This window comes from Pogona vitticeps, chromosome 1 (genome assembly GCF_051106095.1).
Source record: "Pogona vitticeps strain Pit_001003342236 chromosome 1, PviZW2.1, whole genome shotgun sequence".
NCBI lineage: Eukaryota > Metazoa > Chordata > Lepidosauria > Squamata > Agamidae > Pogona > Pogona vitticeps.
Window position 1 is genome coordinate 181336788 of NC_135783.1, and position 72089 is coordinate 181408876.

Below are 72089 nucleotides of genomic sequence, written 5' to 3' on the forward strand. Positions count from 1 at the left end.
GTCCCAGGACAGATCCCTGAGGCACACTGCTTTTCACCTCTCTCCACTGTGAAAACTGCCCATTGACACCTACTCTCTGTTTCCTGGTTCTTAACCAATTCTCGATCCATAAGAGGACCTGCCCCTCTTATCCCCTGACTGTGGAGTTTTCTCAGCAGCCTTTGGTGAGGGACCATGTCAAACACCTTCAGAAAATCCAGATAGACTATATCCACAGGTTCACCCGCATCCCCATGCCTGTTGACCTTTTCAAAGAATTCTGAAAGGTTTGTGAGGCAAGACTTACCCTTATAGAAGCCATGCTGATTTCCCCTCAGCAAGATTTTTTTTTAATGTGTTTTAAGGTTTTATCTTGGATGAGGCTTTCCACCATCTTCCCTGGAACAGATGCTAGGCGAACCGGCCTGTAGTTTCCTGGGTCCTCCCTCCCCTTTTTGAAGATTGATGTGACATGTGCTATCCCCCAGTCCTCTGGCACTGTGGCCATTTTAAAGGATAAGTTGTATATTTTAGTTAAGAGATCCGCAACTTCATTCCTCAGTTCCTTAATAACCTTTGGGTGGATGCCATCTGGGCCTGGTGACTTACGGATCTTCAGTTTATCAATTAGGTCTAAAATATCCTATCTTTTAACCTGTATCTGATTTAATTCATTAGACAGGAGGGGCTGTTCAGACTCATAGAACCGTAGAGCTAGTAGGAATCTCAAATGACATTCAGTCAGCCCCCTGGAAAATGCTGTAAGGTTTATAATACTGGACCTTAGAAAACTTCAGTTTTTCAACAGGAGCTCCCATAATCCCTTAGCCAGCATTCACTGCTGAAGCTCCATTGCTTTCTACGTATTGCAGTGGTCTCCAACCTTGGGCCTCCAGATGTTCTTGGACTACAACTCCCAGAAGCTTTCACCACCACTTCTGCTGGCCAGGATCTCTGGGAGTTGAAGTCCAAGAACATCTGGAGGCCCAAGGTTGAGGACCACTGACGTATTGAACAACAACAACAACAACAACAACAACAACAACAACAACAACAACAACAACAACAACAACAACAACAACAACAACTGTGTGCCATCAGGTTGAGTCTGATGTATGGCAGCCCTTTTCAGGGTTTTCTGGGTAGAGAGTACCTAGAAGTGGTTAACTATTCCCTTCTTCTGGGGGCATCTTGGCACTGTGCCGCTTGCCCAAGGGCACACAGTCTATCTCTTCTCCCTGGAGGCACAGTGGAAAATTGAACTGCCAACCTCTAGCTCTGTACCCAGGTGCCTCTCCCATTGAGCTATCCAACCAGCTTACAATAATTATGTGCCATCAAGTCAACTCTGACATGCTGAATGCCACACTATCAACAACTTGTGCCCAGGAAAGAAACAGTTTCATTGTTTTGGGGCCACGTATAAACTAAAATATGCACAAATAAAATCTGAATGCTCAGGTGTGCTAAATAAAGAATAAACACAAACACACACACACACACACACACACACACACACACACATTTCCCAGCAAGCAATGTTTGTCCCTATTCCTCCTCCTTCGCTTTACTGAACCAGTGAGGCAAATCTTTGCTTGAGGCCTCTGCTGCTTTTATTGTTGTTGCTTGGAATTTGTAGGAAGGCAGGAAGTGGCTCTTCCTTCCTTCCACACAGGAGCCAGCTGCCTATGCTTCCCTTCGTCCTTCCCTTACTTCCCAGCATGTGACCCTGCAATGCTGTAGGCTGGCTGCTGTTACCAATTAATTCAATGCCAAGATTTTATTCAACAGCTGAGAGGGGTAGAGAGCAGAGAAGCAAGCAGTTCTCAATATTCATCAATGAATGGCTCCTCTTTCCATAAAAGCACATGACCTCCTCCCGCCCAGTCACCCATGTATTATTAGGTCCTCAAGGTTGCATCAAGGGGACCTTTCCCAGTTCCGCCTGTCATCTCTGGTAACAAATGCAATGAAACCCTCATCACCAGAGGTTGTATTTGTTAAGACCAAGCAAAATGCCGAAGAGAGCAAGGAACCTCAGTGTTGAGCATCAGGATTTGTGTCATGGGAATGCAGAAATGGAACAAGTTGAATTCATTTCTCAGCAATGGCAACTCCCTAATCTGCAACACACACACACACACACACACACACACACACACACACACACACACACACACACACACACACACACACACACACACACACACACACACACACACACACACACCTATATATCTCAGAGTCAGTCCTACCATTAGGCAGAATGAAGTGGGTGCCTCCCTTGGGTGTCATAAAAGGACAGGAAAATGCTAGTGATGTCATTTGTTATTGTATTTTCAAGTGCCAAAAATTGAGAGTGGAGTTTCTGACTCATGTTCCAAATGAAATTGGTTGGCTTTGGCTATCAAAAGCCTTGTGTTGGGTAGCCACTTTGCCTCAGGCAGCACAATGCCTTCAGTCAGCATAGATAGATCAACACAAACAATTTGACTCAGATCCGGTCCTCCTCTTTGCTTATGGCACAATAGGTTTTGTTGTGATTAGGACAGGCTCTGTTGAAAGGAGATGAGCAGCCTGATTGTGGCAGGGGAGATGGACATTAAAAAAACCATTATAATTATTCCCGATTCTCAGTGCTAATGAATAAAAATAGGTAGGTTACAACGGGAGTGAGTTCAGGATTTGATAGCACCTTGAGTTCAGCTTTGAAATAACCTGTTGTTTTGAGGGCCAGCAAATCATCTCTGAAGTCTCTGAAAACAAGCATAAAGGAAATAGCTCTTCTAAAGAGGCCCTGCATTTAGGATATAACCTAAATCAATGGTTTCCAACTTTAGGCCCCAAGATGTTATAAGTTCCCAGAAGCCTTCACCACTAGCTGTGCTGGCCAGGATTTCTGGGAGTTGTAGTTCAAGAACATCCGTAGACTCAGGGTTGGGAACCACTGAGCTAGATCTAGACTGTATATACAGTGGGGTTGAAGCCAATAGGCAGTCTGGGTGACTGCACAGAGCAGGTCATTAGTTCCAAAGTAATTTGAGAGGGGACGCATCCTCCCTTCTCCTCAGGACTACACAGTCCAACCTATGCATGTGAAATAGCAGGTCCTCCTCCCAACTGTGCTATCTTTTGCTTCATTCCATATAAGCAAAGGCAGGAAAGGTCTCTACTGACCTCCCACCGCACGGTGCTTTCATTTAAAATGTTCGTGCTTAACAGGTGGGCATTAAAATAGATGGCTAGTTAACAAAGAGTTGGAATTATGTTTTTTTATCTACATGTCACAGCTTTGTTGGGGGCATTTTTGAAGCCTGGGGACAGAGCCAGGTGGTTGTGGTGGGCCCCACAAGTGTGGGATGCCCTCCCCAACTGAGCCTCCCTTATGGGGCAGGGAGGCCAGGTGCATGCGCAGCTCAGGGGCTGTTGCATGCTTCGCCCTCCATGGGGGATGGGTAGGGCCACTCAGTGGCTCATAACTGTATGGTTAACCCTGTATCTGTCTCCCTGGTTTGGATCGTACATGAGAATGTGTGTAGCTGATGAGGACCCATTCCCCTAAGCCAGTGCTAGGGGCTATCAGCAACTATAACAAACAAAGTTCTAGCCAATTTTATATCAAAATATACTTTTGTTTGTGTGTGCGCGCTTATTTGTGCTTCTGCCCTAGGGCTTCCATCAGACTTGCTTAAAAGCTGAAAAGTTTAAAATTTATCCTGGCCAAATACAATAGCCATGGGACCTACAGTTATGGGACCTTATGGTGCAGTGGTTAAGCTGCAGTACTGCAGTAAAAATTCTGCTCATGATCTAAATTCAATCCTGGGCTCAGGAAACCACCATGAGGTCGACTCAGTCTTCCATCCTTCTCAGATTGATAAAATTGAGTACTGCATAATTAAAACTGTAAACTGTGCCCACAGAGTGTCTTAAACACGATGGGGTAGTATAGAAGCAGCACACTTCGCTCGAGTCTCAAAATCGAGACTACAGACTTGAAGAGTCAACTTGAGGTACAGTCTTTCTAGGTTACACCTCACATGATGTGTAATGACATGTCCATCTCTGTCTTGGGCAGGTGTAAATACTCCCTCCCTTTACATCTCCTGATAACCACCCAATTCTGAGCCACTAAGTAACAGATATCTGTCTTGCATGAATCTTTCTTTGTTGGAGTTACCAGTGAATGAATCTGAGAACGGACATCATCTTCGGTACTTGACACATGTGTGCCCCACCACTGAATCATAGTCTTGTCTCTGAGGTCCATATCCTCCTGCAGACCTCCCCAACCCAGCGCCCTCCAGATGGACTGGATTACAATTCCTGTCATGGCTGAAGTCTTTGGGAATCAACCAGTCTGCACAGCATCAGCCTGGAGAAAGTGGTCCTACAGTTGCCCTGGCCATCTGAAGTTATGCAGGGTGAAACCCCTGAATTTATGCTGTTTCCAAAAAATGCAAGAAGAATGCCTCGTGGGTGCTGATCGACCACATTGCCAGCGGGTTTAGGAGGTTGGCCTGTATGTTTGCTATCATGTTAATGGTTGTTTATGCTGTCCTGGCTCTGAATACTGAAAGGTCTACCAGCGGCTCCAGGGAAGGTGAGGCAGGTGAGAACTTACTCATTCTGCCTGAGTATTGTAACGACTTCAAGAATAGCCCCAGGTATGTCAATATTCCAGTTAAGATTTAGGCCATCTGATAAAATTAATCAAAAGCTATTTTAAATGTCTGACATCTGCAGAGCATGACAGCTCGCCAAAGTGCAGCTAAAAGACCAAACTATTCTTCTGGGAAGTGAAATGAAAAAAAGGTTTGTTTTTTTTCACTTGTAAGCAAGAAGTCAACATTTATGAAGCTACTCAGCATTTCCAGTACGTCATTTACCAGAAAGATAGATCATAGTTTTGCTTTCCTTTCTTGTTTAAGCACTAAAAAAACACCAAAAACTTTTCTCTAAACTAATCTGCACATTTCTAGTTGTGGATTTCAAACGTTTCTGGTACATTTGATTACATTTAAAGCATGCATTAATTTTTAAAGTCTGACCAATTGTCCTTTGCAGGGCATAGTCTTCCATTTCCCTAACAGGTAAAAAAAAAGACATACAGTAATTTGAAAGAGCCATCATGGTGAGATTTCATAAGCCTGATTCCAAATTACTTGTACGTATTCCAGCATTTTTGCTTCTTAACATCAGAACTCGGGGTGGGTAAGATGTTTGTTCATTTTCAATAAGAATATAACAAAATTTGCATTGTCATTATATTTTGGATGAGATGAACATAAGATTTTAAAATTCTGAATCCCTGCATTTTCAGCCCGATTAGTGTTGGATTAGGTGTGTCAGCCATTTGTTTGTTTGTTTGTATGGCCAAAAGGTAGAACAAGCTGAGAACAGCAGTATCTACTGAATATAGCCAGTTCAGATTTGAAGAATTTACCCATATTTCCAAATGTCTCCATATTAAAATATAACTATTGGGAAAAGCACAACTGATAGAATTTGCCATCTATACTCAGGGTAAAATCCTTCTAACAGAACCAACAACATAATTTCTTGGTAGGACATTGCATTGATATCAGTTCTCACAGTAGCATCCATTCATTTGATAGCACCTTGGCATCAATTGACGAGAGAGAACAAAGAATCTGAATCTGTCTGTTTTTTCTCATTTCAGTGCTCAAGCCAAGTAGAATGGATTAAAAAGAACCCCAGGGTTGTCTGAATGAGGTGCATTCAAGTGGAAGAAAACGCCAGTGCCATCATGCCCTTATACAAATCTATGGTGCAGCCTCATTTACAACACTGTGTGCAGTTCCAGCTAAAGCAGCTCAAAAATAATACAGAGCTAAGTATTGTGAAATTATTGTAAAGCTATAAAGGTTCATAGAAAAGTGACAAAATCAGATTGGGAACAGTTTAGGAAAACAGACACCTTTGTCGAGATGGGGGGATATGCAAGCTTTCAAAATCATGTACAGTGTGAGGAAAGGGTAATAAAGAAAACTTTACTTGTCTTCCACAGGACTCAAAACTCAGGATTATCCAATGGAATCTATTTTCCTGTGGGTGCAATATTGTGCAGCAATATTGGGTCATTTCCTGGCTTTCTGAATCATTTGTCCAGAAGCACAATATCCCACATTGATAAACCAGAGGCCTTTTGAAGAACCGAATGTAAAGTTTTAGAGGGTGGTTTGTCCCTGAACAACTTTATGAAATTATGAATTAATTTTATGAAATATCTGCTCCTGGTGGAATCAAAAAAGGATAGGACTCATTGGCCAACATGGACAAATCCACCCACCTTCCTTTTTGGGCTCTCCTGGGAAGAAGGCCAGGTTTGTGGAGCTGGAGAACAGCCACAGGAGTGCACTATTGCTCCTCCCCCTGCCCTGCATTGAAGGTATCCATTGACATCTGGCTAGATATTGTGTGAAGCAGGATGCTGTACCTCATGGACTTTTGATATGGCCAAAAAGAGCTTTTCTTGTGTCTGCCTGCACTGGTAAGATAACCACTGAAAACTGAAAGACAGACGTACTAGTCTATGAAAACAAACCAAAACTAAAAACCCAGAAGCTGGCAATAACTTTATTAGCTAAAATTGACTTAACAGTCCACAAAATGGTTTCCAGTGCCATTTGGTCAATGTTTTTTGAACAGCCCTGTCTGCCTTCTCCAGCCTCTCTTTCTTTCTTCAGCCCACCTAGTACGATGAAGGGTTCCACAGAATTCAAAGGCTTGCACACACTTTTGGTAGAATTTTATTTGATTCCGGTGAAAGTGGAATTGGGTTTTGCTCTGAAACCATGAAAGCATTCCTCTACATAGGAAGAGGAAAGAGTTGTCCACATGCCAAAGGGCACTGCAGGGCCAAAGCATCCAGGGCTAGGAGGCCATCATGGGACCTTACGGCCTTCTGTGACAATCATCTTCTGGGGATAAGGGACAATTCCTAAGGGGAAGCTTTCAAAATCAAGGTTAATACTGTAATCTGATACCCCATTTCATTTGATTCTCATTGCCTGGGTATACTCTATATAATGAATATGGTGCTCCTTCGAGAAAATCCAGCTGGTATTCCCAAACAGAATAGAGCCATTGAGTTAATTAGTCAACATTTCTTGATTCTGTGGTCCAGATTTTTTTCATTAGCTATACAGTGGTGCCTCGCATAGCGACATCAATCGGTGCAGCAAAAATCACTGCAAAGCGATTTCGTCACTATGCGATTTTAAAAAGCCCATAGGAATGCATTAAAACCCGTTTAATGCGTTCCTATGGGCTTAAAACTCGCCTTAAAGTGAAATTCCTTCATATGGCGGCCATTTTCGCTGCCCGGTAAGCAAGGAATCTGCGCGAAAACACAGTGGGCAGCCATTTTTTTTACCCGGTGGCCATTTTGGAACCGCCGATCAGCTGTTAGAAAACCATCACTTTGCAATAATCGGTAAGCGAAACAGGGTACCAATCATCGCAAAGCGATTTTTCCCCATTTAAAACATCGCAATGCGATCGCAAAAAGTTCATCAGTGTGCGATTTCGTCGTTAAACGGGGCGCCCGTTAAGCGAGGCACCACTGTACTAATATAATGGTGTATATTGTTGTATGGAATTCCTGAACAGCAGTGAACAAATGCCTCAAAGTGCACTAGTCACATGAGTTTGCGTGTGATGGGGATACAAGCAGCAACTCATTAATTGACAGCAATTTTTTTGTGTGTCTTGCATGCCATTATGTCAGAACTGATTTACAGAGACTCTAATAGCACTTCCAATGTGAATGAGACACTTGAGGGGGTTTTTTTACCCCCACCCACCTATCCATATGTTTCCAGGGTCCAGCAGGGATTTGAGCCCAGGTCTCCCGAGTCCTAGTCTGTCACTCTGTCTATTACACCACCCTTGGTAGCTGCTGCAATTTACATCCTTGCCTTTACTCTGGTACTTCACAACAGCTGATATTGAAATAAATCTGTTCATCTCAAAAAGGCCATGAGAATTTGTTTCACTTGCTCCTGCAGAGTCTCAGCTAGTGAGCCAGCAAAGCATACCATTTTCGGGAAATTAGCCATGCTGCCTGAGTGCCTCGAGGGATTACAAATCGGGCCACCTTCTGTTTCTGACACTTTCGCATTTGTCAAATCCCTTGCAAGCGCCTGTGGCTGAAACAGCAGAGTCCTGGAATCTCATCACTTGTAAAACCTTGGCTTCCAGCAGAACATGAGCGTCCACCCAGCACCCGCTTAATAGGACGGCTGCAGCCTGACCTTTCTCTCCTGCTTGGCTGCTGTCACTCTTGGCTCAGATCCCCGCCAGTATTGACAGCCGCACCTGATGCTCCCATGGCACGGGGCCACAGGAGGAGCCCAGCAAGGAGAGCAGCCGCCGCCGCAGCCTAGAAGCAGAACTTCAGAGCAACTAATTGTAAATGAGGAGGGACTTGTAACCAGGGCCAGGTTTAGATCTTGGGGGGGAGGTGGCAAGGGCTCCTCAGGTTTGGGAGGGTGATCCTACATAGGAATTAAATACATGGCAAATCACCACATTTACACCTCAACGTCCATTTATTGCACATCATTGGAACTTATACATACATAGAAAGGTTAAATGAATTATACAGTCATGCCCCGCTTAACGATCACCCCACATTACGACGAATCCGCTTCACGATGATGTTTTTGCGATCGCAATTGCGATCGCAAAATGATGTTTTAAATGGTTTTTTCGCTTTGCAAAGATCGGTTCCCTGCTTTGGGAACTGATTCTTCGCATTACGACAATCAAAACAGCTGATCGTTGGGTTTTCAAAATGGCTGCCGGGTGCTCAAAATGGCTCTCCGCTGTGCTTAGGGATGGATTCCTCGCTATACAGGCACCGAAAATGGCCACCGTATAGAGGATCATTGCTGGATGGTGAGTTTCTAGCCCATTGGAATGCATTAACCGGGTTTTAATGTGTTTCAATGGGTTTTTTAATTTTCGCTTCACAACGTTTTCGCTCTACAGCGATTTCGCTGGAACTAATTAACGTCGTCAAGCAAGGCACCACTTATATCTGAAGTAAATATATGCACACATGTAAACACATGCCAGCAAAACTCCAAGTAGATTTTTAGGTAAAACAAATTACAAAGAGCATAACTATATGTTCTGTAATTCTGTGGGGCTCTCCCCTTCCCTTGAGGCCCTAACCACATGCTTATTTTGCCCTTTTATTGCATATGATTGCAGGCAAGGCATTGTTTCCTAGCATAAATTTTAACAAAAGAAACTAATGTTTTAATTATTATACTTTTGGATAGAGAGTGTGCCCAGGGCAATGGCCCCCTTATAAATCCAGCACTGCTTGTAGTTGGTTCCTTTTCCCAGTAATGAAGACAGGACTGTTTTACATTATGACCATGAGGAATAAATTCTTTCTTTTTGTAAATAGTAGCAACTTTTAAATTACTATTATAGTTAGTGGGGTGTGATGACATATAAGACACATGGCCTCACTATGTGGCGGAGGAGAAAGATCATAGAGTGCCCTGTTGTGGGTATGGAGGTCAACACAAATCGACAAGAGGAGGTAGTGCTGTATGTCACAAGCCATCAGCTTGTACCATTCATATGTTTAAAAAATAGAACAAATGTTGTTCCTTCCATGAACTGTTAGTTACTTTTTTAAAAACCATAACTATAGCAGTAGCTAATTATATCTCAAGCTTGGGAGGGTTAAATATTGTTTAACATTAGTTTTCCTGAGCATTGCCTAAATCAACAGGCAAAAGGTTTTAAAGAGATTTTAAATCATTATACATTCAGTAATGTTAATACTGCTGAATTAAGGCATCTATGTTCTCCCCCCTTTTGTGTGTGTGTGTGTGTGTGTGTGTGTGTGTGCGTGCGTGCGTGCGTGCGTGCGCGCACACACGCGCGCTTTATTTGGAGCAGGGGATAAGTTGCTTAACAGCTACCTGTTGTGCAGTTATAACAAGATTTTCCAATCCTCTAAATCTGGGCAGCCTTATTTGTATGGAAAGGAAAATTTAAAAAAAAAATAAAAAGGTATTCTCCCAGCCCTATATTCTATATATAAAAAGTTCATCAGAAAAAATGATATCAGAAGAAAAACAGGTTGTCCCTTCAGACAGGAAGTATATTCAAAGCTTCAAAAAAGAAAGTTGCTGTTGAAATAGAATAATCTAGCTAAAAACTAAGAGAACAAAACCTCTCCTGTTCACTTTCTTGCTCAACCCACTCACTTGTGCTCTTGCACAGACTGCAGACCCAAAGTCTCAAAATGGAACAAAAACAGAAAACCAATCTGCATTGACTAAATCCGAGGCATGCTAAGAGAAGATGACTGCCCATCCTGTGAGATACCTCCCAATATTTATAAGCTCTAAACCAGTACTTCCCAACCTTAGGTCCCCAGATGTTCTGGACTAAAACTCCCAGAAGCCCTCACCACTAGCTGTGCTGGCCTAGATTCCTGTGAGCTGTAGTCCAAAAACATATGGGGACCCAAAGTTGGGAACCACTGCTCTATATCATTTAATTTTCTCCCAGACTCTCATTGGTCCACACTTACTATGCCTCTTGGGATTTCATTGCAATTAAAGACTGCTTCTGCACCCATGTGTCAAAAGTTTTCCTTTCTTTTTATCCTCTGCCCATTAATTGGGAACCATCTTTTTCTCCCCAAAAGCAGACATTAATCCTAAATGTCAAGGGAAGTGAAAACCACAAATCTGTCATTTCACCTTTTAATTGGCACCTAAAAATCATGCTTTTGCAAACTGATATAGGATGACTTATTAGACCTTTAGATGGGCCATACCTGTCTTATTTGGCTTGCATTCAAAAGTGAAATGAAATGAATTGAAAGGAAAGGAAAAGCATCTGTTGTCATAGCATGTCAAATTTAGAAGCGATTACATTACCACTTTCGGACAATAAAATAAATATTAAAATGTAAATTAGCATGTATATTGATAGGAATCATTTTTAAAATATTGATTAATATTATGTTGGCTGAAATCCTGTTGCTTGGTGTAGTAAGCTGCAACTAGAGCAGACTCATTGAATTAGTGGAGGTTTTGTGAGTCTCCCCCTCCATAGGTTTTATTTATTTATTTAAAATATTTAAAATATTTTACCCTGCCTATGGACTCAACAGTGAGATACTAATACCACAAAGGATCAAATACCATAATAAAAACAAAATGTATTAAAAGCAATAAGGTATAACATCCATTTAAAAAATCCACTGAGACAGCTAGTCATTAAAGAAATGCTTCCTTGAAGAGAAAGGTCTTCCCCTGCTTGTGGAATGATGGAAGAGATGGGGCCAGTCTGGCCTCCAGTGGAAGGGAGTTCCAAAGTCTGGGAGCAGCAACAGAGAAGGCCATCTCCCATGTCCCCACCAAACATAACTGTGAAGGTGATGGGACCAAGATAAAGGCCTCTCCTGATGACTTTAACACTTGAACAAGTTCATAAAGCGAAATGTGGTTCTGGAGATACCTTGGGCCCAGGCCATTTCAGGCTTTATAGGTTAGAACCAGCATGTTGATTTCTGCCCAGAAATGGATCGATAACCAGCTGCAACCTTTCCCTGCAACCTCTATTTGAATTTGTAAATTAAAACACGTTTGGGAGTACTGTAATCTGGTGAGAATTAAGTGGTTTTTTTAAAATGAAAAGTCATAATTTGACTTTCTAAAAAATGTTACATCATATTTCTGCTTAATTTAGTAGTAAATATCATATTTTGGTTGCCTTGGTGGATGACCTACATCAGGAGCTGGACAGGGGGAGTGTGTCCCTGTTGGTTCTGCTGGACCTCTCAGTGGCTTTCGATACTATCGATCATGGTATCCTTCTGGGCCTCCTCTCTGGGATGGGACTTGGAGGCACTGTTTTACAGTGGCTCTGGTCCTTCCTGGAGAGGAGAACCCAGAGGACGGTGCTGGGGGACTCCTGTTCCAACACCTTGTCCTTTCACCTGTGGTGTCCCTCAGGGATCTGTTTTGCCCCCTATGCTGTTTAATATCTACATGAAACCATTGGGAGAGGTCGTCCGGAGTTTTGAGGTTCGGTGTCACCGATATGCAAATGATGCCCAATTCTGTCTCTCCTTGGTATCTAAATCCAAAGAAGCTGTTAGGTTTCAAAATCAGTTTCTGGTGTCAGTAATGGACTGGATGAGGGTAAATAAATGGAAACTTAATCCAGACAAGACAGAGGCGCTCCTGGTCATTCAAAAGGCAGATCAAGGAATAGGGCTGCAGCCTGTGCTGAATGGGGTGACACTCCATCTGAAAACACAGGCACGCAGCTTGGAGTTGGACTTGGATTCATCTCTGGGCCTGAATGCCCAGGTTTCATCGGTGGCCAGGACTGCCTTTGCACAGTTAAAACGAGTGGGCCAGCTGTGCCTGTTTCTTGAGAGGTTTGATCTGACCATAATGACACATGCCCTAGTTACATCTCGGCTGGATTGCTGCAACATGCTCTACGTGGGGCTGCCTTTGGAAAGTGTTTGTAAATTCCAAAGGGTCCAAATTTCTGCAGCCAAACTGTTAACTGAGGCTGGTTGCAAGGAACATGGAACACCCCTGTTACACCAGTGCCACTGGTTGACAATCCGTTTCCAGGCACAATTCAAAATTCTGATTTTAACCTACAAAGCCCTAAACAGCTTGGGTCCAAGCCATCTAAAAGACCACATCTCCCTCTATGAGCCTGCCCAGGCATTAAGATCATTAGGGGAGGCCTTTCTCTCAGTCCCATCCCAGCCCCACAGGTGCACTTGGTGCAGACATGGGACAGGGCCTTCTTTGTCACTCCTCCCAGACTCTGGAACTCCCTCCCACAGGACACCAGGCTGGTCCCATCATTGTTGTACTTTCGCAGCCAAGCAAAGACCTTTTTCTTCAGGCAGGCATTTCCTTAATGACTGGCAGTCTGAGAGGGGTTTTAAATGGACTGTTGTGCTCTGTTGTTTTAAATGTGTTTTAATATTGATCTTAACTACCATTTCGATATAGTACTTGTTTAATTCTTCTTTAATAGTTGTATATTTACTGTTTTAGCTTTTGGATATTCTTTTAGTGATGTAAGCTGTCTTGTGTCCTTTTGGGGAGAAAGGCAGCATAGAAATATTTTAAATAAATAAATAAATATTCTGGTTGTTGCCAACCCTCCCGACAAGCCACCAAATGACTTGGGGGGGGGGGGTTAGTCATGAGGCTGCTTGACTCACCTAATTGACTGCAGCGGCTGAGAGAAAGGCACACAGTGGAGAGAATGGTAGTGGAGGGAGCTGCATTACTCAGGAGCATCGTGAACAACATGCAAGCTTATCCTCCGGGCCTTACACGACAGAGCCTTCTCCCTGATCTACAAAAGTCTTTGGAGTGACATCAGGAAGATCAGCTCTTTAAAAAAAATGACTTCAGTAGGCCTGGGGGGAAAAGATGACAATTTGCCAGTTTTTCTCATTTGCTCCCTGTGACGGACAGGTCAGTAACCACTCCTTGTCCATCACCATAGAACCTTGATATATCAACCAATGGGTGAACAGAAGAGGCGGGACTAAGGAAATATAAGAAGAATGGAAGACAGTTAAAGATCAGTTAGGGATGAGTTAGGGATACGAGTTAGAGTTAGGGACTTCAGTTAAGGATATCAGTAAGAGAGAAGCAGTTTAGGCAGTTAGGACCAGCCTTGTGTTAGAGAAGGGTAATAGAGAGATAGAGAATAAGACAAGGAAAGTACAGAGCTTGTATGGTTTATGGTTATGATTGGAAAGATTTAGAAGTGAAGAGAAAAGGGTTGAAAACAATGTCATGCCTGAAAGTGAACCTGGGTTGTGTGGAAGAACAAACAGGGGAACTGGGGGGGGCACTCCCTAACTCAGGTCAATCCGGGGGGGGGGCGTTTGACCAGGCATGGAAAAAAGGTGTGAATTTGCCTGGTTCCCCCCCTTCTTTTTTCCCCTAACTCAAGTGGGTGCATTTGAAGCGGTGAAGTCACACAACAGCCACAGTTTGATTTCAACATGCCTAAAAGTAGATGTTCCTCAAGTGCAGAATTACAGCGTTTAGTTCAAGAGTTTGGAAAGTATATTTTCAGTAGTGGCGGTGATATTTTGGTTTGGAAATTGTGTGAAGTTAAGGTGTTAGCCCAAGAATGTTTAATATTCAGCAACACTGTGATACCATGAAACATAAGAGTTATTTAGCAAGATTTACCTTCACTGAGAACAGGCAACATCTCCTTTTTGAAAAAGGGTCTTCTTCAACCGCAGGCTCATCAAAGCCCCAGTCAGAATTTTGTAAGGATTTCTGTGTAATGATGGTTACTTCAAATGTTCCCCTAAGGAAATTAAGTAGTGGTATCTTCAGACATTTCTTGGAGAAGTACACTACAGTAATCACTTAATTCCAGATGAATCAACTCTAAGGAAAAATTACATCTCTGCCTGCTACGAAGATGTGTTAGGAAAAATAAGATCTGCTGTTGACAATAAAAAGATAGGGATTTCAATAGATGAAACAAGTGGTGTAAATGAAAGATATGTAGCTAAGGTTATTATTGGCACTCCGAAATGTGACAAGCCTGGTGAAGTATTTCTTCTAACACGTGAAACTCTGCAAAAAGTAAACAATTGCAATATTGCTATGCTTTTTGACGATTCTATGAAACTAGATGACCAGATGGTGTAAAAAGGGGAAACATCTGCCTCTTTGTAACAGATGCCGCTCCATATATGACTAAGGCAGCCAAGGGACTTACACTTCTTTATCAATAAAAGATCCACATCGCATATTTTACACATGGTTTACACAGAGTGGCTGAAGAGATTCAATGCAACTATCTTTCAAATGAGGGGGAAAAAAGTTCATCAAAGTTCTACTTCAAGTAGAAAAGTTCAAAGAAATTGCTCCTGCTTTGGTTCTCTCTCGGCAGCCTATCGTGACATGTTGGGGGACTTGACTGGATGTCACTATGTATTTTTCCACAAATTATGATTCCTTGCAGTGGATAGTTAAAGACTGTTGTGAATCTCCCTGCATCAAGATTGTGCAAGATTCCTTTTCTAAAACCTTGGCCGGAAACTTGGAATATATAAAATCTAACTTCAATGGACTTTCAAGAGCAGTCACCTGCCTCGAAACAGTCGGAATGGAACTTAGTTAAACAAATAGACAGTGATTTAAAGCAAGCAAAGGGAAAAGTGGCTGAAAATAATAATAATGATAAACTGTGAAGAGTGCTGGAATCTAATCTGGGTTATTAAATACTTTGCAAAAGAAGTAACTTTCTAAACGGACTCGAGGCAAAATGTTATGACTTTGAGCCAGAATTTTTTCCAGATGAGTTGCCTTCTCCCAAATTTGTTCCTATAGCTTCTTGTGATATTGAGCAGAGTTCCTCCAGATACAAGAACATACTGATGGACAACAGAAGGAGTTTTGAGCTTGATAACCTCAAAATGCACGTGACCATCCAATGCAATTCTGCTGTTGATGAAAACCAATCCAGGTATGATTATTTTACTCTCAAAATCTTCATTTGTTTCATTCAGTACTAGCATTTCTGCAGCAGAAGAGAAGAAGAATATACCTTTACATTTTTATGTTTGTGTATAAGAATAGTTCTTTTTTTAAAAAAAATGGGTGGCAATTTCAGAAAAATTATGAAGTCATATTTTTGGTTTAATCGGTCATATGATTTTAAGGTCATAAATGCTTGCATATTTCTGACATATTTAGAGCATAGTACAGTAATTCTCACCTTACTGTCATTGGATAGTCATCTGAAGTTGTTCTTGCAAAATTGGGAAGAGGCTACATCATACTGAAAAGCATCATGGGATCTGAATCAGTGTTTCCCACTTCCAAAAATCTAGGCTTTTCCTCGGTCCTACCAGGTTTATAGCATCTGACAGAAGGATGAAGAGAACAGTTATACTTATTTCTTAGGCAGCTATCATAGAGGAGCCATCCTGGGACCAGCATTCTAGCTGAACAAACTCTTTGGCATATCTGGCAAAATCCAAAGAAACAAACAAACAAACAAACAAATGATAAACGCATGTGGCACCTTAAAGACTAACTATCACATTTTAATGGGAACTCATTGGCCTAATGCAGTTTGCATCTTGATGAGTTGTCTCAAATGTTGCCTCATTTTGGACAATTGTCTACCTGTCCCCTGAGACTTTTTGGCATTCCCTGCCTGGGCTGCTGGCCTAATGCCTTTTACTTGGCAAACGGCGTCCCTGAACTGACTCACTTGCCTCCCTTTTCAGGTTAAAAGAACCATCATCGTGTCAAGCACTCATCCTTTCTCACTTCAGTCTGGTTTTCTTAGCTGTAGCCCTGATCAGATCTCACTCTCCTCTGGTCTGTCCCTGAATCCGGTCTGTGATGCTAATTTATGTTACCCAAATGGGTTACTGTTCTTTATATCCTGAGGAGAGGCACCATGAAAGGAGAGACACCCTAGCCAGGCTACTGACAAGAAGACCATACACAAAATATTACAGGTTACCCACTATTCATATAACATTTATAGGATGAGACATAAGACATAGGATATAAGACAAAAGGTACCAAGAGGCCTCTCTTTCATACTCCCCATTCACACAAGATGCTCACTCATCCAAAAGACCCTTCTCTGGTGGGTGATCAGTCCTCGGCAAGGGTGATGGGGGATCGTTACAATGCTGTTCAGAAGCCCACCTGTCTCTTCCTGGGTCGTCCTTCTTATAGGCATAGAACTCCCTTGTGGGCAAGCAGGGGTCAGGCTCTGGTCTCCTGGGCAGATACAATCGGTTGACATGAAGAAATGCTTTCTTTCCCATATACAGTTTTTTCCCCCATACTTGGCTTCAACTAGTCTGTTTCCTCTTCCTTGTCTGGACAACTGGTTATAGCCAGCCTTCTTTCTTGTTTCTATCTGCACAAACAAGTCCACATTTAGAATGTTCTTTCCACGTCGACAATTTCTTACTGATATAGAAACGTGAAGTCTTGCAATTCTTTGCAGATTTGTGTCAGGCTCACCATCCCATCTTCCCTTGCGATTTCTCCATCTTCCTCTCAGGTCTGGGGTACTGGTCTTTCTGGAACCCACACACACTCTGTCACACTCTGTCACTCATAACAGTTCAAGATAAAATCTGACTTTCTCAGTTCCACAGCTACATTCCTCTTGGTGGTTCCATAAATCCAATACAGTCTCTAGGTTTTTAAAAGAAAATGAGTTAAAAATGGCACCCAAGCCATATGTATAATGAGCAGTTAGATTTGATTCCATGTTCCATTATTATTCTTCCCTTATCTCTGATTGGACAAGGCATTTATAGAACCATGAGCTGTTTTTACACAGAACAGAAGCTCTGGTCTTCTTAAGAGTAATAACCATCTCACTAAATGTAATACAGTACAGTAATTCAAATAATAATAAACACTCTTTTGTCTTAGACATTTTACTGGTCAATGATGGATGTTTTCCTGGCCAATGTTAATGCCAGTGAATTTTTTTTCCAATTCACTAACATTTAATGAACCAAATTAAATTGTGTGCCATCAAATCAATTCTGACTTATGGTAACCCTTTCCAGAGTATTCTAGGTAGAGAATACTCAGAAATGGTTTCCCATTCCCTTCTTCTGGGGGTCCCCTGGCACTCTGCAACAGGCCCAAGGCCACACCAGCTGGCTCTTCCCCCTAGAGGCACAGTCGGGGGTTGAGCTCCCAGCCTCTGGCTCTGCAACCAGATATTAAAATCACTGAGCTATCCAGCCTGCTAATTATTAACCAATTTAGGCTATTTTAAAATGTTAAACTTCTGAGCTTTGCTTTCCTGTGTTATTGTTTTTCAGACGATCATATGCAAGTATCTTTCCATGGCTTCACAACTGATTGCTTTTATCTCCAGAATAAATTAAGTGCAATTAGTGATGCCTCATTGCTGACACTCTTAAAAACAATAAACAGTTAGAATATATACTCAGAGAAGACACTTAGATGCATTTGACGGATTTATTTTATAAAATGTATTTATTCACAAAGCATAAATTCAAAAAACAAAATGGGGAAGAGAGATGAGAACAAGGCAAGGTATGAAATATGGAAGGACCATGACAGGTCCTTCAGGAGATGAAGAGAATGGTGCTTCCAAGCACCACAGCTGGTGAGGGAGGTAAAGAAAAGGTGAGGCACAGAAAAAAGATGCTCTTCTTCAGTCCAGTGGTGGAAATGCAAGTAGCACTGATCCACAACTGAGGGGCACACAAATAAAGGTACTTCCAGTTTGTGATTGGTAAGGGCTTTTTTTTCATTCTCATGTGGTTTCCTGATATCACCCCGCTGTTAAATCTGATTGGCTGTATGACAACATCAAGACATCATCATCACTCTGACTTGACTTTGAACACTATCAGGTCCTTGCATTGGACCAGCTGAATGAGAGTAAATATAATCTCTGTGCCTTAGTGATCCCTGATAATGTAAATTTAATTTATATCAAGAAGAAGTCTTAACAAAAAAGAAAGCAGAAAACCATCTGTTAAAGCTGGAGTTCACACAAAGATATTGCTACAATGAGGTAACAAATGGCACAAACAGTAGGCAGGGGTGTAAGGTGCATTTTGAGTGCTAAATAAGGGTTAAGCATTCAGACAAGCAGATATGTATCACCTGATGGGATATAGACCAGGAAAGGTTCTACCACATGATTAACTCTAAGGATCGTGTTGTTATTGTTACTGATAGATTTATAAAACAATTACAACAGAAGGAAGTATAATCTGTAGAATATTGTATCCAAATCCTAATGAATTCAGTCGCTTTGCAGCATAACTTTAGTATTCTTAATTTTAATGCATAGCTTCCCCCTTCACTGTGATCCACTTTGCAATTTACAAAAATTACATTCCTATATATTAGGAAATACATTTTCTCCATAGATACTTCACAGAAGTCATAATTTCTTCTTTCTCTCTAGTCGTTTCTTTAGTCTTCTTGGTTAAATTTCTCATAGACCCCAGGAACAAAATAGTTGCTTTTTCGTATCTGTAAAGGAAAATAAGTATTATTCCACACTGCAAGAAAAATATGTTCTGTTCCCATAATACAAAGCATTTGAGATGCCTATACAGCATCCCTCCTGCCTTCACTTATAAATTTAATCTCTGATATTTATTATGATGGTGATGTGAGGAGGAAGAGGAGGAGGAAACGACACTGATGATCATAATCAGGTGTCACAGAATATGAACTTGACCTTTTCATACTACTTGGAAACATTATGAAATGAGTACCATTATCTACAAAATTTCTTCTGCTGATTTTGCAACCACCCACATGGAATCAGACACAATAGGAAAACTAAGGATCTGATCACACAGATTGACTGCGATATCCCATATATTTCCAAGCAACCATGCAACATGCAAGAAAATATGCTCCATCTTGACCCAACTCTATCCCCAAACTAGACCTTTTTGGTCCAGTTGTAGGGCTTCTACTTTTGGGGGGCAAACTGCAGTGATTCCTTGACAGATGGATGGTTGCTTTAAGGGCGATTGATCCTGTGAAAACAATCCTCCCAGGTGTGATCAGCCACCTGCTTTTGGAACTATCTGATCCATCCTATATTTTTCTGGCACCTGTTATTAGAGAGAAGCAAGTCTATCGTGGTTGTTCAGTGCATAATTCACAGTCACAGAAATCTTACATCATATGACTAGAAGTGTAACAGTTAATGATTTTTTTCTCATAATTTACAAAAGCATCAACCTTGTTGATCAAGCCATCTTTCTTATTTTTCTAATAATGATTTCAAATATTTGACCTTTTCCTGATGATATTTGACCACAGTTTGACCAAGATTAATCTACTGGCTGGATGCCTAGTGCTAGTTTGGAGTTATCACACTTCTAATGACTGTCAGGAGTAGAACAAAATCTGAAGAACTGGACTTGAGATAGAAGCCATTTGTCTAGTTTACAAAATCTAATATTGAAAGAAATGGAATTGATCCACTGTTCACCCCTTGTTAATGATCAGAGCCTCGTGGCGCAGTGGTTAAACCGCTGTACTGCAGCCAAAACTGTACTCATGACCTGGGGTTCAATTCCAGGAAACCGGTTCAAGGCTGACTCAGCCTTCTATCCTTCCGAGGTCAGTAAAATGAGTACCAGCTCGCTGGGGGGGGGGGGGCAATGTGTAGCCTGTATAATTAACTTGTAAACCCCCCAGAGAGTGCTTGAAGCACTATTGGAGCAGTATATAAGCAGTACACTTTGCTTGGCTTTGTTCACAGATTTATTTAAGGTACGGTCCCTGGAAGGGTGTCCTGTGGATTTTGCTCTTTGTCATGGATGGGGACTTGCGAGTCATGAGTCACTGTTGAGTCCAACTGAAGTTGCACTGGCAACTTGACTTGGACTTGACTTGGGGTTTTGGGAGGGACTTGTGACTTGACTCATGACTTGGACTCATTTGGGACTTGGGACTCAGGCCCGAAGAATCACACTCAGGCTTGGGAATTGAGCCCCAGACTCAGACTCAGGGAGAGAAAAAAAAAGGATGATTGGAGTACAGCAAGAGATGATCATATGAAGTCTTGAATCCCTGAGATCAAAAGCCTTTATGCTCCCCAGCATACTCGCCAGCTAGAAATAAAGCATACCAGATGTGGAAATGGTGTGGCAGAAACAAACAACAACAAAATCAGCCAGCACTCCGCCTTCCACTCTAACCAGCAAAGATCTGGTGGGATTCAGATGTGACTGTGGGATGAAGTTAATGTTCCACACTCTGTCAAATGGAAATTATGGATTACTCTTAATGTACCCCCCAATGTCCACACGGAATGTTAGAAGGATTGCACTTACCACCCTTCTTGTAATGTAGACTGTGATTAAAATGCTGTTGACAAACAATCCAAAAACGACTGCCACCACTGTCACTATGATCGAAAGATACTCAGATATATCTGGGCATGGATCTGATTCTGAAATTTTTAAAAAAACATAACACATTTTAAAGCCGATATACTTGTGATAAATGCATGATAACAATCTGGCATAGTCTGATAAGACCATGACATCTTCCATAGCAGCAGTATGTTAGAAAAATAAACAGCAGCACCTCCCATCCTTATTCAATTTCTTTTTAAAAACAACAACACATACACATTTGTTTTGGGGGAGAACAAGCACATTCTCCTCCTCCTTTCCCTTGAGAAGAGTCATGCTCTCAAAACAGGGAGGAGACAGGACTAGTCACTGCTAGTGATACCTTTGGGTAGAAAAATATTTTAAAGGATTTCATTGAGGTAGGGTAGCTTCTCATTTTAGTGGCACTGCCAGTGCCATTAAAGCAATTTTTAGGAAGACTTGCTGAGATTGACATCATTGTCTTTAAAATCATCACCACCACCACCACCAGCACCACCACCACCACCACCATCATCATCATCATAGTGCCTCCCATTGTTTAAAAAGTAAAGGTGAAAAAATAAGGAGACTGTGAATCAAAAGGAAAAGTCAGAAGACATATCAAATATACAAAAGATTCTTTCTACCTCCATAATTTACAAAGCCACATTTCTCTCTACCACTGTCCCAATAAACCACAAAAGGTCACACGTACGTGTACGTGTGTGTGTGTGTGTGTGTGTGTGTGTGTGTGTGTGTGTGTGTGTGTGTGTGTGTGTGTGTGTGTGTGTGTGTGTCTATGACTCCTGGATTTGTCAAACCTTTTTTTTTAATTTATTCATCTCTGTGTACTTTTTATCAGGGTCTTTGACCAGTCAATAAAATCAGACAAAAACAAAATATGTCAAAGGTATATGAAAACAAATAGATCTACAATTTAAAAAAAAATCCATGTTTATTTTTATTTCTCAAAACAAACACTGTCAGGAATACACAAACATTTCTGCAGTGCAGCTTTTCAGAGCCAGGACAAAGATCGATCAATTAATAATCAGCCGCAAGCCAGCCTAGCAGTTGTTAGAGCTCCCAGAATTGTGCCCTCCGCACAGCAGCTCAAGAGACAGACGTTTGTTCTCTCTGTGTGCCTTTCCAATCTCTCCCATTATTCTGGCCTTGCATCTCCCAGGATATCCCAGCTGTGCTACCTGGGAGGTCCTTGAAGCTACTGTCCCCCCCCCCCCAAGGGAATTTTTTTCAGGCTCTCGTCCTGGATATGCTTTGGATACCCTATCCCTAAAGTAGTGGGGAGTTGTAATTAATTAATATTTAGCTATAATTATTAAAATGCCCATCCAACCTACCCATCCCTATACTGCACATAAACACTTTTCACCATGAAAATTGTTTTTTTTTCTATAGTGTTCCATTGACTCATATTAAGGCTTTTAAACAGTCTTCATAGCGGCATCTGTGTATGTCTGTGTCTATGTGTACTTAAAAGTGTATATAATATGTGAGAATAAGGGATCCATAAGAGTGCGGATTGGAATGGTTTGGATGGCTATGTACACCTAAATTAGAATGATATGCATTTGCTCTTGAAACCATCCACTTCCTGGTTTCACCCCACTCACTACTGGCATGATGGTTCTCCCTGAAATTCACCCACCATGGAATTCACCTTCTGGTAAAAGAGTTTCTCAACCTCAAGTCCATGAAGGCTAGCAGATAGGAATGATTAGCCAAATCCCCAAATTATATATTTGAGTGTAATATCCTGATTGTTTGTCATTTCGGGCACTGAATTTTGGAGACAACACACTACAAGAAATTAAGACAATAATCTTGAATTCAACCCTGAACTAACTAAACTACAGTAGACAGAAAAAGTAAGCCTTTTAGACTACAGCTTGTAGAATACCTGTCCATGGACTGGCCACTCAGATTAAGGGACTCTGGAAATTGTAGTTTAGAAAGTAACTTTTCCAATCACTGGTAAAGGTCGTGACTTGAATAGGGTATCAGAATAATCTTGCCCAGGATTGCTTTGTACGATGAATGATTTGGGAGTTACTGACTTGAAGGGGATGCACCTCAAAGACAAGTTTAATGTGTGGGCTCCTTTAGGGGCCAATCTTGTGAAACCATCTATAAGATTTCTTAACTCACCAATAATATAGAGTTGGGTCCCCTTTCCCATGACTGGGTAGTAGGGTGGAGGATAAAGCCGTTCAATCTTGCAAACGTATACACCACCATCTGTTGACTGTAGGCCCCGAAGTGTCATGTTGACACTCTCATGACCAGGATGGACTTGGCAGTGGATACCATCCTTCAGGCTGAATGGCTTGTCATCCTGGATAGGAAGCGGTGAAGCACAGATCTGGATGGATGTGTTTCCTGTCTCTTTAAGTAACGTTACTCTGAGTTCTTTCACATCTTTAGCATTCTTGTATTCACAGACAAAGTTGACAGAATCTTGACTTTTTGCTACTAGGAATGCTGGCTGGGTCACTTCCATGACTACAGTGGAAAAAAGAGATACAGAGCATCATGAGAAATAAATGTGTCTAAAATATACCTTAAAATATACGTCTGAAAAATGAGCTGTAGGTTCTCTGTAAGAACAGGCAGCAATGTCAAGACTGATAGTTTTCCACTCTCAGGTTTCTTCAGTCACAGTTCTATATAGGCTTACACACGTACACATACCTGTACAGATTTTCAAATGTACACATGCTAATGTTTATTTTCAAAGTTTATACATTTTCATAAGCATGCCCTCACTGTCTCAAGCCTGTTTGCATGCATTCTAAAACTGTGTAACATTTTCTTTCATGTAAACCCAATATGAGTGAATTAGGTCTAAGCTTCAAGTTGGATTTTATATTTTTATTATTATTTTCTCTATTCACCATTACCTTTCTACCAATTGGTTGTGACATGATTAAAAATTATAGCACCAGACAAAGGCAGTCTCATAAACATACAGAGTAGAAATGAAATCCCACAAACTAGTCTTGAATCCAAATATACTTATTTGAATGTGTGTGTTTCTGCTTTGTCTATTTATACCACAGAGAGTCTCAATATTAAAAAATGCATACTCTACTACCACACTCACCATCCATGCAGGCTCCCTTCTATTCTCCAGATTATAGAGATCAAGCATACACACACACAGCCATGATGCTTGGATGCAGCTCTGACTGAGAGCTCCACTCCTTCCTGTGTTGCAGTTGTTAAGGCCCTCAGCAGGAGATGAGGCTGCAACCCTTCTCTGGCCTTTAGCGCTCCCTGATCTACTGAACTTTTGTAACCAAAGGTCTAATTTCTGGACCTGCTCCTTTCTCTTCTCTCTCCAAAATCTTTTTTCATTTTATGTTGTGTCTTATAAACCTGTAGGTGGAGCCTGCCTTATTTCTGATCTTTTTAAGCCATTCTGGAGTACCTTTTAGCGAAAAAAACAGCTTTTAACATAGAATAAAATAAAATATAGAGTATAAGGTCCTCAGGGGAAGATCTATCCTTATTCATTGTAAAACACCACATACTCAGTTGGAGCACACAGTTCCCTATAGTAATAAAAACCTCAATTGCCAGTTTATTCCTCAAGTCTTTTCTGGACTATAATTCTACATAGAAGGACTCCCCTAGCATTTAACCTCTCTCAACAACCCACCTTTGGTGAAGCCAGCAGCTAAGATGGAAAACAGAATAGTGACAAAGAGAGCCATCATCTCATAGTCCAGTGCTGAATCGATGCTGAACTGATGCTTGAAGCTTTCTTAGTTCAAGACAGGCTGGAAACAAATTAGAACTGCAGAAGAAGGAATGGATCCTTTTTCAGGATGCAGGAACTTGTTGAGTCCACACAGGTGATGTTTGATAGAGTATCTGACTGAAGACCAAACAGAGGAAGAAGGAGCTCACCTGCAAAGGTAATCACAGTTTTGTTATGGCTTTATGAGAAAGGAAATTGTGGGTTGGATCATGATGTGCACGTTTAAGAGAAAAATTAGTCAATACGAAACATGTCGTCAACTTTCAGGTCATAGATTGTGAGAAGAGATGGCTCAAGAGATTCAAGTTAGGTCATTTCCATTACCTCTTCATGTATTTTCCCTTGTGGAAACAGGAAGCTTCAAGTTTCAAGTGTCAACAATTTAATTAACAGTTTGATTACAGTCAGACTGTGCCCACTACACCTGCTAATACTTCATTCATAACACTTAGCTACATTATTTTTACATTTCCCTTTGCTCATGCATTTTCTACCCAGAGGTATAACCTTAACAGACACCATGAGAAGTTTTTCCCTAAAGTAGCCAATGTTATTTAAAGAACCAATGATCCAAAATCTTGATTAATTTACACACCAAACAAAACAATTCCAGGTGCACTGTACTTATACTGGGGATACAAGCCTGAGCAGAAAGGAGGAAAGGATATGCAAAGGCTATACTCTGACTAGACTTGAGGCTCCCTAGGAACCAGCCCAGGCTGCAATATCATTACTATATGGGGGTGGGGGTGGTTTCTTATTTAGTTTTTCTGTGTCTTTAATGGAAACATATTTCGTCTTCTATAAGTTTTCATAATCTGTTGGTTGATCCTACCAGAAGCCGAATTAGGGGGAGGGGGGAAGCAACATGAGGAGCCCTTCATTTCAGACTTTGGTCTCATTCTAGAACAGAGAAAGTGTGTGATGTTAAACTAGGACCTGCACATAAAGAGGTGTACTATTCTATAAACCATGTTCTCTGAAGAGCCGCCAGACCCACCTGGCACAGGAAACAACAAGAAACGTGTGGAACCTTAATGATTAAGACATTTGTTCTGTAATAAGCTGTTGTGGACTACAGCCCACTCCATCAAATGCATGAAGTGTAATATTATTGTGGCTGTTATATTGTAAGATTGGTGGATTTTCTGTCCATCCTCCATAACAATACCCAGAGAGGTAGCCATATTAGTTTCTCAAGAACAGAGGGAAGCACTGGTGCTGGTAAGATTTACTGAGACCCATGTGTGAGTAAATATCTGATTTACATGCAAGGGGATGTGCATGTTCACACACATACACACCTGCACAAACATCATATGACTATGCTTAGGGCCTGGTAGCAAAGCTCCAGTATAGACTATAGAGCAATTTGAGAAAAGTAGGGAACATAACTTCAGAATTAAAATAAAAATCTTTTTTCACAATTCTTGAAATTATCATACAACCTTTGCATATGGGGGATCAGACTGTGGTGTGTGTGAAAGAAAGGGCTATCTTGTAAGTCTTTCATTGGCTCTCAGAAATGACACTCAGGCACTGGTGGTGTCATGATAGCAACTGAGGACCAAAGTGTAACCAATTTAGGCTGAAACGTTCCCTCTATTGAGTACTTGTCCAAAGAACAGTGTGTGCACCACCGTGTTTGAGACTGTTTCATGTCACCGGTGGAACTGATGGATGAAGTTCCTTGAGATGTGACAGTGTGCACCCATATTGGTGTATCACACAATGTCCATTACAATCTATTACATATGAAGAAATCTGGACTATTCCAGGTCTGAACTAACATACGATACCTGAGTAAGATTCTATTGTAACATGTCAACAGGGGTGATTTTTACTAAATTGTATGGGGTCTGTTTTGAATGAAATACCAAATATCTTACTTTGAATATTTAGGCATTCAGAAACCTGCCTTTTGTTAATGTGTGCTCCTGTTTTGCTTCCAAGTTGATTGACGTAAGATTATCTGAGCTTCCTATAATATGGAATCATAACTGTCTAGCAGGGGGCCTGTTTGAAGCCTGGAAGTATGCAAATCTAATTTCAGGCAACATCTTTTATCCTTGCTTATTTTTCCGTGCTTCATGTACATATTAATGACCTCACATTTAACTGAGAAACACCAACTATATATTCCTTTCTTTTCTCTCTTTGATGTCATTAGTCTGGTTTCTCACATAGCACTATTTCTTTACAGATGACCTTAAATGTTCTGGGTATCTGTGCAGAATATGGATAGAAAACAGCAGATCCATAGTGTTCTCATCCAAAACCTGCAAGGGGGCCACAGTTCCCCACACCTATTTCCTTTTTAAAATAATTAAATTTAATCTTAGATCCAGCTTTTCTGCCCGGACTATAGAAGTACAGCAGATAATAAACAGGAAAAATTTAAATAAAACAATAAAAAATTACAACACAGACACATAACTAAATGTTTTCAGCATTAAAATTATTAAGAAAATATATTTTTAAATGCACATCACCCAGCCATTAAAAGGCCTTTTCTCAACAAATGATAGGGTGCTGAAAAGCTGGCTGAACATAAATGTCTTTGCCTTCCAGTGAATGGACAACAAGGGGTATCTGCAGACAGACCACCATTATCCATTGTGATATTATTTATTTGAGAGGGGGGCTTTCAGACAACACAAGGCCATTATCAATTCTTTTGTTCCCCTTCCGTGCTATCTCTGCATCATAAACCCACAGGGAGGCTACTACTATATTTGTTCCACATTTCATTGCATATTACAACCAACATCCTACTGAGTGTGTACTCCAAAACCAATTAATTTCCTATGCATCTCACCCACAATCATTCAACCCCCTTAATTTTTTAAAAAAATTAATCTTCAAATGGGAATGTCGGCGTCTTGGTATACTTCTATCAAATATCGAGCATCAGCCCCCTTACCATCTTTTGACTGACACTGCAATGCACTGTGGGTTCTCCTCCATAGAGAGTAACGAAGCACAGAAAGAGGAAGAAATGGCTCAGATCTGTACGTGGGAAGCAAGGGCGTTTTGCCAACACAGCAATGTAGCCATACACACACCAAAAAAAATTTAAAGGGAAGGGGGGGCAGAGAAAGCAGACGAAAAGAAACAGGATATCTCCCGCTTGAGGGGTTTACACGAATGTACCACATCTAATTCACCCCCCAAAAAGGATATGAACCACTATCACAAAATATATGCCATGTGAACACAACCGGCAACTAAGCAGAAGTTCTGAGAAAGAAGGTGGACATTTCTCTAGTCTGACCTCATTGACCATTAACTCTTACTTCCACACTGGTGAAGGGACACTAACCTCTGTCAGGGGAAACAGCAGGGGGCCCTTTCTCCTTGCACCTGTCAAACTATATACTTTCCCAGCCCAATTCCAGAGGTGCTGCCTTAAAAAGTGAAGGGACTTCAAAAGTTGGTTTGTGATGTCACATTCTAGTGACCGTTTTAATTCTCAAACCTATATAGGCTCTGTAATATATCATATACAAAAAATGATTCATACTTTTATTTTCATAGATTAATTTCTTTGCACTGAATGGAGCCCTCCAGGAACTGAGGAGGACAGAATTATACGTGGAACGTGCCTGTGGTTAAAAACTGCTCAGCTACATAAATGCTGATGCATGACATACCACTGGAATCTGGTTTACTGTCAGCATAGTATCTATATCTGTCAGATAAAAATTACAGCTCTTGTAGCACAGGAAACCATTTACTTGCTAGATCACATCAACACAATGGCTTCATCATCATATTTTTTCCCAACTCATTAAGCACTTGGTGTTGACCACACAATTACAAAGAAGAGAATCATTTCACACAGCAGTGCATTTTGAGGGCTTCCAAGAACAAAGCCAATATCTGTCTTCTGTCGTCCAAATATAGAAACAAACACAAGTTCCATGACATCTTAAAGATTAACATGTCTTTACACTGAAATCAAGACTGTTGGTTTCATTTGATAAATTAGTGCATAATCAGTTCCCTTATGGAAATCCAGAAATATAAAGAAATCTACTCAGTCTCTGCAAAACCAATGTGGCAAAACCTCAGCTGGATCTTGTGTGATTCCTTATAACTTCTATTTAATTTTAAATTATGCCATTCTGAGCCCTATTGCCTATGTGTATATTCAACACATTGTGCATATAATCTGAGACTAAACATTTGATCAAGAAAGTCATTCAGTCAGGCAACTTATATTGGCTCCACAATTAAGTGATTGAAATCAATCTTCACAATTTAAATGTATCTCTGTATGGTTGCATAGCTAGGCCGTTCAGTATTCCTAGACTATGACCTCCAAAATGAAAGCAATTATGGTAGCATGAAAGCAGAGGGGAGAATGCCACATTCATTTCCACAATGAAGCTATCAAGACAGGGCCAATTTGGTGAGATAATAGAGCAAATATTTGTTCACTGACTCCGAGTTGGGAAACAATTTGTTGAGGCTGGTCAGTGACTCAAATCAAAACGTGAATATCATTTACAGTGGGTGTTCTGTGCCTTCTCTACAAGCATCATCAACTCACCAAGCCTAGGAAATTGCTCTTTTGCCATAAAGTGATTTATTGTGACAGAGACCTGGAGCAATTTCTGACAAAAATGTAAGCAAGCAAAGTTGTATTTAATGCAGATCGTTTCCAGTTTAAAGCACACCTGGTGAGAAAACACTGACATTTTCTGGAAATCATTCACCATTTGGATGAGAGATGTGGCTGCTTTATATTTAATAACTGTGTGCCTTCTAGGGATGTCTTTTCTAGAATGCCTTCTAGGGATGTCTTTTCTAGAAAATATATACAGTATTCTCTTCTTCAAAATTGCTCTCCCATGGGAGAGCTTGTGTGTTTAATTGTATTTGAATGTCATAGCTAGGAAACTCCTCCTCCTTTGTTTACACTTACAACTGGAGACCAAAACAGTTGCCTACAGTTTTGGTCTATATTGGGTGATGATGACTATGGAGATCATTGTGACAACGCAGCAGCAGTAGCAGCAGCAATCATCAGTTGGCATCTTGCTGCTGTTATCATAATGAAGCATGCCAGCACTTCCATACTCACCACTAGACCACTGCTGGCCACCACATTGCATTCTCTGCTCTGCCTGAGACTCAGTGTCATGCTGGAGAATGAAATGGGGGATTGTTCCCCCCCCCCACAAAATAATATAAAGTCTTTAAGAAAAGTAGAGCAAAGAGGCCTTGTTTCTGTAGCTGTGAGGGCTTATTTCAAAAGAATGACCTACAGTGGACCCTTGACTTCCGCGTGGCTCCACTTACGGAATTTTCGACATATGGACCTCTCTGGTCATAAAATTTCCCATCAACTCGTTGCCAGAGAATCAACCTATGGGCCAGAAGGGGAAGGCAGGGAAAGCCCTCCCCTGGTAGGCCCAGTCCACCCTGGGAAAGCCTGCGTCGGCGGGACTGGGGGACCTCCGTGAGGCCTCCGGTAGTGGCGGGGAAGCCCTCGGAGGGCTCAGGCAGCGGCGATGGCGGCGGCAGGGGACCCCTGGAAGGCTTTGGACTGGTAAGGTGTATTTATTTTCATTTTTTGTGGGGGGGGGTATTTTTTTTTCTTCGGCTGGTTACAAATTAATGGGTTTTCAATGCATTCCTATGGGAAATAGACCCTCAACCTACTGACTTTTCGACCTGCGGCCACCATTCCAATAAGGATTAATTCTGTAAGTTGAGGGTCCATTGTATAAGAAATTTTGTCTCCATGATATATTGCACAGCAGTCAATGTTTTTCTGCAGTCTAATTGTTTTCTCAGTCAATTTCAAAGAGAGAGAAAAAAACACTGAATGTATGTCATAAGTTCTTGTTTGAGATACCTGTTTTAGTATGTATTCCCATCCAGGCAATTTAGTCTGGCTGCAGTAATAGAACACCATGACGAAAAGCACACATCTATAGAAATTGTTTAGAAAAATTGTGGTCTCTTCATTCACACTGTCCAGGGTGACTTGCAATTATTGTTACTTGGTACTGCTTGATTGCTTTTCTCTCCTCCCACCTTTGGCTGGGAGGGATTAATCGCGTTTCTGACCGGTCTTGCAGTGATTTTTTTAATTTTATTTCTTTCTGTGTGATTTTTTTCTTTGGCTGGAACGGACTAAATGCATTTCAATGCATTCCTATGGGAAATGGTGCTTCGACTTACGGCCATTTTGAGTTATGACCATCTTCTGGAACCAATTAAGTTCGTAAGTCGAGGCACCACTGTACTATAAAAACAGTACACTGCTTCAACATAAGAGTCTGTCCCACATTTGCTTTCCAAGGGGGGTTGCGCGGCTGCCAGGTTTTACCACCAAGCAGATTCTCAGAACTTGACTCTTTCTCTCTTTATGCAAGCAATCAAGCATACTGGATGGAGGAGCAACCATTTCTCTCAGTCCATAATCAGACCCTGAATGTTTGTTTGAAGGCAAGGGGAAGGTGGAACAATCTCTCTGGCTCTGGCTTGACTGCTTAAAATGCTGCTGGAATGCTTTTTCTTGTTCTTTAGTCTTGCCTGCCACTCAGTTAAATCTTTCCGATTGGAACTAAGCAGAAAAAGGGAGTAAAGAAAGTAAAGGAGGAGAGAGGGTTGGGGTTCTGTGTGCTTTGTTTTTTTAAAACTTTTTATTTTTTTAACTACAAGGGATAGAGTAGGGACTACAAAAGATAAAAGGAAGTGGGAGGAGAAGGAAAAAATTAGAGGATAGGAGAGCACAAAGTATACAATCATCCCAATCTTCATATTTCCATAAGAAAATCAACTCTCTACTTTTGTTTCCATTTGATTGTCCTCCAGATATTGACTTATAATTATATTTAAATTTAACTCTATGTTGCTCCAACACTATCAGGATATCGAGACCATTTATAAAATACATCCCATTGTTCAAGTTCCTTCTGCCTTGGGCAATCTTCCAGCAGATGTACAAATATATCCATTTCTGTCACTTCCCATATTTTTTCAATACTCTCCTTAGAAGAAAAACATAGATCCCAGACTCTAATCCAGTTTTTAACGTAACCATTTCTGACTATGGTGTCTGAATAGCACACTGGGTCATTCTTCTTCCCACCTATTTTACAGTATCTGGTGTGGCAGTCAGTACCAACAATTCTGGACTTAATACAGTTTTATTTAACTGCTGTTTAGTCTCTGATAATTCCTCTCTCATCAGATCTTCCAACTGGTGAGATGTTCATTTACTGTACCTGCTGGAATCCTGTTATTATCTCTTGCATGTTAACCTTCCATTCTATATCAGAATTTTGTTCCCCTATTCCCATATTTTGTGTTTGGACAGACAAGGTCCCCATCCTTTTATATTTTAAGTTTTCAGAAATCATTTCAATCTTTCAGTTTCCACTATTTTATCACCGAACTGATCCCCCAATCATAAACTTCCTCTAGATACTTCCTCCCATCTTTACACAGATATTATAGTCTATAAACCAATTTTTAGCCCCACAGTTTAAATTACAACCATGGCAAACTTATCCGAGTCTCTCACAATCCAACCAAAAGGAGTCCACATTAAACAACACACAGGAGGGATCTATCTCTTAAATAGAATCCTTATAATCCATCCAGCTCCAGTCCTGATTTTATTAGCTCCTCTGTCTTGATTGCGTCTCTCGTTGATGGTTCACAGTATGGGTTTTTTTGCTTCCAAAAGCTTATTGTTCCTTCACCAAAACCCAACAATCTTCTGTTTGCTGAGTCTTGTCCATCCCTAGGTTGCAAATCCCAACTAAGAAACAGAGTAAGGGGTATTCCAGCCAGAAAAGAGTTCAAATATAACAGCAAACACAAGAAACCAGTCTTTCCGATAAATATCCTTATGATCCGTCAGACTCCTGCCCTGATTTTACTGAATACTCTGTATTGTCTCACTGCAGAATCGCTGTCCTTCTTACTCCCAAAAGTTTTTTATTCTCAAAGTCTCAGACAATCCAAGAAGTAAATTCCAGGTTAAACAACATTCACAACCTTCAGCGTCTAAAAGCCTGCCCAGTGATATTTCACTTTGGGATTTTTTACAGAAACAAGAGATTTTTCATCTCAGTGTCTCTCTTTTAGCCATAAATCAGCTTGCTAATTAAGAAATCGTTTCGCTTTCAATAAAGCAAGCTGGGAAGTAAAGCTCGCTGCTACTTTTCTTCTTTCGGCGACTAATTTCTCTCCATCTTAATAGTATTTATTCATAGTTCAGAAGTTTCCACTTACTTTATTACTGTATGTTTCCAATGCCGTGTTATTTGTTCTCCTTTCCTCAGGGAGTGGGGTGTGTGTGTGAATGGAGATGCTCACAGCTATTCTGCCAAAATGGCTCCCGCACCGATCTGTGCTCAGGTGACTTTCCAGAGGAAGAAATATCGGGTTGCTGCCCAATTTTCCTTCTTTCTGATGCTCACCAGCTCTTCAGAGAGACCTCTCCTGATCTCTCCTTCAATCCTCCCATTTTTAGAGGGGCCCCAGATTGGGTGGTTCGAGATTTCCCAGGAGCATTCCCGGGGTTGCTGGCAGCACCACAACGAAGCTCTGCCTTTGGGTTCTGTGTGCTTTGTTGATTGGTGTATTCGTGTTAATGCTTTTAATTTGTCTCCTTCTTGTGCTGATCCTTTTCAGGTTTTTCCAGCTATGAACTACTCAGAAGTGGTTTACCAGTCCTTTCTTTGGGGGCGTGTTTGGGACTGTGTAGCTTGCCCATGCTTATCTAAGTTTTTTTTCCCTGGGAGGCACAGAGTGGTCTTAACCGACCAGATAGGCGGGATATTAAATAAATAAATAAATAAATAAATAAATAAATAAATAAATAAATAAACAAACAAATAAATAAATAAATAAATAAATAAATAAATAAATAAATAAATAAATAAATAAATAAATAAATAAATTGGAAACCTCTGACAGTGCAGCCAGTCATCTAACTCACTGGTTCTTAACCTTGGGTTACTCAGGAGTTTTGGACTGCAACTCCCAGAAGCCTTCACCACCAACTGTGCTGGCTGGAGTTTCTGGGAGTTGCAGTTCAAAAACATCTGAGTAACAAAGGTTAAGAACCACTGATCTAACTCACTGAGCGATCCAGCCACCTGCTAACACCTCAAAAGTTGCCAGTGTTAAACTGCTCACCCAGCACAAAGTGGTACAAAAAATTATCAGAAGTTTTGCAAGAAACAAGATGGTTGGGAACTTGATTAAAAAAAAAAAAACACAAAATGGAAAGATGAGGAATATTGAGTGAATGTCAGGGGAATTTCCTTTAAGATCTATGCAAAAACCAGTTTTTTTAAAAGGGGAACAAATACTGTATCTGAAATAGTTGTAAATCTGTAAAAGACATCATTGTCAATTATCAATGTATAAAGGTAACCTGTAACTGTTAGTCATTATAGCTTTTTAAGTCTCCTATGTAACTAATTATATTACTCTCTATTATTCCTTACTTCCAAGTTACTTTAAAACACTGTATTTTTTCTAAAACAATAATGTTCTACAGTTTGAAGGACAACTCCTTCAGATGTCCCCAAAGCATGTTTGACCCCAAAAGTAGTGAGCGAAGTAATCAGTAACACGTTACTTATAATTACAAATAGACATTTAACAATTTGAGATTGGCATCAACTGCCGGTTTGGCAGTTTGTGCCGGTTTGTTGATTAGACGAACAGGGATTTGGCTCATCAAAGCTCCCTTGCTTCTGGTGGGCACCCACTTCGAGGCAGCTCCGAGAGGAGGCAGGACAGGGAAGCCAGGCCTCGGCCTGCAAGTGGGTGCCTGCCTGCCAGAGGAGGTGGGCCTTTGAAATGATGAACACCTGTTCATCCAATAAACAAACCAGCAGGAACTGATGAACCAGCATTTTGTGTCTATATCTGTGGAAAATACTTCCAATCCTTACAACATTTTCAAATATCACCACCACATTATTCTGAAAAGTAGCAGGTAGAGGTATTTAATTTATTAGTAAGGTCTTAACTGCCAATATTTGGCCTTCACTAAATACAGGCCTGTCCAGATGAGGTAATTTGGGATTGTCTGGTTCAGGATTAATATTTTCTTATCTTCATTGTGATCTATCCTATTTTGCGCTTGAGTGAGCTTTCCATTCACACTGGAGATATTTATTCTCCAATGAGGAGGGTCCACACAAGTCTTTGCAGCACCAGTTCACTCAGAAGCAAGGCTTACCTAGATTACTCACACGTAAGATTTATGTGCCTTGTTTACCCATGAGTAGATTTACCTGGTTTACTTGTGAGTAAGAAGGCATAGCAATGACAGTGATGGCAGCAACATGGCAAGCTTGTGGCAGCAGTAGCAATGTGAGGGGGAAAAGGATAGATGGAAGGGAAATGAACCCCCTCTTTTACCCCTTTCTCCTCAGCTGGGGTTCTGCTGGGGCTGCAGGCTTTGTGCGGGAGGAGCCTATGGAATCTATATGGACCCACTTCCCCACCTTTTCCCGTGGCTGTTATTCAGCAAGCCATGATTACTTTCCCCTTTTTTTTAAAATAAAATTGTATAGTAAAATGGCAATGCATCAAGTTAGCATGGTATACAGCTTCTACATATTGTACTGAAAGACGCCTCAAATATATTAGAATTGTGTTACATCAGTTAGGGAAATATTTTTACAGTAAAAGAAGATGAAAATAGAGGAGGTGGTCTCGGTCCTCTCTCTTAATGCCACAGCCCACCTAATACGTCAGAGGACTGTCACCTCAGATAACACCCCCACAGCTCCTTTTGGGTGCAAGCTAACCATCTACACAGACTACACAACAGGATAATTAAGAGTACACTGAATCATGCCAAAAAAAACCCCACAAACAAACAGATGGTCTGGTGATATTCCAGAAAGGAATGGGATGGCTCTAAAAATGGAACAGAATGGAACACTGTAAGTTAAAATGTGTGGACACCATAATTTGGTTCGAAGCAAACTCATGAAAAGTGACCAAAATAGCAAGCTATATATCTGTCTGAACAGTTCCCAACTTAGAAAAGTTTTTTTCCAGAAATGATTTGAAGTATTTATTAATCAAGAAAAATATATAACAGATATTTCATTTTCGTTCTCATAAGATATATTTGATTTTTTTCCCTCTACTTATTCTATCCCAACTCCTACATTTCTTTTCCAATCCATTCCACTGGAAAAGTCGGGACCCTTTGTACCTCATACAGCTCATTCCCAGCAGGCTCCCTTCATCCACTGTGATATAGCTACTTTCCTTCAATTTCCTGATAACCTGCTGGGGTATGATCTGTTGTTATTTTTCAGTCTGTCCTTTCCCCATGGGGTTCAAGTCACTGTACACAAACCATCTCCTCAGCCCCTCATTTTGTCCTCACAATAATTAACTTGTGGGGTGGTTTGTGATTAAAAGGGAGAGAACTGTGTGGTTAATGAAAGAACTGTGACTCATCAAAGACCTTCTAAACACTGCACATCCAAGGTATGAAGTATTCTTCCCCTGTGGTTCACCAAAACCTCAGCATGAGTCTCTTCCACAGTGTCTCAGTATTTACACACTACTTCTCTTTAACAAAGAAACTCAGGGCAGTTTACAGCAGATATATATCTGTTGATTTACAACTGGTGTGTATGTGTGTCCCCCATCACCCCAGGAACCTTTGTCAGGTTTTCCTGGAAGGCATACATAAGTTTTTAAAATTCAATTTCATAATATTTTTCTTGGAAATTCTTACTCATAGGAAAAGCCTAGAGAAATAAATAAATAAATAAATAAATAAATAAATAAATAAATAAATAAATAAATAAATAAATAAATAAATAAATAAATGTATATGTATATGTATATGTATGTATATGTGTATATATATATGTATATAGATATATGTATGTATATATATATATGTATGTATATATGTATACAGTATGTATATGTATACATACATACATACATACATATACACACACACGTATATATGTGTATGTATATGTCTATATGTCTATATGTGTGTGTGTGTATATATATATATAAACAATGATAATGTTAAAAATATTACTTCATATATTTCTGTACCCTCCCTTCTTCCCACCCTTCCTTCCTCATCCCCCATGGCAGTCATATCCAAAACCTCATTATGAGGCATTATAAATCCTGCGTGTTTTGGGGGTTCTATTCATATGGCCAGATCATTATCTGTTGATATGTATACTTGAATTCATTTAGAAATGTCAGTCAACACTGCCCCCTCATTAAATCAGCGATGTCTGCTTGCCTCTTCATACCTCTATGCAGTAAGCTTATAATGGCATGAGGGAATAATCTTGATGATGTTACATGATTACAGCATAATCCTAACCACTCATATTGCCTGCCTGGGAGGGGTTTAGGACACAATGGAGGTGACCTTCTATCATATCCCAACTTTGGAGGATTCAGAAGGCAGTATTCCATTCAGGGGGAAATTGGAAGCCTGCGTCCTCACAAAGGGGATAAATCCAGGCTCAGATGACGTTGCATCTTCCATGTTTCCCTTTCTTCTGAATATCCTTTTAATTTGTTTGCCCCATGAGAGATAGGTAAAATTGAATGTCCAAAAAATATCTAGCAGAACACCTTCTCCCACCTAAATCTTCTCGAGTCACTCGCTATAGCCAGGAAAGACGGCTGAGGGGCCTAACACCGAGAGAGGCCCGGAAAGAAAGAACTAGAAACTGGGCCTTCTCGGCAGTGGCCCCTCGACTTTGGAACAGCCTGCTGTCAGAGATCCACCTGGCACCTCGCTGGGTGTTTTTAAGAGCTAATTAAAGACTTGGCTCTTTAAACAGGCCTTCCCTCCTGTCAATACTTGACTTTTATTTCTTACTTAGTCTTTTGTTTATATTTTCCCATCTTGATTAATACTTTATTGTTGATTTAATTACTGTTTTAACTGTTTTATGTATAATTTTATTGTAAGCCACCCTGAGTAGACATTGTCTAAAAGGGTGGGATAAAAATCAAATAAAAATCAAATAAATAAATAAATAAATAAACAAACAAACAAACAAACAAACAAACAATCAAAGGATGCCAGTCTGTTGCAAAAGAATCCAGACATTTTATCCCTTTATCTACGTGCACTTTGGTGGTTAATGTTTCCCACAGTGCTATCAGCCGTACTCTAGAGTGCCACACCATGATTGATACTACATGCATGTATGTTGGGCTGGGGATCAAATACCATTTTTGGAGTAGTTTCAATGCAGCCCCCCAGCAATGGAAATTTTGTGAATATCTCTGAATACAACTCTTCATGAATTTTAATACTCCAATCATGTTCCCACATCTCACACTGCCCCAAAGTTGAGTCCAGATCTGCCTCAATCAACAAATAACTTATGGATACTGCTCCTTTATCTACTTCAGCTACAGAGAGGAAAACATCTTCAAAAGGGGTGAGGCATCCCGTGGCCTATTTCCTGATGTCAGCTTGTTTAATAAGATTACTTATTTGATACCAAGTTAGCCTTGAGATGCCTTGAGTGTTTGACATGGTCCCCCCAAAAAACCCTAGAGAGAGATTGTTGATTGACAGAGAACTCCACTAAATTGATTTTAAAAAACTTTAGGGGTCAAATTCCTCATCATCCATGATAGACCAGAGTGACCGTATATTAGGTTTCTGTCCACTACTGGCTTCTCCTTTCTTTGCTTCCACAAATGCTTTGCAGGATATAAAAATTAATAAAAGAAGTTCAGCAACTTGAAAAAAGCTTAAAAGAAGTGTGAGGTTCAACAAAGCTTCCTTAGGGAAGGGGTGCAACAACATATGTACAATAATACAAAAGATTGTGAACACTTTATGTACTGCTTTAGAGAACCTTCCTATAACTCAAATATCCAGAGATTTCACAAAAAACATTCTATTGGGTCCCACTCAAAACACTACTTTAAAGGCTTGGAGATTCCCAGGGAGAATTTTGACTTCCCTGCAGAATGTGACATCACAAATCAGCTTTTGAAGTCTCTTCACTTTTTAAGGTGGCACCTCTGGAATTGGGCTGGGAAAATATACAGTTTGACAGGTGCAAGGAGAAAGGGCCCTCTGCTGTTTCCCCCGACAGAGGTTAGTGTCCCTTCACCAATGTGGAAGTAAGATTTAACGGTCAATGAGGTCAGACTAGAGAAATGGCCACCTTCTTTCTCAGAACTTCTGCTTCCTGTATAGTTGCCCGTTGTGGTCACATGGCATATATATCCTGTGATAATGGTTCATACCCTCTTGTTTTGAGTGAATTAGATGTGGTATGTTTGTGTAAACCCCTCAAGTGGGACATATCCCCTTTCTTGTGCTTTCTCTGCCCCTCTTTTTTTTAAATGGGGTGTGTGTGTGTGGGGGGCTACATTGCTGTGTTAGCCACTGGATGCCTGACCAAATACAGTGGGGTCTCTACTTAAGAACTTAATCCGTATTGGAAGGTGGTTCTCAAGTTGAAAAGTTCTTATGTTGAATCTGCATTTCCCATAGGAATGCATTGAAAACCATTTAATCCGTATCTGCTCTTTTCCGTCCATAGAAACTACAGTGGAACCTCTACTTAAGAACTTAATCCATTTTGGAATGGTGTTCTTAAGTTGAAACGTTCTTAAGTTGAAGCAAAATTTCCCATAGGAATGGACTGAAAACCAATTAATCCGTTCTGGCTGTTTTTTTGTTATGTAGAGCTGCGTTGGTACATTGAAGCATTAGTTCCCATAGGAACTAATGCAAAGCTGGTTAATACGTACGCTAACACTAGGGGGAGAATTTTTTTTAACCTAACATGACCTAAGGTTAAAAAAAGAGCAGGAAAGGTTTTTTTCCCTGTTCTTATCTAGGATTTCTGTTCTCAAGTAGAAGCAAAATTTAGCAAATGGAGCTGTTCTTAAGTTGAATTGTTCTTAAGCAGGGACGTTCTTAAGTAGAGACCCCACTGTACAGAACAGAAATTAAACTCTAGCATTGACAGACAGCTGCAAACGGCTTCAAACAAAAATATGCACTGCTTATACCTTTCAATCTTCAGAGAGTTAACCTAGCAGGTTGATTTTTGTTTTTCTTTTTTAAGGATGTAGTGCATGCACATGGCCAAGAGATGGCACACAATGGTTACCCAAGAAATGTACCAACAAACACTGGGATATTATAGCAATGAAAACTTGCATAATACAGATCAGATTGTTCACGAATGTTGACTAGGAAAACGTGCCTATTGTGTGTGTCTTTTGGACATGGATTGAACTCTTCCACAGAGACATTTTTAAACACAGATTTCTTATATTGCTGGAAATGTTTAGTAACAGATCTAATGACATATCATGCAACTTCTTTGATAATTTGTGATGAACCACTAACTACTGTATTTAGCTTCACCTGAGTTAAATTTTCCCATTATTTTGCTACCAGTGGTTCGTATAGCTAAGCTGAAGGGACTCACTATTGGACTTGGAATTGGTAGGATAACAATACAGATCTCCCAACCCAGAACTTGGCCTCATCTAAAGCTCAATTTTTGACTGCTTGTATGGAACACAGAGTGGGGTTATCATGTGTGGGGTGGAGTTTGCTGCTTTGGGAACACAGCTCCAGTTTTTGTTGTACAATCTTCCCCATACTGTGCCCTAGGCTGTGTTGTCCAGTACATAGGTCACTTTTTGTCCATGGATGACAGGCCAAGAGGACAGGGGTAGCTCTGTGTGATACAATCTAGAACTGGGGAAAAGTTACTTTTTTGGATGGGGAAAAAATCCCACTAGCAGAATTCAAGGAGTTACGTCATTCTGTCAGGGTTTTGTTTTGTTGTTTTGTTTTGTTTTGTTGTTTGTTTCTTTTTGCTTAAATGTTTAGACATTTAGAAGTTCAAATTGTTGGGATTTTGTCTGCAGCCTCACATGCTGTCTGTGGTTTGTGTGACTGAAAGGGACTTTTCTGTGCTGGGATGATTGTCTGTCCAGCACTAACCAATGAGTCCTTCCACCCTTTGATTTCAAAGATAACTCTCTGTTGAGTGCTTTTTCCCTCTTTTTAGTCCATTGGTGGTAGTTGTTTGTTTCCTGTTGATCTTTTCAGTTGCTTGCTATGTGGAGCACAGAAAGCAGCATAGACGCATTTACAACTTCAGTTAACTGCAAGAAAGGAAATATGTTTTTATTCTTTCTCTTACAAAAGTAAATTATTAAGACTGCAAATGCCAGTTAATGAGAGAAGGGTGGATTCTGAGAAACATGTAGTTATTCACCTCTGTGGGTCTCTGTACTTCTATTTCATAGCAAAAGGATTTTTATCAGAAATTCAAAACTTTGCAACACAAATCAAAGGGAAAACAAGCATTCATGCTTATTTCATTAGTATCACATTATCCAGAACTTGGTAAAGATACTTTCCTAGACTTCAGCTGCCCAAAAAGCCCAGTGGCTATCCTAGCAGGAGGATACTGGGAACTGTAGTTGAATATTTTTTCCTGAGCTTTGTCAGTTCTAACCATGATCACCCCTTTGCAGCTACTCTTTAAACAGTAAAAATCAGACATGTGAAATGTAGGCATTAGTTTGTACCCTGTGTAAAATATCTAAGTGTTTGCCTCTTGTCTTGTCCCTGCTTACCAGGAATTTGGTACAACTCTGAAGAGGAGGATGTTGCGAAGGCAAAATGGCAGATGTGTGAGACGGAGCAAACCTCCACCAGAAAGGAGGGTGGTGAGCCGTCCCCTTAAACTGCTACCACGGAGGGTTATGAGACTGTCTGTACACTGTTACTAGCAATGACTCAGTTGGTAACAGAGGAGGAAAATAGTGGGAATGAGGAGGAGAAAAAGAGCAAGAAAGCAACGACTGGGGCAGAGGCATCAACAGAAGAGGGGTATCTGAGGATGGAGGTGGAGGAAGAGATAAAAAGGGGAGTAGATTGGAAGAAGGAGGGAAAACAGGAGGAGGAGAAAGAAGAGTGAAGAAAAGGAAGAAGACATACACTTAGGATGGGGATGAGTGGAAATGGAAGAACCATGGACCAGAGAGAAAGTCAGGATGAAATTTCCTCTTGAGGAAATAGAGAGGAGAAAGCAGTTTTACATGACTATTCCGGCTGAGGCAGAGAGAGAGAGGGAAGGAGAAAAGATATACAGAAGAAAGGGAAAGAAGGAATAGCCGTGTAATTAGGAAAAATAGAACCTGTGGAATGGACCATTTATTTGTACCCAAAAGGGAGGGTCTTTGGAAGAAGGGAGGCGGACTGGTACCGAACAACCGACCAGCAATGCCTACAGAATGGGAGTGGGCTCGACACCTTTGTTGTGGGACCATCTGCCCCAGCCCGTGGAACCCAAGCCAGAGACTGACTGATCGCAAATGCTTTGGGGTGAATCCCCGTTGGTAAAGTCTTTCTTAACACCTGAGTCTAAGGACAGTTGGCATAAAAAAGACATAAAATGGACCCATTGGTCCTACTGAAGTCGTTATTCATGGTCCTCCATTGTCAGTTAATAAAAACATTGGGCACTTTGAAGATTCATCACCACCTTTTGGGGGAATGAAAGGAAACTCCTCCTCCTTTGTTTACATTTACAACTGGAGACCAAAACAGTTGCCTACAATTTTGGTCTATATTTGGTAATGATGACTATGGAGACTATTGTGACAACGACAGCAGCAGTAGCAGCAGCAATCATCAGTTGGCATCCTGCTGTTGTTATCATAATGAAGCATGCCAGCACTTCCATATTCACCACTAGACCACTGCTGGCCACCACATTGCACTCTCTGCTCTGCCTGAGACTCAGTGTCATGCTGGAGAATGAAATGGGGGATTGTTCCCCCCCCACACAAAATAATATAAAGTCTTTAAGAACAGTAGAGCAAAGAGGTCTTGTTTCTGTAGCTGTGAGGGCTTATTTCTAAAGAATAACCTACAGTGGACCCTCGACTTCCGCCCGGCTCCACTTATGGAATTTTTGATGTATCGACTTGTGGTCGGAGAATCGACCTATGGACCGGAAGGAGAAGGCAGGGAAAGCCCTCCCCTGGTAGGCCCAGTCCACCCTGGAAAAGCCTGCGTTGGCGGGGAACCTCCGAGAGGCCTTGAGCAGCAGCGGGGAAGCCCTCGGAGGCCTTGGGCAGTGGCGATGGCAGCGGCGGGGGACCTCTGGAAGGCTTCGGACCAGTAAGGTGTATTTGTTTTCATTTTTTGTGGGGGAGGTTATTTTTTTTCCTTTGGCTGGTTACGAATTAATGGATTTTCAGTGCATTCCTATAGGAAATGGACCCTCAACCTACAGACTTTTCAACCTGCAGCCACTGTTCCAGTACAGATTAATTCTGTAAGTTGAGGGTCCACTGTATAAGAAATTTTGTCTCCATGATATATTGCACAGCAGTCAGTCAATGTTTTTCTGCAGTCTAATTTTTTTCTCAGTCAATTTCAGAGAGAGAGAAAAAACACTGAATGTATGTCATAAGTTCTCGTTTGAGATACCTGTTTTAGTATGTATTCCCATCCAGGCAATTTAGTCTGTCTACAGTAATAGAACAGCATGATGAAAAGCACACATCTATAGAAATTGTTTAGAAAAATTGTGGTCTCTTCATTCACGCTGTGCAGTGTGACTGGCAATTATTGTTACTTGGTACTGATTGAATGCTTTTCTCCCATCCCCCCTTTGGCTGGGAGGGATTAATCGTGTTTCCGACCAGTCTTGCAGTGATTTTTTTAAATTTTATTTTTTTGGGGGTGGGGGTTCTTTGGCTGGAATGGATTAAATGTATTTCAGTGCATTCCTATGGGAAATGGTGCTTCGACTTACGGCCATTTCGAGTTACGACCATCTTCTGGAACCAATTAAGTTCGTAAGTTGAGGCACCACTGTACTGTCAGAGTGACTTGCAATTATTGGAGCAGCAGAGGATTCTAGGTGCTACAGAACACACAGCAAGTAATTTAAAATTATGACAGACCTGGTTTCATCTTGAAAGAGTACAGAGACAGACAGACAGACAAAGAGTGACTCCATATATTACAGTCGTCAGAGAATCTTGTTATAAACAATCTCAAAGATTTAATTCTTAACCTCTGTACATTATGTGGATGCTGGCTAGGGGCTTAGCTTTAGAAATACATCCCTTTCAGTTGTTACCCCAATTTTGTCCCTGTTCTTTATATCCTGGGGAGGATGACCATGAGAGGAGAGAGAGAGAGAGAGAGAGAGAGAGAGAGAGAGTACTGACGAGAAGACCATACACCAATACTTTTAGGTTAAGCATTGTTCATGTAACATTTATTTTTTTTAAATTTATTTATTTTTCTCTTTATAGAGGTAGGGTAGGGAAAGGGTAATCTTTCTCCGGACATTCGTGCGGCCCCTTTGCTGGGCATTTTTAAAAATCAATTGAAAACTTGGATGTTTACACAGGCCTTCCCTCCAGTTAATACCTGATTCCCCTTTTCCCCCTCTTCTTTTTATCTTGAATAACCTGTATATTGATGTATAAATATTTTGTTATATTTTATATCTTGTGTTATGTATGTTGGATGCCGCCTAGAGTGGTCGTTTGAGATGTGGGAGTCATATACCATCTGTAGAACATTATATATATATATTCTCCTTGGATACTGTAGATTTAGTTATATTTATATTTATTTTCCAGATATGGAAATGCATTTTCTTTCTGATTCTAAAAGAGTTCTGTTGAAAGGACTGTTTTCTTGATAAAATCCCTGTTGCTTATCTTTAGTATACCTTGATATTAATTGTGATCGCGCCCACAATCGCGCCTTGGTCTACTAGCTCTTGTTGTGTTTTTTAAAAATATTTTATTTTTAACAAAGGGTAACAGGAAGGAAAAGGGGATTGAGGTTAAGAGGAAGAAGAGAAACAATGACATACTACCATCCATTCTATACATATTGCCATATCAAAATTCCAAATTGCTCTTTTTACTATTTTCTGCCTTCCAGATTTAAGTTCTCATTTTAATGCATGTTCTTCAAGCGACGTCTAATGACTCAAACCATTTCTAGAATAAGTCCCATCTTTCAGTTGCCTTTTGTAGAGGACAGTCCTTCATCACTTCTGATAAAATGTCCATTTCCGCTGTTTCCCGTATATTCTCTATAAGTTCTTGTTTCGGTACCATCGGACTTTTCCAATTTTTGGCATAAAGAATTCTAGCTGCAGTGACTATGTATGTAACTATATACTTCTTTGCCATATCTATGTTATCAGGTATCATAATAAAAACAGTTAATGGAATCTTACAAAGCAATATTTGTTGCAACACAGCATGTACTTGTTTCGCTACTCTACATGACCACCACATATGATAATAGCTTCCCACATGTCCTTCACATTTCCAACACACATTTGATACATCTGTATGCATCTTCGACAATTTTTCTGGAGTCATATGCCACCTGTAAAACATCTTATATATATTCTCTTTAAAATTAATCTATCTTGTAAGCTTTATATTGTTTTGCCATATTTTCAACCATTGATCAATATCAATATTATGCCCTATGTTTTGTGCCCACTTAATCATACATTCTTTAACCATTTCATCTTGCATTTTGCTTTCTAACAGATAATTATACATTTTCTTAACTATTTTATCTTTTGAACCTAATAAAAGCTTATCAAATGTCATTTGTTATGAATAAAAAACCTTCTATTTTGTTTTTTGCATATCTGGATTCCAGCTGTGCCCTGGACCACCAGTCTATGTAAATATTCTGTGTCTCTAACTCTTCTTTAGACCTTAATTCACAATCCTTTTTAAATAAATCTTGATATCTTAAAAGTTTTGCTTTTGTCATATAGGTGATACCCATACTGGTGTTTTTGATAAATTTGTTGTATAATCTTTTTCCAAGTTCCCAATAAAGCTCTTCTTATCATATATAAATTAAAATGCTTTTGCTCTTTATCCTTTTTATACCATAAATAAGCAAATCATGCCCTTCCAAGTTAAGTAATTTATCATTTTCCAAAGTTATCCATTCTTTTATCCAATCTAAAATACAAGATCGATAATACAGAACCCAATCTGGAAGGCCAAAACCAGCCCTCTGTTTGGCATCTTGCATTGCTTTAATTTTAATTCTTGGTTTTTTACCTTGCCATACAAATCTCATGATTATCTTATTAAGTTCTTGGAAAAAGATCTGTTTTAATATGATAGGGATTGTCTGAAATAAGAATAGAATTTTCGGCAAGACACTCATTTTAATCGTCGCAATTCTTCCCAACAACAATAACTGTAGTTTAGCCCATCTCTCCAAATTGTTCTGTATCTTCTTAATCAATTTCATATAATTTTTTTCAAATAATTTACTCATCTTCTTTGTAATTTGGATCCTTAAATATCTGATTCTCTTTTCCTCTTGGAAGTTCGTCTTCTCTACTAACTTCCGTCGATCTTGTTCTCTTATATTTTTAATAAGTATTTTAGTGTGGTTTTTTTTTTTTTTTTGGTTTATTCTCATTCCTGCCATATTGCCAAAGTTTTTCAACGTCTCCATCAGGTCTTCTATTGAATGCAATGGTCTTCCAATATAATGACTAAATCATCTGCAAAAGCCTGAAGTTTATAAATTTGACCTTTTACTTTCAATCCTTTCAATTCCTTTTTATCTCTGATTTGTTCCGTTAATATTTCTAGTCAGAATGAATAGTATTGGCGAGAGTGGACATCCCTGTCTGGTACCTTTCTGTATTTATATTTCTTTTGACAACTCACCATTATTTCTCACATTTGCCTTTTGTTGAGTATAAATTGCTTTAATTAGCTTCAAAAATCTTTCTCCAACTTGCAGTGCATCCAGCAAGTACAGCATAAAATTCCAATCGAGATTATCAAAGGCTTTCTCCACATCTAAGAATATCATGGCCAGCTGTTTCTCCGGGTGTGTTTCATAATATTCCAGGGAGTTTAGGACTATCATATTATTTTTCATCTGCCTTTTGGGAAGAAACCCAGACTGATCTTGATGTATTCACTGGATTAAAATCTTTTCATTCTGGTTGCCAGCATGGTCACATATATTTTATAATCCACATTCAACAATGAAATCGGTCTGTAATTTTGGACTTCTTTACCCTCCGCATTTTCCTTGTGGATTAGGGAAATTATCCCTTCAGTCCATGTTGTTGGTATTTTTCCTTCTTCTTTGACACATTATAAAAGCTTCTTAAATGGATTAAGTAATACCTCTTCCAATTCTTTATAATATTCCACTGGTAACCCATCTGGGCCTGGTGCTTTCCCATTTTTTGTTTTTTGAGAGCTTCTGTAATTTCTGTATATGTTAAGGGCTTATTTAGGGACTGAATTTGTTCTTTAGTCAATTTCATTTTGTTGTGTTTCCATACATATTCTTTCTGAGTTTCTTTGTCAACTTCTTTCTTCTTGTATAGCTTCCAATAGAAGTCCTCAGCAATCTTTTTTATTTCTTCTTGTTTAAATTTGTCCACTCCTTTTTCATCTTTCAAAGTTCATATTATTGTCTTCTTCTTCTCTTTCCTTAATTTATATGCTAGCCATCTTCCCGGTTTGTGTACGTTCTCAAAAATATTTTGCCTTGCAAATTTAAACTTCCTTGCAGTTTCTTCAGTGAGTAATATATTTATCTGGTGTTGTATAAATTTTATCCTCTCTTTCAATTCCGTATTTGTTGGGTTTTATTTCAACTGCCTCTCGTCTAAAGCTAATCTGTTTTCCAAAATCTCATATTTTTCTGTCTTTCTCTTTTTTTTTGTTTTGCTGCAAATCTTATAGCTATTCCAGTCTAAAGAATGCCTTACTTGCCTCCCAGACCATAAACATTGAGATATCTGGTCTCATATTCCGTCTAAAAAAGAAGTCCATTTCTTCTTTTGCTTGTTTCTTAAAATCTTCATTTTTTAAGTGAACAGTATTAAGTTTCTAATTAAATTCTCTTGGTCTACTACCTACTTGTAATGAGATTGGTTTATGGTCTGCAAATGTATTAGGTAAAATATCTATTTTGTTCCAATTCTTTCATTAAGCTTGTTGATATCCAGCATGTATCAATTCTTGACCATGATATGTGTATACAGTGGTGCCCCGCATAGCGACGATAATCCATGCAGCCAAAATCGTCACTACGGATTCGTCGCTATGCGAAATAAAAAAGCCCATAGGAATGCATTAAAACCCGTTTAATGCATTCCTATGGGCAAAAAATCTCACCTTTATGCGAAAATCCTCCATATGGCCGCCATTTTCACTGCCCGGTAAGTGAGGAATGGGCGTGAAAACACAGCGGGCAGCCATTTTTTTAACCTGGTGGCCATTTTGGAACCGCCGATCAGCTGTTGGAAAAACATCACTATGCGAAAATCGGTAAGTGAAACAGCGTACCGATCATCTCAAAGTGATTTTTTCATCTAAAACATCGCAATGCGATCGCAAAAACTTAATTGCTATGTGGATCCGTCGTTAAACGGGGTGCCCGTTAAGCGAGGCACCACTGTATTAGAGTAAAAAGTATAATCTCTTGTCCTTGGGTTACATGTTCTCCACGCCTATGATATTTATTTCTTCTGCCAGTTGTAAAAAAATTCTTGAAATTGTGCTTCTCTTCTTTTTACGTATTTTATCTGATTTTGTGTCTAGTTATTTATTTATTTATTTATTTATTTATTTATTTATTTATTTATTTATTTATTTATTTATTTATTTATTTATTTATTTATTTAACTTATATGCCGCCCACACTACCCGAAGGTCTCTGGGCGGCTTACAGCATTTAAAATACAATAAAAAGGCAAAATAAAAGGGCAAAATAATTAAAATGCAATTAAAATATATCAAAGATGGCATTAAAATCTCCTATTACACAGTAGTAATCATAGTCTTTATTTGCCAGTTCTAGTTGCAGTTGTTTAAAGAAGTTTTCTTGATTTCCTTTTGGTGCGTAAATATTAACAATTAGCAATTTCTTTGATTCTCTTGAATCTCCAACATTAATATCCTTCCATTGTCTGAGGCAAAAATCAACTTTGGTTCTAGTTCTTTCTTAATGTACATAGCTACGCCTTTCTTCTTTTTACTTACTTCCGAAGCTGCAAATAAATTTCCTAACCTTGGCCATTCTAACAGTTTCAAGTCTTTTCTTTTCACATGGGTTTCTTGGATGCATATAATGTCAGATTTCTGTTTCTGCAATTGTAGAAAGATCTTTTTCCGCTTTTGGGGTGAGTTTAGGCCATTTATATTTACTGAAAAAATCTTCATTTGTTTTCTAGACATCTTGTTGTAGATTACTATCCTTTTGTTTTTTCTTCATCTTGTTTCTAGTACATCTTGGCTCGGTTGCTTCATGTTCTCCTGGTTCAGTGTCTGATTCTGGTTGTGTTAATTGCATTGGTTTCTCTCGAGATCTTTCTTCCAGTTTCTTCACCTTCTCTCCATCGCCGAGTATTTTCAAGTTCTTCTCATTTTTTCCATAAAATCTCGTGCTTTCATCAGGGATGTTATGTTATATCTCTGTGTGTCAATCCAAAAGAATAAACCTTTTGGTGTTAGCCATGTATATGAGATTCCATTTTGTTGGAGTAACTGCCAGAGAGGAATATTCCTTTCTTCTCTTTCTCATTTGCCATGGAATTTGTTTTAAGACATTAATTTTCTTATCTTCTATTATCCATTGTTTATATTGTGACATTGTTAAAATCTTATCTCTGATTGCCTTCTTTGTGAATCGCAGATGAACTTATTTGGGTAACTTTTTTTCTAGCATATGCTGTACTCACTCTGAAAGATGCTTCCAGACACTGGCGAAATTCCGCTACATCCATCACTAATGTTTCTAAGTCTTCACCTTCCTTTTCTGGCACGTTTTGAAATCTCAACATTTTAGTTGCTCTCTCCAGCTCTAGAATTATTAATCTGTCCTCACATTGCCTTTGATTTCTCTGTGTCAGCTGTAATGTTTCTTCAGTTCTGTCCAGCCTGGCATCCATGCTTTTCACTTTTTCTTCTATCTCTTGTGTTTTCATTTTAATTTCTGTTATCTGTTGTTTTGTTTCCATTAAATCTGTCTTCATGTCCTTCATCTGGTCTTTTATTTGGGTGAGACGCTCATTTATTTGTTGGAATCCTGTAGTTAATAAGTTTTGCATAGTGCTTTGCCACTCTTTATCTGATTTTTCTGATTCCTGAGAAGTTAATTTTCCTAGGGCTGATGTTTGAGCAGGGGAGGTTCCAGGAGTTTGGGATTTAGGTTTCTTTGCAGCCATTTCAGTTCACTATGCAACCAAAATACAAGCCCACTGTCAACTACCTCACCTAAACCTTCCTCCAATCTTTACCCAAAATTGCAATATATGAGTCAGTTTTTAAACTAGCAATTTAAATTACAACTTTAATATGTGTTCCTTCTTTTTAAGAGTCTTAACAACATTGCTGCACCCCCAACCACTGCTTTTAAGTTGCCCACGTAGTCCAGTGAGAAAAATCCAGGCTAGGTACAATCTCGAAGACACAAGAGTCAATATTCCACGATTCCCAGTATTATTCCAAAAGCCAGGTTGGAGCTAGAAAAAATCCCCTGGTTTTGCCTTTGATGTTTTCATGTTTCCGTTCTTAATATAAAGCTCTAAAGTCCCAAAGGCTTTTTAACAGACTGTTAAGTGTACTAGGGAAAAATCCAAGCCAAGTACAATCCCGGAGGCATAAGAATCAATGTTCCACAGTTCCCAGTATTATTTCAAAAGCCAAGTTGAAGCTAGAAAAAATCCCTTGCCTTTCCCACCTCGATGTTTTCACAGTTCCATTCTTAATACCCAGCTCTAAAGTCCCAAAGGCTTTTAAAAAGTCGGTTAAATGTACTAGAGTTGGCATTCCGCTTTTTTCCAGTAGGTGTCATTATAATCCAATACAAAGTCTGTCCTTTCCACTGTAAATCCAGCCCACAATTCCAGTCCTGCTCTGCAATTACTCCCTCCAGTTTACAGCCGTAGCCTCCAAGGGTGGGGCGATTTCTCCTCCGCCGGAGTAAAATATAGTCCCAAAGTCCCCAAAACTGTTACTCAATCTGCTGTTAAAAACTCTGTCAGATTCTTTATAACAGCTCTGTCCGTAATTGCTTATTTCATCAAGAGGTTTTCTTTTCTTTTCTGTGGCTGCTGACCTTGGCCGGTCTGCCAGAAGTTTAGTTTCGCTTTTATGTAGTATGACAGCAGAGCCGGTAAGCAAAGATCCGCCGCTTCTATGCTCCTTTCGGCCCTTATCTTATTACAAGCTCATTTTTAGGTTAAAGGGTTCAATTTTATTTATTATCAGTTTTTAACTGTAATTCTCCATTCTCCACTTCACTGGGATAAATGGGATTACTCACTGTTAGGCACCAAGATGGCTCCCAGTTTTGGTCTGTGCTTCGTGATTCTCTTCAGAGGGAGAAAAAGATGAGCCGCCGCCCCTCATTCCTTCCTCTGACGCTCACTCACAGCCCAGAAAAGCCTCTCCTGGACCCTCCTGGCCCTTGTTGTCATTAAGGGTCTCCAGACCGGTCGGTTTTCAGCTTTTCCTGGGAGCTCTCCCCCGAGAGCGACTGAACAGCACAGTTACAAGCCCCGCCTCCTCTTGTTGTGTTTTAATAGAACCATCGATATTTAAAACCTCACTGTATATTACTATTTTCTTATTCTTTCAAATGTGGTAGAGCAAATGCTTCAATTGGCATTACCCACTGTGGTATTTTAATATACATTTGGTTTTTGACTTTATTCCACATTGACAAGAGTGCCTTCCTTAGTATATGGTTATTGAATTGTTTGAAGTCTTCTGTTCTACTGTACCATACGAATGCATGCCAGCCCCATTTCAGAACATATCCTTCTAGTTTCAGGAGTCTCATGTTTTCCAACGTTATCCACTCCTTAATCCATATCAATGCAGATGCCCTGTAATAGAGAAGCCAATTCAGAAGCCCCATTCCGCCTCTTATTTTTTGGTCTTGTAGATGTTTAATTTTAATTCTGGTGTTTTTCTTCTGCCAGATAAATTTAGATATGCATTTTTCAAGCTCCTTAAATATTACTTTTTTTAAAACAATTGAGATTGTTTGGAAAAGGAATATGAATTTTGGTAGAATGTTCATTTTGATTGTAGCAATTCTACCCATCATTGATAACTGTAGATTTGCCCAGCTAGAAAGCTCTTTCTTAATTTTGTCCATCAATTTTAAGTAATTATCTTTCAAAAGAGTGCTTGTTTTCTTTGTAAAGAATATGCCCAAATATTTGAGTTTTCTTCCTTCCTGGAAATTTGTAATTTGTAATAATTCATCAATCTCCTGTTTTTGCATGTTTTTAGTCATAATTTTTGTTTTTGTGGTTTATTTTTAACCCTGTCATTTCACCAAATTCTTTTAATTCCTACATTAAAGCTTCTATTGATTCCTTAGGATTTTCAACTACTATGAGCAGGTCATCTGCAAAGGCCTGTACCTTGAATATTTCTCCTCTGATTTTAAGTCCTTATCCAATATTCGTATCTGCTGCATTAGTGCTTCTATTACTGTTAAAAAATTAATGGTGATAGTGCACAACCTTGTAGTGTTCCTTTATGTATTTCTATTTCTTGTGTGTGTTCTCCATTAATTCTTATCTTTGTCATTTGTTTGGAGTAGATAGTCTTTATTATTTCAGTGAAATTCTGACCTGCCCTCATTTCTTTTAGTTGTGTTATCATGAAGTTCCAGTTTACATTATCAAATGCTTTCTCCGCATCAATAAAGAGAATTGCCGCCTGTTTTGCTGGACGGTTTTCTTAGTGTTCCAAAAAATTAATGAGATTTCTCACGTTAGATCTTAAATATCTCCTTGGAAGGAATCCTGCTTGGTCTTGATGAAAAACTTCAACCAATTCTTTAGTCTTGTTACTAACATAGTTGCAAATATCTTGTAGTGTACGTTTAAGAGAGATATTGGTCTATAGTTTGATATTTCCTTCACCTCTGTGACTTCTTTATATATAATCGTAATGACTGCCTCCTTCCATGTTTTAAATATTTTTCCATCTTGTCGTACTTCATTTATCATTTTTTAAGGGGGTGGCCAGCACGTCTTCACATTTTTTATAGTATCCCATCACTTCCTGGTGACTTCTTCAGTTTCTGTTTTTAAAAGCCTCTGAAACTTCATGCATTGTAAAAGGCTGCTTCAGAATATCTTGTTGTTTTGATAGCTTGATGTGGTTTTTTTCTTTGCATATATTCTTTCTGCTTCATTGATGGCATACATTCTTCTGTATATAATTTTGTATAGAACTTTTCCACTATTTCTCTGAGTTCTCTAGGTCCCATGACAAGTTCTCCTTTTTGGTTTCTGAGTCTTAAGATATAATTTTTGGTTCTTTCCTTTTTTAGCTTATATGCCAGCCATCTCCCTACTTTATTGGTGTTTTCAAAATATATTTGTTTTGTATATTTTAATTTGTTTGCTAGGTCATCAGTTATTAGGGTATTCAATTTATGTTGTATCATCTGTATCTTCTGTTTTAATTGTGTCACTGTTGGATTTTGTTTCAATTGTGCCTCCTCTTTCTTCTGTTCTGCCTCTTGTATTTTTTATTTCTTTCCCTTCTTGCTGCTTTAATTTTTATGACCACACCTCGAAATACTGCTTTGCTTGCTTCCCAAATAGTATGTGCTGACATTCCCTGTTTTGCATTTCTTTGGAAGTAGTCTTCCATCTCTTCCCTAATCGTCTTCACTACTTCCTCGTCTCTCAATATGTTGGTGTTTAGTCTCCATTGTGATGGGTTTTTTATAGGTCTGACCTTCAGTGTAACTGTACAGAGGTCCGATATTGTCCTGGTTAATATTTGTGTTTCTTGCAATTTATCTATCCATGTTCTAGGGATCCAGCATGCATCAATTCTTGACCATGATTGGTGTCTATTTGAGTAGAAGGTATAGTCTCTGGATTTGGGATAGCTTGTTCTCCATACATCTATCAGTTCTAATTCATTTGCCAATAGAAGAAATGTTTTTGGGATTAATGTACGTTTTACTTTTTTATTGGCTTTAGTAGAGCCCAAATCTCTATCAAAGACAGCATTAAAATCCCCTACAATACAACACTCCTCATACTCTCTTAGTTTTGTTTCCTTATACAATTTTTCAAAAAAGGCTTTCTGATTATCATTGGGATCATAGACATTAATGATCAATATTCTCTCATTTCCTTTAGAGACCTCAACCATAATTATTCTTCCATCTTCAGAAGCATATATTAATTTTGGTTGAAGTTTTTCTTTTGCATAGATTGCAAGCCCTCTCTTCTTTTTCCTTTCCACATTGGATGCAGAAAATAGTTTTCCCAGCCTTTTATTTTCCATTAGTTTTTCCTCTCCTCTCCTGATATGTGTTTCTTGTAGTCATATAAAATCCATTTCCAGTTTTTGCAAATAGTATAACACTTTACACCTTTTTGTGGTGAATTAAGACCGTGGGCATTTAGTGTACCTAGTTTACACTCAGCCTTAGACATCTTCAGTTTCTTTACTACCTTTGACTTTCTGTTTTTGTTTTCTTCCTGTGGTCATTGGACTCACAGTCTTCAGTGAGTTTTTTGCTCCTGCACCCTCTAATCCTTCTTCTGATTCTGAATTTTCTACTTGTGGTTCTTCCTCCTCTCTCTTGATTTCTGGGGTTCTTTTCATCAGTCTTTCCTCTTCTACCGCTTTCAAATTGTCCCCAAATTGGTTCAAAAATTGTTCAGCCTTCATAATAGAATTTATATAATACCTTCTTGCTAGGAACTCAAATGTTAGTCCTTTGGGGATTAACCATCTGTAAGTAATTGTATTTGTTCTTTAAAAAGTAGAAAGTTTCTCTTACATTTCCCTTTTGTTTCTTATTTCCCAGGGAATATCTTTCAATATCTTCAGGTTCCTTCCATCTTTTATATATTGTTTATCTTGCTTTGTTCTTTTATCCCTATGTGCAGTTTTTATTAATCTAATTTGGATTTCTCTAGGAAAATGTGGTGTGTTTTTTTGTAAATTGTGAAGAAATTCTTCTGACCCCATCTATATTTTCCTTAATTTCCACCTTCTCGCACTCCACCCAGTATGATAATAGGTCACTTGTGACTTCCAAGAGATCTTCATTCTGGGTTTCGGGTGCATTCTGAATTCTTAAGATGTGAGAGGGATTCGAATTGTTGATGTCTCATTTTGATTTTGTAGGATTTCCATCTTTCTTAAATTCTCCTGAAGTCCTCTTACTTCCTTCTCCATTTTGTTTGCTGTTTTCATTGTCTTCTGTAATTCTTGATTTTGTTGTGTTAGCTCCACTTCCATTTGACTCAGTTGTAGCTTTATGTCTTCCTTTTGCTTGTGAGATCTGATACTTTTGTTTCCTTTTTTGCCAATTAATCATTAAACCTGTTATTTCCCCAAATAACTTTAATTTCCAAGGCTGAGATATCAGACTTAATCTCATCAAACTTCTTCTCAAAATGGGCTGTTTGTTGACTAAACATGGTGTTCATAAACTTCTCAAAGTTTTCTTTTGTTAATATAGAAGACTGAGTTTCCTGCATCAGTTTTAGTGGTGTAATTTCCAGTGCTGGACTTCCTTTGCCCATCTTTGGTTTTGCAGCCATTTTTTAAAATTTTACTCCCCCCCCTTCTTACACAGGTTTAAGTAATCAGGTATTTATGTATTTATGTATTTATGTATTTATTTATTTATTTATTTAATACCCCGCCCATCTGGTCTTCCGACCATGTGTGTGTGTGTGTGGGTGTGTGTGTGTGTGTGTGTGTGTGTGTATATATATATATATATATATATATATATATATATATATATATATATATATATATATATATATATATATATATACAGAACCCAGTGATTCTGTGTGTGTATATATATATATATATATATATATATATATATATATATATATATATATATATATATATATATATATATATATATATATATATATATATATATATACACACATACTTCCTAGGCTTCCTAGGCAGATACAATCTGTTGTCATGCAGGAATGCTTCCTTTCACATGTACAGTCTGTTCCATCTGCCACAGCTTTGACATCAGTTAGCCTGCTTCCTCTTTCTTAAGCATGCTTTCTCCAGTTTTAGTTATATTTGGACTTCTTGCTCCAGTTCACTTCCCTCATGTCTGGGCACGACAACTGCAAAAATGCAAATCTTTCCCACACAGCGGTCCCTTCTTTTCAACTTCTGTATTAGGGACACTATCCCATCTTCCCTTGCGATTTCTCCATCTTCTTTTTTTAAAATAAATTTTATTTTCCCAACATAAAACTTACAAATATGTAAGAAACAGCATCTTCTATATATTTTTGTAACTGTAGGCGGGACAGGGGTTTCGGTGGGAAGAATTGATGGAGATGAAGCAACCGGTACAGAAAACGGTTCTTTATTGCGATTAACATCAACTAGTCCAAGACCAAACGGGTCCAACTGTTCAACATCAGATAACATATGATAACGTTTTCCTTTAACATCTCCCCTATCCTTATTATCCTTCAAACTTTCTTCACTCCAGGGATAAAAGTAATCACTGGGTTCTGTATGGAAGCGCTCAACACTGCGCAAGTTGTCCCGCAGTAAGGGTGTTTCACCTGCTGCCCCTCCAATTTGGGTACGCCTCAAATTTCGATACTTCATTTACTCATCTGTAATCTATACCATCTGGCTTAGGAACCACTACTGGATAACTTCGCCAAGGGCTTCGTGATGGCTCAATCACCCCAAGTTTTAACATGTCTTCAATTTCCTGATTTATGGTTTCTCTTAAGTGCCTTGGCCAATTCCTACTTCCAGACCTAACAACTACTTGAGGTTGGATGTTGATCGCATGTTCTACTAGATCTGTATTTCCTGGCATTCCTGAAAAAACTTCTTGAAATCTTAGTTTAAATCTTCTATTTGTTTCTTCTGTGACTCATCTAACTCTTTGCTTAACTCAATTCTCTGCTCCTCCTTCAAATAGTCCCTAGCTTCTGGCCCGAACCCTTCATCTCTCATTTCCCCCCAGAGGGCTTCTATCTCTTTCCACTCTTTTAACAGGTTATGAAAGATACCTTTCTTTTTTGTTTTGTCAGGCGTACATAGTCAACAACTCCCACTTTCCTTAATACCTCATAAGGGCCTTGCCATGTAGCAAACAGTTTAGCAGAAGCAGCAGGCATCAATAGAAGCACCTTTTAGCCAGGCTCAAATTGTCTAGTTCTCACCTTTGCATCATACCTACGCTTCTGTCCTTCCTGTGTTTTGAGCAAATTTTCCCTAGCCATCCCGGCTACTTTCTGCAGATGTTCTCTCATCTCTATCACAAGCTTCACCACTGTCTGAGCCTCATCTCTACCATTTTCCCACTTCTCTTTCACTAAATCCAATATACCTTGAGGATTCCACCCATACTTCATCTCAAAGGGTGTGAATCCTGTGGATGCTTGTGGCACTTCCCTGACAGCAAACATCAACGGGGCTACTAACAGATGCCATCCTTTGGGTTTTTCCATAACCAACTACCTCAGCATCCCTTTCAATGTTTTGTTAAACCTCTCTACTAGACCATTAGTTTTTTTCTAATTTTGATTTTTAACAAGGGTGTGACCAAAAGGAAAAGTGGAATTGAGGTTAATGGGGAAGAGGAGAAACAATAACATGCTAACATCCATTCTATACCTATTGCCATATCAAGATTCCAAGTTACTCTGTTTACTCTTTTCTGCCTTCCAGGTTAAAGTTCTCATTTCAATATATGCAATTCATGCACTGCCTATTGATTCAATCCACTTGTAAAATAAGTCCCATCTTTCTGATGCCTTTTGTAAAGGATACTCCTTCATCACTTCTGATAAAATGTCCATTTCCGCTATTTCCCATATCTTCTCTGTAAGATCTTCTTGTTTTGGTACCATCGGACTTTTCCAATTTTTGGCATAGAGAATTCTGGCTGCAGTAACTATGTATATAACTATATATTCCTTTGACTTATCTATGTTATCAGAGATCATACTCAATAAAAACAGTTCTGGGGTTAATGGCACCTTACAAAGCAATATTTGTTGCAACACAGCATGTACTCTTTTCCAGTACTGTTTCGCTACTCTACATGACCACCACATATGAGAATAGCTTCCCACTTGTGCTTCACATTTCCAACACACATTTGATACATCTGTATACATCTTCGACAATTTTTATGGAGTCATATGCCACCTGTAAAACATCTTGTATATATTCTCCTTAAAATTAACCGATCTTGTAAGCTTTATATTATTTTGCCATATTTTCAACCATTGATCAATATCAAAATTATACCCTATATTTTGTCCCCACTTAGTCATACATTCTTTAACCATTTCATCTTGCATTTTAATTTCTAACAGTTATACATTTTCTTAACAATTTTGTCTTTTGAAACTAATAAAAGCTTATCAAACATCGTTTGTTCTGAGTAGAAATCTTCTATTTTGTCTTTTATATACCTAGATTCCAGCTGTGCTTTGGACCACCAGTCTATATAGATATTTTGTGACTCTAGCTCTTATTTAGACCTTAATTCACCATCCTTTTAAAATAAATCTTGGTATCTTAAAAGTGTTCCTTTTGTCATGAAATTAGATTGTGTAAAGGCCTCTATAGGTAACACCCATACCGGTGTTTTGTAGTAAATTTGTTGTATAATCTTTCTCCACATTCCCAATAGAGCTTTTCTTATCATATGTAAATTAAAATGCTTTTGCTCTTTATCCTTTTTACACCATAGATAAGTATGCCAGCCTAGTTGTAAATCATGTCCTTCCAAGTTAAGTAATCTATCATTTTCCAAAGTTATCCATTCTTTTATCCAATCTAAAATACAGGATCTATAATACAGAACCCAATCTGTAAGACCAAAGCCACCCCTCTGTTTAGCATCTTGCATTGCCTTAATTTTAATTCTTGGTTTTTTTCCTTGCCATACAAATCTCATGATTATCTTATTAAGTTCTTGGGAAAATGACTGTTTTAATATGATAGGAATTGTCTGGAACAAGAATAGGATTTTTGGCAGGACACTCATTTTAATCATCGCAATTCTTCCCAACAGCGATAATTGTAATTTATCCCATCTCTCCAAATTGTTCTGTATCTCCTTCATCAATTTCATATAATTATCTTTGAATAATGTACTCATCTTCTTTGTAGTTTGTATCCCTAAATATCGAATTCTCTTTTCCTCTTGGAAGTTCATCTTCTCTATTAACTTCTGCCATTCTTGTTCTCTTATATTTTTAATACTTTTTTTTTTGTTTATTCTCATTCCTGCCATATTGCCAAAGTTTTTCAATGTCTCCATCAGGTCTTCTATTGAATGCACTGGGTCTTCCAGTATAATGACTAAGTCATCTGCAAAAGCCTGAAGTTTATAAATTTGGCCTTTTACTTTCAATCCTTTCAATTCCTTTTTATCTCTAATTTGTTCCGTTAATATTTCTAGAGTCAAGATAAATAGTAGTAGAGAGAGTGGACACCCCTGTCTAGTACCTTTCTGTATTTGTATTTCTTTCAACAACTCGCCATTAATTCTCACTTTTGCCTTTTGTTGGGTATATATTGCTTTAATTAGCTTCAAAAATCTTTCTCCAACTTGCAATGTTTCCAGCAAATATATCATAAAATTCCAATCGAGATTATCGAAGGCTTTCTCTGCATCCAAGGATATCATGGCCATCTGTTTCTCCAGGTGTGCTTCATAATATTCCAAGGAGTTTAGGACTATCCTTATATTATTTTTCATCTGCCTTTTTGGAAGAAACCCAGACTGATCTTGATGTATTAACTGAATTAAAATTCTTTTCATTCTAGTTGCCAAGATTGTCGCATATATTTTATAGTCCACATTCAACAATGAAATCGGCCTATAATTTTGAATGTCTTTACCTTCCGTATTTTCCTTATGGATGAAAGAGATCATCGCTTCAGTCCATGTTGTTGGTATTTTCCCCTCTTCTTCGACACATTCTAACAGCTTCTTAAATGGCTGAAGTAACACCTCTTCCAATTCTTTATAATATTCCGCTGGTAGGCCGTCTGGACCTGGTGCTTTCCCATTTTTTTGTTTTTTGAGAGCTTCTATGATTTCTGCATATGTTATAGGCTCATTTAGGGACTGAATTTGTTCTTTAGTCAATTTCATTTTGTTATGGTTTGATATAAATTTTTTCTGGGTTACTTTGTCAACTTCTTTTTTCTTGTATAGCTTCCGATAGAAGTCCTCGGTAATCTTTTTTATTTCTTCCTGTTTAAATTTGTCCACTCGTTTTTAATCTTTCAAAGTTCGTATTATTGTCTTCTCCTCCTCTTTCCTTAATTTATATGCTAGCCATCTTCCCGGTTTGTTTGCGTTCTCAAAAAAATTTTGCTTTGCAAATTTACACTTCCTTGCAGTTTTCTACTAGACCATTAGTTTGTGGGTGATACATGGCTGTATGTAAAGGTTATACTTCTAATAGTCTCCACATCTCCCTTAGCGTTTGACTCATAAAATTAGTTCCTTGGTCAGTGAAGACTTCTTTGCGGAAGCCCAGCCTAGTAAAGACTTGCAGTAATTCTCTGGCGAGAACCTTGGCTGTTGTGGATCGCAAAGAATAGCTTCGGGGTATCTTGTTGCATAATCAATAATTACTAAAATGTGTGTGTGGCCTCCCGCTGACTTCAACAAAGAGCCCACTATGTCTATTCCTATGCTTTGGAATGGTTGATCTATTAAGGTCATGGGAATCAGAGGTGCCCGTGGTTTAATCTGTGTCTTTTGGCACTCCTGGCAAGTTTGGCAGTAGCTTTCTATATCCTTATCTATGGCTGGCCACCAGAACCTCTGTTGAATCCTAGACTTCATCTTCTCTTGGGCCAAATGTCCTGACATAGGTACATCATGTGCCAGGTTCAAAACACGACCCCTCCCTTTCTGGGGAACTGCTAACATTTTCTCCCCCTCCTCATTCACTTGGTACAACAGTCCCTCTTCCAATACAATTCCCTTCTTTCCCCGTTCAATCGTCCCCACCTCTTTTGCTGCTCTGAGATATTCTTGTAGGGATGGATCATCTTGTTGCCACATGCGTGTTTGTTCTCTGGACGTTTCCTGCAAAAAATCATTTCTGTCTTCAGATTGTGTACATTCTCCTTGCAACCCCTCTTTAGTGCCATACAGTGTCTTAGAGCCTACCCAGTCTCTTCCCAACAACATCTCCCTTGTAAGTCCTGGCACTATTCCCACTTTCATTCTCCTCGACTCTCCTCCTACTTTCACATTTGCCCATGTGGTCTGATATGTCTTAGTATCTCCGTGTATGCATTTCACCACAAAACCTTCTTCTGATTTGTCTGTTTTCAAACTTCTCACCAGGTTTTCCCACACCCGGTGTCAATCAGCGCTTTCTTCTTTTCCCTGTTTACCCAAGCAACTACCTCCCACCCTGACTGTTCCCCTTCTTTGTGTGTTCTAGACTGATTCAAACCTCCTACCCAAGAGCAATTGGTCCCCAGGCAGTCCCAACGCAAATGTCCAGGGGCACCACATCCGTAGCACACCAGCCCCCCAAAACACAATCATCTACCAATAGGGGTCATACGGGTCAGGGACCCATCGGTTTGAACGGGCGACCACATGGCCAAGCTGCTCCCAGGGCTTCCATGCTGCATCGTGGACCGCTGCCGAGTGCTGGAGCCACTGCCTTCTCACACGCTCAAATGCGTTCTGCTGAAGAGGCGGAGCTTTCTTTCCCTGCTTCCTCCGACACACAGTAATCTTCCACTAGGCGGAGCGCTTCCTCTAACTGCTTTGGATTGTTCTTCTGCACCCATCCCTTAATGTTCCCGCTCAACGTGGTCACCAACTGCTCTATTATAATTGTCTCTAATATCTGTTATTTCATTTTCTCTTCGGGTTTGATCCATCTAGTCAAATTAGCTCTCATGCGCTGCAGTAACGTTCAGGGGTGTACACCCGGTTTCAACTTTAATTCCCTGAACCTTTTCCTATACACCTCTTCTGTCAAATTCAATGTCCGAAGTATAGCCATTTTCACCATATCATATTGGGCAGGTTCAATAGAGCTTAAAGTGTCTACTACCTCTTGTAGCAGACCAGTCAAGCAAAGTACTAGAATTAATGTTCTCTGTTCTTTCAGCCAGCTGGCCGCTACTGCCACTCTTTCAAAGGTATGTAAATAAGCTTCCGGGTCATCGGTGGTGCTCATTTTTTGTATACGAATGGGTGCCGGCCCAGCCACTAAACCGTTTTTTATAACTACATTATTTTTCACTCTTTTATCTTCGTCTGTCTCCTGTTTCATCATGCGCCTAGTCAACATAGTCTGTTGTTCCGTTAAATTCTCTATCATTCGTTCCTGTCTTTCAATAGTGTTCATCATCCTTGTCATCTCTTTTTGCCCTGCCCAAAAGCCCGCCCCACATTGGGCACCACTGTGATTGGGTTCTTTTGTAAGTGTAGGCAGGCCAGGGGTTTCGGTGGGAAGAGTTGACGGAGATGAAGCAACCGGTACAGAAAACGATTCTTTGTCACGATTAACATCAACTAGTCCAAGACCAAACGGGTCCAACAGTTCAACATCAGATAACACACAATAACGTTTTCCTTTAACATCTCTCCCATCCTTATTATCCTTCAAACTTCCTTCACTCCAGGGATAAAGGTTGTCACTGGGTTCTGTATGGAATCACTCATCACTGCGCAAGTTGTCCCGTAGCAAGGGTGTTTCACCTGCTGCCCCTCCAACCGCGGCAGATAGGGGTTGAAACCACAGGGGGTCTTTTTCATCTCCGAACCCTTCAAAGACTGGGCTGTTCCCAAATTCCATCTCCCTCCTGCTTCACACTTATCTTTCTTTGTCAGTTCTGGCTGATCAGGCAGTAGTCCTCCACCACGCATCAGGTTAGGAAAGTCTCTCACTAACTTCGCTATTCAATCTCTCTCCACTCCTGTTTCAATTGTCTGTGCTTCTTCATCCTTCAATTCCGTCTGCCTCCATTCCCCCCTTTCCTCCTCTTTGATCTCATCCCACCTCCAAGTCTTTAGCTCATCCTTCTTCTGTCTGCCTTCTACCAAGAACACCTCTGTGGCCTTGTTACTCCTTCATCCAATGTCATCTATCTTTATCAACTCCCGCACAATGCAACCCTCATTCACTTCAGTCTGTTCTGTTATGGAGGACGGCACACTTCCTGTCTCTCGCTCACATATGTATATGTATATGCATATGTATATATCTATCTAAAAACAATACATACTGTAAAGCTTAGCCTACAAGCCTTTTTGTATAATAATACATTTCTTTCAGCAATATCTTCTCCATATTATTCATTTTGGTCATTTGCTTTCTATTTATTACAAAGCTTTTGTTTTCCACCATTCATAGAATAGGTTCCAGCTTTCATAGTAAATTGATTTTTCTTGCCCTTTTAGTCTCTTTGTTAGTCTGTCCATTTTTGCATGCAATAATTTTTTTTGATAATCAATTCATCATTTGGTGGGTCTCCCTCTTTCCATACCTGTGCCCATGCTAATCTAGCTGCTGTCAGGACATGTGATATTATATAATAACTTTGCTTGTTTATATTATTTGGTATTAATCCCAATAAGAAAATTTCTGATTTAAATTGTATTTCTTGCTTAGTCATTTGTTTAGTCCATGTATGAATTTTGATCCAATATTTCTTTGAAATATCACATGTCCACCATGTGTGGTAGTAAGTTCCTTCCTGGTTTTTGCATTTCCAGCACTTATTCGAGATGTTGGCAGAAATGTTTGCAAGTCTGGATGGAGGGAGATGCCATCTATAAAACATTTCGTGTAGATTTTCCTTAAAAGACATTGCTAATGTTAACCTAAGATTTTCGGTCCACATTTGTTGCCATTTCTCAAGCTCTATACTATGCCCAAAATTTTTGACCATTTTACCATTGTCTCCTTAACCTCTTCATCTTGGGTGTCCCATTGCAATAAAAATTTATATACTTTTCGAATTTGTTTTTTTTTCTATAGTGAGTAATATTTTATCAAGTGTGTATTCTCTATAAAATCCTTGTGTTTTTTTGTCCTGATTATAGATTGATTGTAGTTGTAATTGGGGCCACCATGAAAATGTCAGTCCTTGACTCTCTAGTTGATCTTTTGTCTTTAATAGTCCTTCCTCATTTAAAAGCTCATTGTATGTTGTTATTTTCTCAAAATTTAATAGATTTGGGTGAGAGAATGCTTTCATCGATGAGATCCACCTAGGAGTTTTCATATATATTTTGCATTTAATTTTCCCCCAGACTTTTAACAAAGAATTTCTTATTATATTTCTCTCAAAGTATTTATGGGTTTTTGCTTTTCCATACCATAAAAAGGCATGCCAGCCCACTTGAAGGTCATGTCCTTCTAGATATAATATTCTTTTGTTTTTTAATTTTATCCATTCTTTAATCCAATTTAGAACACTCACTTGATAATATAAATTCCAGTTTGGTAGACCAAATCCTCCTCTTTCTTTTGAATCTTGTAATATTTTACGCTCGATTCTGGGCTTCTTCTTTTGCCATATAAATTTTGTAACTAAAATATTTAACTCTTCAAAGAATTTCTGCTCTAATTTAATTGGTAGGTTTTGAAAGAGGAAAACTACTTTTGGAAGGATGTTCATTTTGATTGTTGCAATTTTACCTAAAAAGGATAATTGTAATTTCTCCCATCTTGCCAATTCTTATTTTATCTGCTCAATAAGTTTTCCATAATTGTCTTCTTTTAATGAGGAACATTTAGCAGTCAAGTTAATTCCTAAATATTTTACTTTCTTTGATATTTGGATTCCTGTATTTGATATAAGTTGGGTCTTTTGTTTTTGGGTTAAGTTTTTTGTTAAAAAATTTTTCTTGGTTCATTTCTAATCCAGCTACATAGCCATATTCCTTAATTTGTTGGAGTAAAATTGGAGCTGTTTCCACTGGATTTTCCAGAATAAAGACCAGATCGTCTGCAAATGCTTGGAGTTTGTATATTTCATATTTAATCCTTTTATTTCTTCATCTTTAATCCTTTTATTCATCTTTAATCCTTTTATTTCTTCATTTTTTTCTAACTTCTCTATTCAGCATCTCCAGTGAAAGAATAAAGAGCAGAGGGCAAAGTGGGCACCCTTGTCGTGTACCTTTAGCAATTTCAATTTTGTCTGTTCCTTCTCCATTTACAATTATTCTTGCTGTCTGCTTTGTGTAAATTGTTTTTATCATATTTAGAAAGCTTCGTCCAAAGTACATCACCTCCAGTTGTGTCTTCATAAATTCCCAGTTTAAATTTTTATATATAATTTTTTATTTTTTAACAAGAGGGGTGACAAAAAGGAAATGAGGTTAATGGGGACAAGGAGAAACAATCACATACTAACATCCATTCTATACCTATTGCCATATCAAAATTCCATGTTATTCTATTTACTCTTTTCTGCCTTCTAGGTTTAAGTTCTCATTTCAATATATGCTATTCATATGTTGCCTGTTGATTCAATCCACTCGTAGAATAAGTCCCATCTATCTGTTGCCTTTTGTAAAGGACAGTCCTTCATTACTTCTGATAAAATGTCCATTTCCGCTATTTCCCGTGTCTTCTCAATAAGATCTTGTTTCAGTATCGTTGGACTTTTCCAATTTTTGTCATAGAGAATTCTTGCTGCAGTGACTATATATATAACTATATGTTCCTTTGATTTATCTATGTTATCAGGTATCATACTCAATAAAAACAGTTCTGGGGTTAATGGCACCTTACAAAGCGATATTTGTTGCAACACAGCATGTACTCTTTTCCAATACTGTTTTGCTACTCTACATGACCACCACATATGATAATAGCTTCCCAGATGTGCTTCACATTTCCAACACATATTTGATACGTCTGTGTACATCTTCAACAATTTCTCTGGTGTCATATGCCACCTGTAAAACATCTTGTATATATTCTCCGTAAAATTAACCGATCTTGTAAGCTTTATATTATTTTGCCATATTTTCAACCATTGATCAATATCAAAATTATGCCCTATGTTTTGTGCCCACTTAATCATACATTCTTTAACCATTTCATCTTGCATTTTAATTTCTAACAAATAGTTATACATTTTCTTAACTATTTTATCTTTTGAACCTATTAAAAGCTTATAAAACATCGTTTGTTCTGAGTAGAAACCTTCTATTTTGTCTTTTGTATATCTAGATTCCAGCTGTGCTCTGGACCACCAGTCTATATAGATATTCTGTGACTCTAGCTCTTCTTTAGACCTTAATTTACCATCCTTTTTAAATAAATCTTGGTATCTTAAAAGTTTTGCTTTAGTCATAATATTAGGTTGTGTAAAGGCCTCTATAGGTGACACCCATACCGGTGTTTTGTAGTAAATTTGTTGTATAATCTTTCTCCACATTCCCAATAGAGCTTTTCTTATCATATGTAAATTAAAATGCTTTTGCTCTTTATCTTTTTTATACCATAGGTAAGCATGCCAGCCTAGTTGTAAATCATGCCCTTCCAAGTTAAGTAATCTATCATTTTCCAAAGTTATCCATTCTTTTATCCAATCTAAAATACAGGATCTATAATACAGAACCCAATCTGGAAGACCAAAACCACTCCTCTGTTTAGCATCTTGCATTGCCCCCAGTTTAAATTATTGAAAGCTTTTTGAGAATCTAACACCATTTGTTTTTCCAGATGTTCTTCATAGTATTCTAAGATATCTATTATTGTTCTTATACTATTCTTTAATTGTTGTTTGGGGAGGAAACCATTTTGATCTTCATGTATAAATTGTATTAAGTATTTTTTTCAATCTTTCCACCATGACAGTTGCAAATATTTTATAATCTGCATTAAGTAGCGAAATTGGCCTGTAATTCCCTATTTGTGTCGGATCTGTTCCTTCCTTAGGTATTAGCGTGATGGTTGTTTCCGACCAGGTTTCTTGAATCGTCGCTTCTTTTAATGCTTTGTTGCATACGTTTTTAAATGGTTCCATTATTTCTTCTTGGAATATTTCATAATACTTCGCAGGAAATCTATCTGGCCCAGGAGTGTTCTCATTTTTTTGCTTATTTATACTTTCCATTATTTCCATCATTGTTATTTCACCGTTCATCATTTTTTTATTTCTTCTGGTACTTTGGGGACATTTACTCTTTCCAAATAGTTTCTTATCCTCTTCTGATCTATTACTTGCGCTTTATAGAGATTGGTATAGAAATCCTTTATTATATTATGTATTTGGTTTTTCCGAGTTTGTAGTACACCTTTTTATCTTTTAGTCTGTTTATTAATCTTTTTTGTTTGTTTGTTTCTTCAGTTTATATGCTAAGCAACATCCTGGTTTATTTGTGCTTTCAAAAAAATCTTGTTTTGTGGCCTTTATTTGTTGTGCCATTTCTTCTGTTTCCATAAGATTCAGTTTGTGTTTCAACATGTCCATTTCCTTTTTCACCAGTTTGTTGTTAGGGTTATTTTGTAGCTCTAGTTCCAACTTCTTATGTTTTTCTTTCATATTATTATATCTCTGTCTTTTTGCTTTATTCCTTTAAATTATATATGATATTGACAATCCACGGAATACCACTTTTGCTGCATCCCATATAGTCGGTGTCGAGGTGTGTTGTGTTTCATTTTCTTTGAAGTAGTGTGTCATTTCTTCTTTTGCATTATTTATACAATCTTGTTCTTTCAGGATCTTTGTATTAAGTGTCCACCTTCCTTTTTGTATCACTTCTCCTTTCCAGATAATTTTAAGTGGGTTATGGTCTGCCCTTATGTTTGCTTGTATATTTAATTCCTCTATTCTTATCCTCAAATCACTTGTTGTCCATATCATATCATACCAGGATTCATGTCGATTCGAAAAGTATATTGTAGCTTTTCTTCATTATGTCTTCGCCAGGTATCTTCCAATCTTAACTCTTCTGCTGTTGGAAAAAAAATATTTTGGGTAGTGTATTTTTGTTTTTTCCTTTATGATTCTTTTTGTAGTCTTTTACTGGATCAACTATGGCGTTAAAGTCTCCTATTAAACAAATATTCTGATAATTCTTCTCTCTTAGAATATTATAAAGCCTCTTTTAAAATGTTTCTTGGGCTTGATTAGGAGCATATATGGCAACTACCAGTGGTTGTTGTATTATTAATCTCTGTTTCTATCATTAAGATTCTTCCCTCTTGGTCCGCGTAGATAAATTTGGCTTCTTTATGGACTTTCACATAAATGGCAACTCCTCTTTTCTTTTGTTTAGGGTCACATGCATAAAACAATTTACCTATCTTTGGATATTCTAATAAGTTGCAGTTTTTTCCTTTAATACCAGTTTCCTGAAGAACAATTATATCTGCTTTTTCTTTTTGTAGTGTCGAAAAGATTTCCCTTCTTTTCTTTGGAGAGTTTAGTCCATTTATGTTTACTGAAAATATTGTTGTTATTGTTTTCATATTCACTTTTTTGCTCTAGTTTCACTCTTTCCCTCAGTTTTGTAGTCAATCTCCTTTTTTGCCCTTGTTGTCTTGTCACACACCTTTCTTCTTCTTCTGTCTCTGCTGAAACACTTTGTTTTTCTCTTGTAGCTATGTATTTTTCATAGAATTCTTTGGCTTTATCCAAGTTATCTAATCTAAATATTTTTGACTGCCGATTTACTATAATTCCTTCGGGTATTATCCATCTAAAATTTATGTCCTTCTCATTTAATTTTTTTCTTAAGAAGAAATATTGTTTTCAAATCTTTCGGATTTTCCATGGAATCTGCTTTAGGATTTCAATTTCTTTACCTTGGATCCTTAATGGGTTTTCTCTTCACCTTTTCAATATGTCTTCTTTAATTTTCCTCCCCAGGAAGGTTATATGGTGTCTTGTTCCTCCTGGCAAAACTTGAGTATATTCTGAACATTTCCTCAATATCACGACTCATCTGCGATCTTTCCACATCTAAGAATTCCGCCAAGACTTCTTCCATTTGATCCAATAGATCCATATCATTATTTTCCAGGATGCTACGGAGTCTCAGAATATTGGATGCTCTATCCATTTCTAATGTCAATGTTGCTTCTTTGTACTTGTTTAAGATTTCTTGGGGTTTTTCCTTTTCCTGTTTCAATGCTACTATTTCATCCCTATTTCCTGCACATTTTTGGTCTATCTGCTGAATTTGTGATTTCTTCTGTTGAACTTTCTGATTTGTTACTGCAAAAAATATTAATCTGCTTCAGAGTTAACCCAGTTCTAGAAACCACTATTACCTAATGTAGTGTCCAAAAAAAAAAGGAATGTAATAAGAGAAAAAATAAAAATAAAAAAATAAACCAAGAACTGTTGAATTCCTGCCTGCCTACCCGCCTACTAGATCAATTAAGACCAGCAGGCTGAGAACTGTTGAACTCCTGCCTGACTGCCTACCTGCCTGCTGATCAAATCAGTCCAGCAGGCCAAGAATTGTTGAACTTCCTACGGGCCTGACTCCTCCTGGATCAAATTAGAACACCAGACTGAGAACTGTTGAACTCCTGTCTCCTTGCCTGCCTGTTCGCCTGCTACATCAAGTGAAAACAGCACTCCGACAACAGTTCAACGCCTGCCAACCGCCTACTAGATCAAGTAAGACCAGCAGGCTGAGAACTGTTGAACTCCTGCCTGACTGCCTACCTGCCTGCTGATCAAATCAGTCCAGCAGGCCGAGAATTGTTGAACTTCCTACGTGCCTGACTCCTCCTGGATCAAGTCAGACCACCAGATCGAGAACTGTTGAACACCTGCCTGCGTGCCTGCCTGCGGGATCAAGTCAGACCAGCAAACAGAGAATTGTTAAACTCCTACTACCTGCCTGCCTGATGGATGAAGTCAGACCAGCAGGCTTAGAACTGTTGAACTCCTGCCTGCCTGCCTGCCAGATGGATCAAGTCACAACAGAAGGCCAGGCAATGTTGAAATCCTGTGAGCCTGCCTTCCTACCTGTGTTCCTGCATACGTTCTGGATCAAGTTACACCAGCTGGCCAGAAACTTTTGAACTCCTGCCTACCTGTGTTCCTGTATACCTTCTGGATCAAGTTACACCAGAAGGCTTGAAACTGTTGAAGTCCTGCCTACCTGTGTTCCTGTATACCTTGTGGATCATGTTACACCAGAAGGTCAGGAACTGTTGATCTCCTGCCTTACTGTGTTCCTGTATACATTATAGAACAAGTTACACCAGATAGCCAGAAACTGTTGAACTCCTGCCTACCTGTGTTCCTCCATGCCTTCTGGATCAAGTTACACCCGAAGGCGGGGAACTGTTGATTTCCTGCCTACCTCTGTTACTGCATACCTTCTGGATCAAGTTACACCAGAAGGCCCGAAACTGTTCAACTCCTACCTACCTGTGTTCCTGTATACCTTCGGAATCACGTTACACCAGAAGGCCAAGAACAGATGATCTCCTGCCTCACTATGTTACTGAATACATTATGGAAAAAGTTACACCAGATGGCCAGAAACTGTTGAACTCCTGCCTACCTGTGTTCCTGCATACCTTCTGGATGAAGTTACACCCAAAGGCGGGGAACTGTTGATCTTCTGCCTACATGTGCTTTTACATACCTTCTGGATCAATTTACATCAGAAGGCCAGAAACAGTTGAACTCCTGCCTACCTGTGTTCCTGTATATCTTCTGGATCAAGTCACACCAGCAGGCCAGAAACTGTTGAACTGCCTACCTGTGTTCCTGTATACCTTCTGAATCAAGTTACACCAGAAGGCCGGGAACTGTTGAACTCCTGCCTACCTGTGCTCCTGCATACCTTCTGGATCAAGTTACACCCGAAGGCGGGGAAATGTTGATCTCCTCCCTACCTGTGTTTCTGTATACCTTCTGGTTCAAGTTACACCAGAAGGCCGGAAACTCTTGAATTCCTCCCTACCTGTGTTCCTATATACCTTCTGGATCAATTTGCAGCAGAAGGCTGAGAACTGTTGATCTCCTGCCTCCCTGTGTTACTGTATACATTCTGGATCAATTTACACCAGAAGGCCAAGATCTGTGGAACTCCTGCCTACCTGTGTTCCTGAATATCTTCAGGATCAAGTTACACCAGCAGGCCGGGAACTGTTGAACACTTGTGTACCTCTGTTCCTCTATACCTTCTGGATCAATTTACACCAGTCGGACAGAAACTGTTGATCTCCTCCTACCTGTGTTCCTGTATACCTTCTGGATTAGGTTACACCAGCAGGATGGGAACGACTGGTCCTCCTGCCTACATGTGTTCCTGCATACCTTCTGGATGAAGTTACACCAGAAGTCCGGGAAATGTTGAACTCCTGCCTCCCTGTGTTCCTGTATACCTTCTGGACCAAGTACACCAGCAGGCCAGAAATGTTGAACTCCTGCCTACCTGTGTTCCTGTATACCTTCTGGATCAAGTTACACCAGCCGGCCCAAAACTGTTGAACTCCTGCCTACCTGTGTTCCTGTATACCTTCTGGATCAAGTTACACCTGAAGGCCGGGAACTTTTGAAATCCTGCCTACCTGTGTTCCTGTATACCGTCTGGATCAATTTACAGCAGAAGGCTGAGAACTGTTGATCTCCTACCTACCTGTGTTCCTGCATAGCTTCTGGATCAAGTTACAACAGAAGGCCGGGAACAGATGATCTCCTGCCTCACTGTGTTCCTCTATGCATTATGCAACAAGTTACACCAGATAGCCAGAAACTGTTGAACTCCTGCCTACCTGTGTTCCTCCATACCTTCTGGATCAAGTTACACCCGAAGGCGGGGAACTGTTGATCTCCTGCCTACCTGTGTTCCTGTATACCTTCTGGATCAAGTTACACCAGAAGGCCGGGAACTGTTGAACTCCTGCCTACCTGTGTTTTTACATACCTTCTGGATCAAGTTACATCAGAAGGCCAGAAACGGTTGAACTCCTGCCTACCTGTGTTTCTGCATACATTCTGGATCAAGTTAAACCAGCTGGCCAGAAACTGTTTACCTCCTGCCTACCTGTGATCCTGTATATCTTCTGCATCAACTTACACCAGCAGGCCAGAAACTGTTGAACTGCCTACCTGTGTTCCTGTATACCTTCTGGATCAAGTTACACCAGAAGACCGGGAACTGTTGAACTCGTGCCTACCTGTGTTCCTGCATACATTCTGGATCAAGTTACACCCTAAGGCGGGGAACTGTTGATCTCCTGCCTACCTGTGTTCCTGTATACCTTCTGGATCAAGTTACACCACAAGGCC

General features: G+C 39.3%; 1 protein-coding gene and 1 long non-coding RNA gene across 2 annotated transcripts; one reads left to right on the forward strand and one right to left on the reverse strand.

Annotated features, from left to right (window-relative positions):
- Positions 1–18021: 18021 nt before the first annotated feature.
- CTLA4 (cytotoxic T-lymphocyte associated protein 4) lies at positions 18022–24970 on the reverse strand. The gene is made up of 4 exons (XM_020780760.3): positions 24621–24970; positions 23108–23461; positions 20894–21012; positions 18022–19067 (listed from the first exon to the last, which is right to left on the reverse strand). The coding sequence occupies exons 1-4, from the start codon at positions 24676–24678 to the stop codon at positions 19008–19010; spliced, it is 591 nt and encodes a 196-aa protein (XP_020636419.3). The 5' UTR covers positions 24679–24970; the 3' UTR covers positions 18022–19007.
- Positions 24971–30094: 5124 nt separating this feature from the next.
- On the forward strand, positions 30095–42469 carry LOC144584155 (uncharacterized). The gene is made up of 2 exons (XR_013538242.1): positions 30095–30279; positions 41361–42469. It is a non-coding gene; the product is annotated as an uncharacterized LOC144584155 (long non-coding RNA).
- The last annotated feature ends 29620 nt before the right edge of the window (positions 42470–72089 follow it).

Coding starts and splice junctions, on each gene's coding strand:
- CTLA4 (XM_020780760.3), bottom strand. CDS start 24,678: ATGATGGCTCTCTTTGTCACTATTCTGTTTTCCATCTTAGCTGCTGGC. Junction 21,013..23,107: donor GACCCAACTCTATATTATTG/GTGAGTTAAGAA, acceptor TAAAAATTTCAG/AATCAGATCCATGCCCAGAT. Junction 19,068..20,893: donor TCTACATTACAAGAAGGGTG/GTAAGTGCAATC, acceptor TTTCCTTTACAG/ATACGAAAAAGCAACTATTT.